General features: G+C 50.1%; 1 protein-coding gene across 1 annotated transcript; it reads left to right on the forward strand.

The window, feature by feature from the left end:
- The first annotated feature begins 45,638 nt into the window (after positions 1-45,638).
- ANGPTL4 (angiopoietin like 4) lies at positions 45,639-60,380 on the forward strand. Its single transcript, XM_048831150.2, has 7 exons — positions 45,639-46,462; positions 47,115-47,225; positions 47,827-47,959; positions 55,062-55,175; positions 55,272-55,367; positions 56,491-56,766; positions 58,371-60,380. Exons 1-7 carry the CDS (start codon positions 45,974-45,976, stop codon positions 58,547-58,549), a joined length of 1,398 nt encoding a protein of 465 aa, XP_048687107.2. The 5' UTR covers positions 45,639-45,973; the 3' UTR covers positions 58,550-60,380.
- The last annotated feature ends 568 nt before the right edge of the window (positions 60,381-60,948 follow it).

The following is a 60,948-nucleotide window of genomic DNA, read 5'->3' on the forward strand; positions in this document are numbered from 1 at the left end:
TGATGTGCTTAAACTGCAGCACACTGGAACTGCATCTGAAACTTTCCGGACTCCACATATCCACACTTGGGGAAGGCGGCATTTACTGTTTTGACTATGTTTGGCTTGACGTGTGTGTGTGTGAGTCAGCATTCTCAACAATGAGCAACATTAAATCACGTAATCGCTCCATTCTGACTGATAATCATCTGTGCAACCACCTCCGTCTTGCCTTGACTGAACTCACTCAAACATCAAGGCCCTTGTCCAGCAGAGGACCTGTCACTTTTCCCACTGATGGCGAGCACTAGAGTCGTTATACATTATCACACCTCTTTCATTTTACATTTGTGTTGCTGTATAGAATAACATTTTCAGTAGAGATACTACAGTTTTAACAGGTATTTCACAGTAGTTCATGATTCTTTTGCTTAATAAACATGTAGGTGGGTGTGTACTTGTTAATGGAAAGACTTGAACCATAAAAGATAAAGAGTTCATGTGTACTAAGTGTTATTTTCTTTCAAACTCTGACACTTATGTTAAATAAACCAGATAAAGGCTGAAAAGTTTTGAATATGTTTATCTATATGTAGATGTCTACATTACAATAATTGTATTTGACGAAACTCACTCAAACTTGAAACAGTTGTCTGAAAGTGTTTTTAATGCTAATATTTGCATCTGTTTGACATTTTATCTAAGTACTTTCTCAAAGTCTCAGAAAAATTACATATTTCTTGGAGGTTATTTTGAAGTAATCGAGTGATTTTATTTTATTTTGCATTTAATGCAGTAAAAATATAAGCAATACAGGCCCTGGGTATATATTTCACAGCGTTGTATGTGTTCATTGAACAGAAGCACTTGTGGTGTTTCTCTGGACCTTGACTATATCTTGACCAAAAAATTTGGATCTTGATAAAAAAGAATTGACTATCCATGTTCTAAGTGTCTTCACGGGGAGAAAACCCTGGGCACTAAAAGGCTCCGTAACAAAAACAAGAACGAATGCCTGGAATAGGCCAGACAAACTTCAACTCCAATAATAAAGTACATTATTAATAGTGCAGGTGATTAACCATTGGAACAAACTCCCAAGGGAAATGGTGGATTCTCCATCTCTTGATGTCTTCAGATCAAGGCCTTTCCAGAAGATGCTTTAGGCAAACACCAATTATTGGGCTCAAGCCAGCGGTAACTGGATGAAGCGTAATGGCCTGTGATATACAGGAGGTCAAATGGGATGACCTAATTCATAGAATCATAGAACTGGAGGGGACCTCGACAGGTCATCTAATCCAGTCCCCTGCACTCAAGACAGGACTAAGTATTATCTAGACCATCCCTGACAGGTGTTTGTCCAACCTGCTCTTAAAAATCCCCAATGGTGGAGATTCCACAACCTCTGGTCTTAAACTCTATGAATCTAGAAGAGTTTCAGGCATCAGCATTCCCACTGTCAAAAATGCTAAATGTTGACAACTCATGTGGAATATTTTACTTGTCATCTATTGATGAATGTTCTTTTTATGTTATAGCTATTGTGGTGTAAACTAAAATGGTTGCAATCAATAATGTAAATAAATTAATTATATACAGGTTATTAATTAACAAAGTAACCTATGTCTTTGATTTACTTAAAATCTACCAGTGAGCCAATTTTTAAATCTCAAATTCAGTCATTAGTTAGCTAGTGCAAACTGAAAATTATATGATTCATTCATCAGATTCCAAAAAGGGTCAAGGTGAGTGGGGTAATATCTTTTATTGGATCAATGTGTTGGTGGAAGGGACAACGTTGGTGGAAGGAACAAGCTTTTCAGCTTACTGAGGTCTTCTTCACATCTGGAGAAGGTAAGCAGAATGTCCAAGCTAAACACAAGGAGGTGGCGGGGGGACAGTTATAAATACTTCTAATTCATAAACTAATGACCAGATTTATTGCAGACTCACATAGAATTAAATCTGTGCTCTGAGAGTAACACTTAGTATAAAGCTGGGGATCTTATTCTGGATCTTACAAATAAAGAGATGTTTAATCCCTACTTAAAAGTGCAAATTTGCAGTGTGAGCTTAATCATGGATCCAGTGTGGTACTTCTATCCAAAAGACATATAGAAGGTGTGCCCAGGTGTACAGAACTACAGGTGCAGAGTTCAGGGTGTCTGGATGGAGGTCAGTGAGAATGTTTCCGTTTGCTGGAGGGGAGGAGGGACCATTTAAACATGAATTGGGTGTTATGGTTGGTGTCAGAATTTTATGTTTATTAATTTTTACTGCTCTGATGTGGGACAGACCATCTCATTTTGAATTGCACTTAGCAGTCTGATCTAGGAGTTAACAAAACATTTGGGTGGGAATTTCTGAGGTTTAAAAAATGGATAAGGATCCTGTGTTAAAATGGTTAAACATTTACACCTAGGCCAGGTGCAGAGAAAGGCAGGCATGGGGGAAGGGGCAAAAGAGAGGGGGTGCAGGGGAGGAAGTGGGCATAGCTGGGGAGGGAGGTGCAGGGACCAGCTTTGGGAAAGGTGATTCGGAGACACGTCTTGGGCCCAATCTATATGTACTGAAATGTTACATGCAGTCCATATTTCATCATCACTGCAAGGCAAATTGCAAAGGGGTGTAGCCTTCTTGCAGATCATAGAATGATAGAATCATAGAATATCAGGGTAGGAAGGGACCTCAGGAGGTCATCTAGTCCAACCCCCTGCTCAAAGCAGGACCAGTGCCCAACTAAATCATCCCAGCCAGGGCTTTGTCAAGCCTGACCTTAAAAATATCTAAAGAAGGAGATTCCACCACCTCCCTAGGTAACGCATTCAGTGTTTCACCACCCTCCTAGTGAAAAAGTTTTTCCTAATATCCAACCTAAACCTCCCCCACTGCAACTTGAGACCATTACTCCTTGTTCTGTCATCAGCTCCCACTGAGAACAGTCTAGATCCATCCTCTTTGGAACCCCCTTTCAGGTAGTTGAAAGCAGCTATCAAATCCCCCCTCATTCTTCTCTTCTGCAGACTAAACAATCCCAGTTCCCTCAGCCTCTCCTCAAAAGTCATGTGTTCCAGTCCCCTAATCATTTTTGTTGCCCTCCGCTGGACTCTTTCCAATTTTTCCATATCCCTCTTGTAGTGTGGGGCCCAAAACTGGACACAGTACTCCAGATGAGGCCTCACCAATGTCGAATAGAGGGGAACGATCACGTCCCTCGATCTGCTGGCAATGCCCCTACATATACATCCCAAAATGCCATTGGCCTTCTTGGCAACAAGGGCACACTGTTGACTCATATCCAGCTTCTTGTCCACTGTAACCCCTAGGTCCTTTTCCGCAGAACTGCTGCCTAGCCATTCGGTCCCTAGTCTGTAGCAGTGCATGGGATTCTTCCGTCCTAAGTGCAGGACTCTGCACTTGTCCTTGTTGAACCTCATCAGATTTCTTTTGGCCCAATCCTCTAATTTGTCTAGGGCCCTCTATATCCTATCCCTACCCTCCAGCGTATCTACCTCTCCTCCCAGTTTAGTGTCATCAGCAAACTTGCTGAGGGTGCAATCCACACCATCCTCCAGATCATTTATGAAGATATTGAACAAAACCGGCCCGAGAACCGACCCTTGGGGCACTTCACTTGATACCGGCTGCCAACTAGACATGGAGCCATTGATCACTACCTGTTGAGCCTGACAATCTAGCCAGCATTCTATCCACCTTATAGTCCATTCATCCAGCCCATACTTCTTTTAACTTGCTGGCAAGAATACTGTGGGACACTGTGTCAAAAGCTTTGCTAAAGTCAAGGAACAACACGTCCACCACTTTCCCCTCATCCACAGAGCCAGTTATCTTGTCATAGAAGGCAATTAGATTAGTCAGGCATGACTTGCCCTTGGTGAATCCATGCTGACTGTTCCTGATCACTTTCCTCTCCTCTAAGTGCTTCAGAATTGATTCCTTGAGGACCTGCTCCATGATTTTTCCAGGGACTGAGGTGAGACTGACTGGCCTGTAGTTCCCAGGATCCTCCTTCTTCCCTTTTTTAAAGATGGGCACTACATTAGCCTTTTTCCAGTCGTGCGGGACTTCCCCGGATCGCCATGAGTTTTCAAAGATAATGGCCAATGGCTCTGCAATCACATCCGCCAACTCCTTTTGCACTCTCGGATGCAGCGCATCCGGCCCCATGGACTTGTGCTCGTCCAGCTTTTCTAAATAGTCCCGAACCACTTCTTTCTCCACAGAGGGCTGTTCACCTCCTCCCCATGCTGTGCTGCCCAGTGCAGTAGTCTGGGAGCTGACCTTGTTCGTGAAGACAGAGGCAAAAAAAGCATTGAGTACATTAGCTTTTTCCACATCCTCTGTCACTAGGTTGCCTCCCTCATTCAGTAAGGGGCCCACACTTTCCTTGACTTTCTTCTTGTTGCTTACATACCTGTAGAAACCCTTCTTGTTACTCTTAACATCTCTTGCTAGCTGCAACTCCAGGTGTGATTTGGCCTTCCTGATTTCACTCCTGCATGCCAAAGCAATATTTTTATGTGCTGCTTGGATCAATCTCTAGCCAGGTCCTTAAGATGGTCTGGCTGGATGCTCAGTCTATGTCCATTATGGGCAATCTTGTTGTGCCACTTTTGCTTTTGGCACCCAGCTGATTGCCCCCCGTGAAGCAGCATTCCTTGGCCAACAAGCTTGGTAATTCATTGATCTTCCATCTTAATAACATGTCCATACCAAGAAAGCCATTGGCACCAAACCAGTGCTGATGGAGGCTTTGAATGTCCTCATTGCGGATCTTGTCCTGTTACTTACTAGAAAGCAGCAGATGAGTCTGATGAGCATAAGAAATGTCAGTCTGTTGTTCTTCAGCCTTCCTCGGTGCCCAGGTTTCACTGCCACGGAACAAAGCTGTTATCGCATGGTTCTCTAGATCTGCGCCTTCGTGCAAGCTTCATGTCCTGACATCTCCATTGAGGTGACTGAAGGGCCCGGAACATGGCACGGCTGCTGCTGTGTGAGTATCCACATCTTTTGAACATCCCCCAGCTCCGTCTATGATGCTGCCCAAGCGTTTGATGATTGCCACCTGCTGAATGTCCTGTCCAGACCGGTTAATACTCAGCTGGTTGTAATGTGGAACTGGAGGCTACTTGATGATGGTAGTGGCCAGGGACTTTGTTTTTATTATATATATAAACCTGGACAGAGCAGTCACTGCTGGCTTCATGCCTCCTGCCCCACATGTCTGGCTGTATGGCCTGGTCTCACATGCCACCTGGTCCCCTGCAGCCTCTGTTATTGGACACGCCGCTCTCTGTGCACCATTATTCTGCCCCCCAAACCACACCTCACCGCATCTCTGGTATCACAGAGCATTGCTCTACAGTCCATTTTCCATGTACACACCTGGCATTTTGAGCAGTGCACCCTGGCTTTGTGCCACCCCTCCATCTCCCTCCCAGCCTCCTGCTCCCCCACACCCTGCGCTTCCCAGTCCTTTGAACCCTGCATTTCCCATGTGTCAGGGGGTTCATACAACTCTTCTAGGCTAGCGCTTTCCCCTGGGCCATGCCAGCTCAGCCAGTCTTGGCCAGCCCAGTGGAAGAAGGGTTTCCCTACGCTTCACTCCTCCTCAACAGGCTCTCTGCACTCAGCCCCATGTTGGCCTGCAGTGGGGGCAGGGATACTTCGGGGCAGCCCCAGTCTGCACTCACCATGGATGTGTATGAACAGGTTGCGGGGGGCAGGGGGTCACCCCAGTCTCTGGACACATGAGCGGAGCTCAGCTGCTTGCCCTGGGGGTGCTTGCTCACTGACATTCCAGCATCTAGGGGATATACATTCAATGCCCATTAAAAGGAATGGGCGAAATCCTGGGGCCTTTAAAGACAATTACACGACTCCCATTGATTCCCTGGAGCCATGATTTTAGCCCATGTGCCCAGATCCCAAAGGGTACTGCAAAAATCCCACCTCTGAACTGTTTCATGAGGAGTAAGTTGTTCCCACAGGCTGAGGCTGGGGGCTGCTGGGAGGAGTTTTGTGCAGCCTGGGGAGTTCTAGGGTAACCTTGTAACCAGCACCTGAGCCCCTCTGATTTTCAGTGGTGGCTTCAGTCACTGAAGCTCAGCTCTTCCAAGGTAGTTAGGCCCCTACCTCCCCTGAGCTCAGCTGACACACCTTGGAGGGCCTCGGCTTGGGAGCTTTGCAAATGTTGCCCTTAGCACTTACGTTGCTGTTTAAACAGGTTAACTAACCCTCGGTTGCCATCCCCCAGGGGATGGGTCAACGTTTCCACCCCGGCTTCAGGCCGGGAAGATCTGAGAGAAAGAGTCAGGGTCTCCAAAGCCAGGGCCTACTTGGCTGCTGTGTGGCCTGACTTTGTGATTCATTCAGGGCTGAGCATGTTGCTGGCATTTAAAGAGTAAACACTAAGTAGGCAGTGATTCATCCTGTCAGCACAGGGACTGGCCTCCCCCTACCGCCATAGCACTGTCCATGTGACCAGAGACCACCTCTCAATGAATTATTATTTATTTGTACTGCAGCAGGGTCTAGCAGCCCAACCCAGCCTCCAGGACCCCATTCCACTAGGCACTGTGCAGCCACAGAACAGAAGGATGCTTCAGAGACTGCAAGGCCAGAAGTGAGCACTGTGAGCTCTAGGCTGACCTCCTGCAGAACACGGGCCAGAGAACTCCCATTAAGTAATTTTTGTTTGCACTGGAGCCGATCTCTTAGAAAAAACCTCCAGTCTTGCTTTTGAAATGGTCAGTGATGGAGAATCCCCCACGCCCCTTGGTCAATTGTCCCAATGGTTAATTTCTCTCAACATTAAAAATCTACACCTTATTTCCAGTCTGAATTTGTCTAGCTTCCACTTTCAGCCATTGGCTTGTGTTAGACCTTTCCCTGCTAGATTGAAGAGCCCATGAATAAATATTTGCTCTTCATGTCGCTACTTACAGACTTTGATCATCACACCTTAATCTTCCCTGCCCTGCTCAATCGCTGAAGCTGAGTTTCTGTCTCCAAGAAAGCGAGACTCGGTTTCCTTATCCTGATACAGGGAACACTTTCTGCCTAAACCCAGTGGAGGACACAGAATTGACTCAGTGGAACCAGAGCCTGTTGGGAACATAACTGAGTTAATGGGGATCGGGCAGGGCAGTTGTAACTAGTGTTACAAGAAAAGTCAGGAAATCTAGTTGAGCAAATGAGTTCAAGACCTCTTGGAAAGACATGTCACATCTTAAACTAGGGCCTGGGTGGGGGAGGATTTTGCTGCATTCCTTTCTGTGCTTCTGACTGATTGGCTTTAAGTTAATGGCTGCAAAGAATTTTCTCTTGGTCTCTTAGCTGGTTCAGCTGAAAAAATCATTGCTGAGAAGAGCAACTCGTGTGTGGACGGGTGGGTGGAGGGATGAGCTGTCAGTGCAGATTTATGCAGGGTGAGAGAAGGCCACTTGCACAACTGCCCCCGTCTCTGGAAAGGCAACATTCCAGCCCTGGGGTTATGATTCCGCTTCCAGCTGGCGTCCTGCGGCTTCACCAGGCACCTCGCAGGGAGTGACCCGCTGCTAGGGATCTGAACAACACGGAGCGGCAGGTGCTTCCAGCCCCTTTTGGGCACAACGTGGGGGTCCCTCCCTGCACCAGACACTTGGGACCACTCCCTGCTTGTTCTGAACTGAGGTTCTGCAGCTCACGCCATTGGCTGAACACCAATGCAGTTCCTGTAGTGTTAGCAAGGGCAGACCAGGAGCGATCTCACAGCAGGAGCAGGCATCTCCCTGGGTCCCCTAGACCAACCTTGGTGGGCTCAGGACCCACCTGTAACTGGTTATGGCCTGTCGCCACACAGTAAACAGTCTGGGGGTGGAGGCCCTGGGATGGTTTGGGTCAGGTCCTGCCCGACACTCACCCCACAGTGGTGGCTTCTGCAGCCCCTGTGCTGTGGGGGGCTGGCTGGGCTCGGCTCCGGGTGTTGCAACCCCAGGGTGCCTGTGCCCCACCCCCGTGACTGGACCAAACTGCTGTGAGAGGAACTGTGCCCTTGCTCACGGGGAGGCAGCGCCATTCACGGAGATTTGGCCTGCCTGGGCTCCCATCGTCATGACAACTTGGGACATCAGAGGTTGCAGAGCTTGCACCAGGGAGGCGAACCCAGCCAGCCCCATGAGACCGGAGCTGCCATGTGACCCACTGAAACATTCTGCTGACCCACCGGCTGAGAACCCTGATCAAGACCTGCCCTGAGCAGGGCAGAGTGACATGGTCATGGGGATGCAGTGGGAGCTGCACTAATGCTACGGCTGAGGCCAGAGCTTTCTGGGCACAGAGCTGCCTGGAAGGGGATTTCTGGGCAAGGGAACTTCCCGTTTCTGTTTGTTCCCACCGTGTTCAGGAAAGCAGGGCCTTGTGCACCACAGAAATACCTGACGCGGGTCACTATTGCGAAGGGTTCGGTCACGGGGACCCCCTTGGGACTGTCACCTGACATAGTGGAATTACCTCTGAGCCTGTTTTCCCTGCTAGCCTGGGACTCCAGAACCCTGCCTTGTTGAGCCAGACATGCCAGCCTGCTGCAACACAGACCCAGGTCTGGTCCATGCCTCCAAAGCTGCAGGCTTTAACCAAAAACTGCTCAGCAGGTTACCTGACTCCAACACCCAGACACCCAGTTCCCAATGGGATCCAAACCCCAAATAAATCCATTTTACTCTGTATAAAGCTTATACAGGGTAAACTCATAAATTGTTCACCTTCTATATCACTGATATAGAAGCACAGCTGTTTGCTCCCCCAGGTATTAATCACTTACTCTGGGTTAATAAACAAAAGTGATTTTATTAAGAATACAAAGTAAGATTTAAGAGGTTTCAAGTTATAACAGACAGAACAAAGTAAGTCACCAAGCAAAATAAAGCAAAACCATGCAAGTCTAAGCTTAATACATTAAGAAACTGTTTACAGGTAAAATCTCACCCTCAGAGATGTTCCAATAAGTTTCTTTCACAAACTAGATCCCTTCCTAGTCTGGGCACAAACCTTTCCCCTGGTACAGTTCTTGTTAGTTCCAGCAGACATCTCAGTGGAAACTAGGGGTGTTCTCATGACTGGCCACCCCCTTTGTTCTCTTCCACCCCCTTTTATATCTTTGGCACAAGGCGGGAATCTTTTGTCTCTCTGCGTCCCCACCCCTCCTTCTAAATGGAAAAGCACCAGGTTTAAGATGGATTCCAGTATCAGCTGACATGTTCACATGTCCTGTGAGACCCCAGCCTTCATTCTTCCAGTGTTGGCCACACGCAGCCAGGAAGTTTTGCAAGTAAACAGACCATTTACAACCAACTGTCCTAGTCAATGGGAGCCATCAAGCTTCCAAACCACCATTAATGCATAATTACAATAGCACCTCAGAGTTATTCTTCATATTTCTAGCTTCAAATACAAGAATGATACATACAAACAAATAGGAGGAATATATTTAGTAGATTATAAGCTTTGTAATGATATCTTACAAGAGACCTTTTGCATAAAGCATATTCCAGTGACATCATATTCACACTTATAAGCATATTTCCATAAAACATATAGAGTGCAACGTCACAACTAACTTCCCTTCCTAACGGCAACAACCCTGCAAGGATATTGCTAACCACTCAGGCCAACGGGACAGTGCTACCATACAGATCTCCTGGGTGCGTGTCCTGGGGCAGTCTCTACAGGAAGTGCTGGTCTAGGCCCTAATGGACATGCTGTGTATCAGGTCTGCAAAGAGCAGCTCTCGTCTAATATTTGTTATGGGTCGGAGCGTTTCCTGCACGCTCTTCCTGCAGCTTTCGCTTGAGAGCTCAAGGAAGATTTGAATTTGCTAAATAGCAAAAAAAAAAAAAAAAAAAAAAAGGCTTTTCAGCAACACATTTGATCGCAAAGCCACTTATCTCGTAAGGCATCCAAGGGGCAGCTCCAGGCGATGCAACCTCCAAACACCCTGTCTAGTCTCAGCAACACTTGGTGAACCATTTCTGGTGTAAATACTCATGTTTTGAATGTCAGACTTCACCTGCCTATCCTGGACACAAATCAGACGTCAAGAATTATAACATTCAAATACCAGTCGGAGAACACTTCCACCTCCCTGGACACTCAATTACAGACCTAAAAGTTGCAATTCTTCAACAAAAAACTTCAAAAACAGATTCCAATGAGAAACTACAGAACGGGAATTAATTTGCAAACTAGACACCATTAAATTAGGCTTGAATAAAGACTGGGAGTGGATGAGTCATTACACAAAGTAAAACTATTTCCCCATGCTAATTTTTCCCCTACTGTTACTCACAGCTTCTTATCAACTGTTTGAAATGGGCCATCCTGATTATCACTACAAAAGTTTTTTTTCTCCTGCTGATAATAGCCCACCTTAATTGATTAGTTTTGTTAGAGTTGGTATGACAACCCCCATTTTTCATATTCTCTGTATAAATATATCTTCCTACTATATTTTCCACTGCATGCATCTGATGAAGTGGGTTTTAGCCCACGAAAGGTTGTGTCCAGATAAATGTGTTAGTCTCTAAGGTGCCACAAGTACTCCTCATTCTTTTAGGAAAGTCACTGTTTCTCTGCAAAATTGCTGGCTAGAATATTCATGGAAAGGGAATGAGACAGGACTATGAACACAGGTAACGTAAATCCAGCCTTAATCACAGGGAATATCTGCCAGACATTGTTAGAGTGATTTACCCACCCTCTCCAGTGAATGCTCTGAAAAGAAAAGGATTCACCAACTGGCAGTTTTGTTGTACTTTTTCCTAATCTTTAAAAACAATGCCTACTTTGGTCAAATAGCTCAGTGTCTATTATTTGATTAAGGAAATGGGTACAATTAGTATGAAATGCAGCTACGAAGGTGCTGAGAGCCATACAAATGCCTGATGAGGAAGAGAGCGAGCAAGATTATTTTGTTACGGGTTTTTATTTTTATGTCTTCCTGATGCTAAAATCATCCAATCCCCTCCTTTCCTTAGGTGATGAGTTTTTATTGAGCTGTTTTCTGCACATGAGCAACTGCACAGTGGTGATTGGCACTTTGTCGGCTCTTCGTCAGCAAAAAGGGCACGTGCTTTACCTGGCAGATCGGACATGAACCACACTTGAGACAGGTTTGGGATTTTGCATTTCTTGGGCATGACACTTAACACTCCCTTCTGGGTAGAGCCCTTCCCTTCTGGAGCGCTTCCCTCAAGAGATGAGCAACAGCTCCCCTTCGGCACAAAATTGCGTTGGTGCTGAGCCTTGATTAATGGCGTTTAGTTGGGTTAGCCTAAAACAAATCCTACTGAAGTCATCTTTCAGAGCTAAGTGGCAGGGCTGTCCCTCGCCATTCTGGGGCCCTATGCAGCCGGGCAGACCTCCATTGGCGGGGCTTGCTTGGGGGGCAGGGAGGAACTGTCCCCCCAGCACTCATCAGCAGTGCAGCTGGGGCTGGGTCGCTGTACTTCCCGCTGCCAGTGAGTGCAGGCCCAGCCCTGCTGCAGTCTTCAGGGGAGTGGGGGCGGGGTGGGGGTGGAGCAGGGGCGGGGTCATGGGGAAGAGGCAGAGCAGGGGCTGGAGCAGCAAGCAGCTGTGTAGGGCACCAGGAAATGTGGTGCCCCAAATTTCCTGATGCCTTACGCAACTGTGTACTTTGTGTATGGGTAGGGACGGCCCTGCTAAGTGGTTGCAGTCAGGACTGTGATTTCAGTTCAGGCAGTTCCTTTCAACAGGGCTGGTTCCCGCTGCCCTTGCTTGATCCTTTTTGTGCATGTGGCCCAAATGGTCTAGACATGGGTATGGGCCCTGCCAAGTGGAAGATATATGTGACACTGAAGACACCTGCCTAGGTGAGATATTCAGGAGCAGACCCCTAGGGATGTGATTTCTATAGTCTAGTGTGTGCAACTGCCATTGATATTAATAAGCCTGTATGAATAGCTCCTGTTCTCGCTGCACTAGAATGTGCTCCTTCATGTGGGAGGGGTGGGCCGGGGCAAGTGGACTCTGGCCTTGCCCTGACCTGAGCTCTGTCCTCGCACATGTCTCCAAAGCCTTGCTCAGCCCTGCGACCCTCACGCCAGCCTGCATATGGAAGTGGAGAGCTAGGCTGTGAGTTAGCCTCAGAGGATGTGAGCAGGTTCACAGCCTCCCATCCAAGACGTGCACTCATTCACACCCATTCACACCATGATTTAACTGGGAATTGGTCCTGCTTCGAGCAGGGGGTTGGACTAGATGACCTTCTGGGGTCCCTTCCAACCCTTATATTCTATGATTCTATGATTCTATGTCGGGAACGAGCACCTGTGCACTCAGGCATTACCCGGCTGTCAACTCCTGTGTGCTGGGGCGTGTTAGCAAAAAGCTGCTGGAGAGGCTGCCTCACTGGCCTCCGGTGCACTGCACCAGAAGTGACCTCATAGGACTTGTCTATCTCCAGTTCCTGGAGCTCTACAAAAGCCATAATGCACTAGCCACTCTGCCTCCCAGCCACAAACACCTCGCACCCTCCGCTACCCAAGCAGCTCCATGCTCAGTAATTCACACTGAGTCCTGGCCATCGACCCGTCTGCACCCCTTGCCTGGCCACAGACAGAACGTGTGGGATGCGGCACAGTTAAGGCAGCAGAATGGTTTCTTGTTAGAGCTCAGTTTTGGCTCCTTGCTGAATTCCACGTACACAGTCAGCTGAGCTCGAAGGCCGTTTTGCCAGGTCAATGGCCAGCAAGGACATTGCACTACAGTCTGAACAAGGGACTCCCAATGTACAGTCCCCCCAGATTACCTGCGTTTAAACTTCCAGCACTTGGGTAACACTTTGTGTGTCTGTGAGCACAGACAGAGAGCAAACATGGGCCAAGCGCCCATGCCACTGACTGATATTGCTACAGTGGGAGGCGGTAGCCAACTTTATTAAAGACCAACTCACTCCCACATGCAGACAGACTGTAGGGCACCGTGCTGATTTCAGCCCCATTGACAGGAATAGGAGAGGCACCAATTTTGCATAGGGGATAATTTAGAAGTTGGTGCCTTTTGTCATGTTTTCATGAGACAGATCAAAAATTACCCCAAAATCAACAGAGTTGCAATGCAAGTGCAGGAGCTGGCAGTGCTGAAAAAGGGGCAGGCCCACTGTGCACCAACTTATTCAGCCCACACATTATTCTTCTGCCATTTGTGTAACCATGCCCAGGCCCCAGCCCTGCAATGGGATCTGCATGGATGGACCTTCATGACTGCCCAGAGCCCCACTGACATCTCCGGGTGGGTTCTTGGGCCGTCTTGGGTCTGACTGCAGCCCGGGAGCCTAAGTGTTAATGGTTTCTTCCTTAATATGTCAGTGAAAATGAATATATCACAAAAACGTGGAGCAGCTCTGTCATAAACATACAGCTAAGGGTAGCATAAAATCCCCCCTTTACCTGTAAAGTGTTAAGAAGCTCAGATAACCTGGTTGGCACCTGACCAAAAGGACCAATAAGGGGAGAAGATACTTTCAAATGTGTGAGGGAAGGTTTTCGTGTGTGTTTCTTGGTGTTCTCTCTGGGTCAGTGAGGAAGCAGGGCAGGGAAAATACATCTCCTAAAGCCATAACTGAACTAAGCATCTAAGATTACAAATTGTAAGTAATAGGAAGAAAATGCATTAGATTATCTTTTGTTTTAGCTTGTGAATTTTCCCTGTGCTAAGACGGAGGTTTATCCCTGTTTTTTGTAACTTTGAAGTTTTGCCTAGAGGAGAATCCTCTATGTTTTAGATCTTATTACCCTGTAAAATTACCTTCCATCCTGATTTTATAGAGGTGTTTCTTTTACTTTTTTTCCTTTAAAATAAAGTTCTGTTTTTTAAGAATCTGATTGGTTTTTAGTGTCCTAAAAACCCAAGGGTCTGGCCTGTGCTTACCTTGTTTACCTATCTGGTTAGTAGATTACTCTCAAGCCTCCCCAGGAAAGGGGGGTGGCAGCAGTACTCATTCAACGACAGGGAAGGATTTGTGCCTTGGGGAAGTTTTTAACCTAAACTGGTAGAAATAAGCTTAGGGGATCTTTATGCAGGTCCCCACATCTGTACCCCAGAGTTCAGAGTGGGGAGGGAACCCTGACAAGCTCCAAGACACAGATTCAGGGGCTGGCAGGGTCAGGGCTTGAAGGGGATTACCCCAGGCTTTAATCTACTTTCCCATCATTACAATCTGCCGCCAGGCAAAGTCCCACAGACTGAAAAATCTATTTACAATTAAAAACAGCAATGCAATTCTTTTTCCAAGAAATGTAAAATAAACAAAAAGCCTCTATTCTTTAGAGCATGTCCAACGAGTGCAGCTTTATTACCTTGCGCTACCTCTCTCAGCTGTGCCGTAGAGTAACAACCAACATCTCAGCTGGGCACACTCCTTTATTAACAAGTATTTGAAGGAAAGTAGCGCACAAGGGCTCCACTCAGGATTGAGGGCATATTGTGCTAGGTGCTCTACAAGCTAGAACAAGTCAGTCCATGCTCTGGGGGACTTGCAGGCTAAACTGTTGTCTGACGACATGGGTGGGGTACAATCAAAGAAGCTACAAAATGGGACCATGTTGACTGCTAGCGCCTGAGAAGTAGAACAGGGGAAATCAACATTTGCCAATGGAAAAAGTCGAGAGAGATGGGCAGAGGGTGCAACTTTAAGAGGAGGTTTATCCACTCAGGAGAGAAACTATAAGCGCTGTGACTCCCTCAGACTGGGTACTTCCATATTATGCCAGAGCCCTGGGCAACTGGGAATTTGTGAACTCACTCCAATGGAAAGGACGTTAATGAGATTCAGATATAACATTGGTTTCAGTGTTTATACCAAGCTATGCCACAAACCTGGTTCAGAGACCATTTGCCCAGCCTACAGGAGATGATGTCACAGGCGGAAACATCCACTGAATGCATCCGATGAAGTGAGCTGTAGCTCACGAAAGCTTATGCTCAAATAAATTGGTTAGTCTCTAAGGTGCCACAAGTACTCCTTTTCTTTTTGCGGATACAGACTAACACGGCTGTTACTCTGAAACCATTCTAAAATCAGTAACTGATAAAGGAAGGAAGGGAAAACAAAGGCAGGAATGTCTGTCCAGTCTGCTCGATAAGTAATCCAGAAACGGACACATTTCCAGGGCCAGCTCAGCACCATTGTCAGGGCCATTACTGCAGCTCCCACAAAATGATTTGATTCCATTCTGCTCAGGTTCTTATCTCACTCTCGTCCCAGCACCAGCTCAGCACCTTCCACGGAGGCCGTGACTAACAGCTGTTGTGTGGTTTATTTCCTCTCTCATTGTCTCTCCTCCAGGGTGAACAGTGTGAAGTGCAGTGTTTTGTTTTGGTAGGGTTGTGTTTAAATACCTCCAGGCTGCTCAGTGATGCAAGGCCAGTCAGAGGAGCACACTTGGAGCAGAAGGCAAAAGGTTTGGGACAATCCTTAGCTCCCAGGCAAGTTCATTCCACGGACAGACTCGGCCCAGCCCCACAAAAGCTCTGTCTCCTGCACAAGCTCTCCCTCCACTCAACCAAGCACAGCCCTGCTGCTCACAACGGCATTTCCTGGCCTCCTAAGCCAAAGTGTTTCAGATTCATCAACCTCTCCATGTAGTTTAGCCACTCAGTGGGGACAAAGAGCCAGGCTGAGCTGCGCTGGGTTGGCATGGTTCACTCAAGGTTAGCGAGGTGTCCAGCTGGACCCAGAGTCTGCGAGGGGTGGAGGCAGATGGTTTTGCTGGGACGGGAGGTCAGTGTCTCAGCTAGTTTTTCAAACAGCTCCCCCCTCCCACCAGCATCACCATGAATCTGCCCCATCACTGGACTCCCCCTGGCCTTGGGACAGCCTGGTGGTGGCATTGGCTGCATCTGTGGGAAGTGAGACACCCAGTAGGGCTCAGAGGAAGATTGCTGGCTGAGAAGCCTGTCACTTCCCATCTCCCCTAGCGATTTCGTGTGGATACTGAAGAGAACAAGTCTTGCAGAGCGCCCCAGGTGAGGGCCCTGTGAGGGGCGGGGTGGGGGCACAGTGCTCTGAGTCCTGCTGGAAAGGAATCATCGGAGCACAGCCCCAGCCATTCCAGCTATAGCATGTAGGCATGTTAGCAGCTCTTATGGCTGACAGTTTTGACAGCTGCAGAGAGGTCAGTTCACAGGAGCGTGGAGACATGGCCGTGAGGAGGTCAGCCTGGAGTGCTAGGGGGGCAGCCCCTGTGACTGCAAAGAACCCAGGATGTTGGCAGATGCCACAGCATGATGGAGCCTGGCCGTCTCTGCTTCTGCAATTCGAGCTATGGAGCAGGAGCGTAACACGCCCCACGCACAGGGCCCAAGAAAGGTCTGTCTGCACCAGCGCGAGGAGACCTGCCCACGCTAGCTCTGCTTGAGCGGGAGCACGGACAATAGCGTGGAGCCTTGGAGCCATGAGTCAATCCCGTCTGACAGACTAGCTGCATGCATGGGGCGGCCGGCCCCACGCCTTGCCTGCCTTGCCACGGCTGTACCCTGACCCCATCAGAGCTAGTGCGGGCAAGTCTCCCTGAGCGGGAAGCTCCCCCCAGTTCCAAGGGCAGGCACCTCTGCACTTCAAACGCTGCCTCGGTGCAGCTGGAGCACGTTAATGGAGGCAGGAGAGCTCTGCCTACTGGTGGAGCTGACCCACCTCCCCGGAAGCGATGGCTACGCCGGTGAGAGAAGCTCTCCCACAGGGGGTGTAACAACGTCCCCCCAGAGCGAGGCAGTGATGCTGAAATAGGTCTGTCGTGCAGACCAGAGCTCAGTGGTTTTCAGTGGGTCTACGTGCAGAGTAAGGTCCGACTCAGTGCAAGCAAGAGGGGGTCGGATCAGGCCCTCAGGGCACAGATGCATTCTGCACTAGTTGGAGCTACCAAACAGTCCCTAAGGGTGGCTTATGCAGATCATGTTTTAATATCCCTTCTTGAGGTGAGTGAGGCCTGGCCAGCTGTAACAAGATCCTGTATCCCACAAGAAAGGTCACGCCCCCCTAGCCAGCGCTGGCTGGAAAAAACTTCTGTTGCTCCCTGGACGCAGTTAGGAATCTCACAGGGGCCTCCTAACACCAGCCTGACGGGCCCAGAGCAGACTCAACACTCAGCAGGAGACACAAACAGGGCAACTCACTCTCCTGCGTGCCCCTAGGGTGGCCCGGCACTGGCAAAGCAAAGGGACTATAATGCTCATACGCAATGAAACAGGGACCTAGTGTGAGGTTCTGCGGGGTCAGTGACACCTCCATGCGGCTACCCAGCACAGGCTGTACATATGGTCACATAGGCCCTGTGGAGATAAGCTCCACAAAAACTCACAAGGCCGGCCTGACAGTTTCCCTCCTGGCCCATTTGGTCCAGGTGCCCTAGCCCAGGGAGTTCCAGGAAGTATCTGTGCAATAAGGGGGACTCCCCCGCCAGCTATCGTAACAGACCTGCCTCGTGAATCGCTCCTGGCCTCCTGACCCCACTCTGACCCTTGGCTCTGACTCCTGATTTTTGACTCCGGCTCTGCTCTGGCCTCTCCGACCACTAGGCCTAACCACCCAAGCCCCTGTCATGACACCTGGAAGTGAGGTTCCCCAACCACACTGACAGGCCTGCAACCTCACAGCCACCAGAGGAGTGATGCCCGGCATGGGACAGCCTGGACAGCAAATGAGCAGCTGTCCATGACAGGCCCTGGAATCTGTCAGAGAAGAAAAAGCAGAGTCCCTGAAGTGCAGCTCCAGCCCCCTTCCCTGAGTGCACAGGTGTGTGCAGAACCCACCTGACCTGCAGGGGTGAAGGCTGCTGGGAGATTATTTGTAAATATTAGCATGGTCAGGAGATCTTTATCCATTCTCAGAGGCACTCACTGACCAACAGACCCAGCTCCATAGCAGTAGCAAACACCAGAGTGAAAGGGACCAAGGACACCAGGGCTCTTTTGCTATGACTCTCTCAGGCATCGACCCTGAAAAAGGCAAGTCAGAGGCTAAGAGGTGACTGGGCAGGACTGTCAGCATTAAGCGTTGGATTCCTGAGCATGGGCCCAGAAGTGCTCCTTGGAGGGACACTTCCCTTCCATGCAGGCAGCAATCATTCCAGGGAGACTGACTACGAATTCAAGGGAGCAAAGGGACATTTAGGAGACACTGTATCACTTGTCAGGGACAAAAGATGGTCATATATGAGCAGAGCAGACAACTTGCTCTGCAATATTCTCCTCTAGAGAAATCTGAGACCCATCTGAGTCCATCTTTCTCTAGGGGCAAAGCACAACTGAGCCCTGACCTGAGCCTGGAAAAATGATAGCCCCAGCGTGACACTTGGATCACCAACCACGCACTCTCCAAGCCAGACCAAATGCAAAGTGCAGAGCATCCTGACCGAGCATCTGTCTGAACTCTAGGAATGGTTTGGGGGACACATCGTGTATGGAGGTGTGATACAGACTGAAGTGGTGTAAACCCAAACTACTCTAAAGTTCTACAGAATTTCCAACAGGGAAGCAGTTTGGAAAAAGAATTTCTTTAAAAGAAATATTCACTCAGAAAGGTAACAGGTCTGTCTGGCTCCTGGAATCATGTTTGACCCAGAAGTACAGAACTTTCTCTTTCCCCTCTGTTCTGTATGGAATTTATTCCAAGTCCTTCTCAGTTGCAACAACATACTTGGTGGAGAAGAAGTCAAGGTTATGGAAGGGCTGACCATGCACTTTTAGGGTGGCACTTGCCAATGCTTGCAGAATACAATTGTTTCCTTTCAAAAATCAGCCAACAAACAGAGCATAGAGTGGCATCTAATTCTGTCAAAGTATCCAAGGGCACCGGGATCCCGAAGAGCCCCACTAAAGGATGAGCTGGGAAGGTACATCTGTTACACTTGTGAAAAGCCAGGGCATACTAGCCGGGAACGTCCACTGAGAAGGAGAACAGAGTCCCAGGCACTGAAAACCAATGGGGCACTAGGAGCGAGTGGTCCATCTACAGTAGAAAGCCAAGCAGTGGAAGAAGGATTCCTAGGCCTCTCCTTGGTGGAAAATTACTCTGCATACAGTGTTGAAAGGAATCATAGAATCATAGAATATCAGGGTTGGAAGGGACCTCAGGAGGTCATCTAGTCCAACCCCCTGCTCAAAGCAGGACCAATCCGCAACAAAATCATCCCAGCCAGGGCTTTGTCAAGCCTGACCTTAAAAATATCTAAGGAAGGAGATTCCACCACCTCCCTAGGTAACGCATTCCAGTGTTTCACCACCCTCCTAGTGAAAAAGTTTTTCCTAATATCCAACTTAAACCTCCCCCACTGCAACTTGAGACCATTACTCCTCGTTCTGTCATCAGCTACCACTGAGAACAGTCTAGATCCATCCTCTTTGGAACCCCCTTTCAGGTAGTTGAAAGCAGCTATCAAATCCCCCCTCATTCTTCTCTTCTGCAGACTAAACAATCCCAGTTCCCTCAGCCTCTCCTCATAAGTCATGTGTTCCAGTCCCCTAATCATTTTTCAGAGTAACAGCCGTGTTAGTCTGTATTCGCAAAAAGAAAAGGAGTATTTGTGGCACCTTAAGTACTCCTTTTCTTTTTTCTAATCATTTTTGTTGTCCTTCGCTGGACTCTTTCCAATTTTTCCACATCCTTCTTGTAGTGTGAGACCCAAAACTGGACACAGTACTCCAGATGAGGCCTCACCAATGTCGAATAGAGAAGAACGATCACGTCCCTCGATCTCCTGGCAACGCCCCTACATATACATCCCAAAATGCCATTGGCCTTCTGGGCAACAAGGGCACACTGTTGACTCATATCCAGCTTCTCGTCCTCTGTAACCCCTAGGTCCTTTTTTACAGAACTGCTGCTGAGCCATTCGGTCCCTAGTCTGTAGCGGTGCGTGGGATTCTTCCGTCCTAAGTGCAGGACTTTGCACTTGTCCTTATTGAACCTCATTAGATTTCTTTTGGCCCAATCCTCTAATTTGTCTAGGGCCCTCTGAATCCTATCCCTACCCTCCAGCGTATCTACCTCTCCTTCCAGTTTAGTGTCATCTGCAAACTTGCTGAGGGTGCAATCCACACCATCCTCCAGATCATTTATGCAGATATTGAACAAAACCGGCCCGAGGACCGACCCTTGGAGCACTCCACTTGATACCGGCTGCCAACTAGACATGGAGCCATTGATCACTACCCGTTGAGCCCAACAATCTAGCCAACTTTCTATCCACCTTATAGTCCATTCATCCAGTCCATACTTCTTTTAACTTGCTGGCAAGAATACCGTGGGACACCGTGTCAAAAGCTTTGCCAAAGTCAAGGAACAACATGTCCACCACTTTCCCCTCATCCACAGAGCCAGTTATCTTGTCATAGAAGGCAGTTAGATTAGTCAGGCATGACTTGCCCTTGGTGAATCCATGCTGACTGTTCCTGATCACTTTCCTCTCCTCTAAGTGCTTCAGAATTGATTCCTTGAGGACCTGCTCCATGATTTTTCCAGGGACTGAGGTGAGGCTGACTGGCCTGGAGTTCCCAGGATCCTCCTTCTTCCCCTTTTTAAAGACGGGCACTACATTAGCCTTTTTCCAGTCATCCCGGGCTTCCCCGGATTGCCATGAGTTTTCAAAGATAATGGCCAATGGCTCTGCAATCACATCCGCCAACTCCTTTTGCACTCTCGGATGCAGCGCATCCGGCCCCATGGACTTTTGCTCATCCAGTTTTTCTAAATAGTCCCGAACCACTTCTTTCTCCACAGAGGGCTGGTCACCTCCTCCCCATGCTGTGCTGCCCAGTGCAGCCGTCTGGGAGCTGACCTTGTTCGTGAAGACAGAGGCAAAAAAAACATTGAGTACATTAGCTTTTTCCACATCCTCTGTCACTAGGTTGCCTCCCTCATTCAGTTCGGGGCCCACACTTTCCTTGACTTTCTTCTTGTTGCTAACATACCTTCTTGTTACTCTTAACATCTCTTGCTAGCTGCAACTCCAGGTGTGATTTGGCCTTCCTGATTTCACTCCTGCTTCCCCAAGCAATATTTTTATACTCTTTCCTAGTCATTTGTCCAATCTTCCACTTCTTGTAAACTTCCTTTTTGTGTTTAAGATCAGCAAAGAATTCACTGTTAAGCCAAGCTGGTCGCCTGCCATGTTTACTGTTCTTTCTACACATCGGGATGGTTTGTCCCTGTAACCTCAATAAGGATTCTTTAAAATACAGCCAGCTCTCCTGGACTCCTTTCCCCCTCATGTTATTCTCCCAGGGGATCCTGCCCATCAGTTCCCTGAGGGAGTCACAGTCTGCTTTTCTGAAGTCCAGGGTCCGTGTGGGTAATGCCAGCATATCTAGTGACTTCTGTAAGCGAGCATTTGGAAACTGTCTAACTGCTGAAGTATGTATAGCAGGGGTGAAGACCAGATGTTTGTTAGATACTGGCTCAGAAGTCACCCCCGTTACTGAGTTGCATTTTCAAAAATATTTGAAAGACAAGGAGCTGACCGTGCACAGCACATAGTTTGTACGTCTAACAGCAGTTAATGGGCTGGCAATCCCAGTGATGGGATGCCTCAAAGCAGACATAGACTACATGGGCCAGACACTGCCAGGGAAATCCATCTTCATCCTGAAAGACAAAGACTCTGAAGGGAGCCATATGGGAGGAGGAGTCCCAGGGATTCTAGGGATGAACATCATTCGTGAGCTGAAGGAGCTACCGTTGCCAGAAGAAAGAACCAGGAGGGTGAACGACCATGGGCACCCCGAGAAGAATGCTGTGCTGAGTAGAGTACTGGCTCGAGCACAGAGACAAAACCCTGCATTGGGCCCTGCGGGGCGGATTGGAAATGTTAAAGTGGGCAGAAAACACAAGACTGTTATTCATAGAATCATAGAATCATAGAATATAAGGGTTGGAAGGGACCCCAGAAGGTCATCTAGTCCAACCCCCTGCTCGAAGCAGGACCAATTCCCAGTTAAATCATCCCAGCCAGGGCTTTGTCAAGCCTGACCTTAAAAACCTCTAAGGAAGGAGATTCTACCACCTCCCTAGGTAATGCATTCCAGTGTTTCACCACCCTCTTAGTGAAAAAGTTTTTCCTAATATCCAATCTAAACCTCCCCCACTGCAGCTTGAGACCATTACTCCTCGTTCTGTCATCTGATACCATTGAGAACAGTCTAGAGACATCCTCTTTGGAACCCCCTTTCAGGTAGTTGAAAGCAGCTATCAAATCCCCCCTCATTCTTCTCTTCTGCAGGCTAAACAATCCCAGCTCCCTCAGCCTCTCCTCATAACTCATGTGTTCCAGACCCCTAATCATTTTTGTTGCCCTTCGCTGGACTCTCTCCAATTTATCCACATCCTTCTTGAAGTGTGGGGCCCAAAACTGGACACAGTACTCCAGATGAGGCCTCACCAATGTCGAATAGAGGGGAACGATCACGTCCCTCGATCTGCTCGCTATGCCCCTACTTATACATCCCAAAATGCCATTGGCCTTCTTGGCAACAAGGACACACTGCTGACTCATATCCAGCTTCTCGTCCACTGTCACCCCTAGGTCCTTTTCCGCAGAACTGCTGCCTAGCCATTCGGTCCCTAGTCTGTAGCTGTGCATTGGGTTCTTCCGTCCTAAGTGCAGGACCCTGCACTTATCCTTATTGAACCTCATCAGATTTCTTTTGGCCCAATCCTCCAATTTGTCTAGGTCCTTCTGTATCCTATCCCTCCCCTCCAGCGTATCTACCACTCCTCCCAGTTTAGTATCATCCGCAAATTTGCTGAGAGTGCAATCCACACCATCCTCCAGATCATTTATGAAGATATTGAACAAAACCGGCCCCAGGACTGACCCTTGGGGCACTCCACTTGATACCGGCTGCCAACTAGACATGGAGCCATTGATCACTACCCGTTGAGCCCGACAATCTAGCCAGCTTTCTACCCACCTTGTAGTGCATTCATCCAGCCCATACTTCCTTAACTTGCTGACAAGAATACTGTGGGAGACCGTGTCAAAAGCTTTGCTAAAATCAAGAAACAATACATCCACTGCTTTCCCTTCATCTACAGAACCAGTAATCTCATCATAGAAGGCGATTAGATTAGTCAGGCATGACCTTCCCTTGGTGAATCCATGCTGGCCGTTCCTGATCACTTTCCTCTCATGCAAGTGCTTCAGGATTGATTCTTTGAGGACCTGCTCCATGATTTTTCCAGGGACTGAAGTGAGGCTGACTGGCCTGTAGTTCCCAGGATCCTCCTTCTTCCCTTTTTTAAAGATTGGCACTACATTAGCCTTTTTCCAGTCATCCGGGACTTCCCCGGTTCGCCACGAGTTTTCAAAGATAATGGCCAATGGCTCTGCAATCACAGCCGCCAGTTCCTTCAGCACTCTCGGATGCAACTCGTCCGGCCCCATGGACTTGTGCACGTCCAGCTTTTCTAAATAGTCCCTAACCACCTCTATCTCCACAGAGGGCTGTCCATCTCTTCCCCATTTTGTGATGCCCAGCGTAGCAGTCTGGGAGCTGACCTTGTTAGTGAAAACAGAGGCAAAAAAAGCATTGAGTACATTAGCTTTTTCCACATCCTCTGTCACTAGTTTGCCTCCCTTATTCAGTAAGGGGCCCACACATTCCTTGGCTTTCTTCTTGTTGCCAACATACCTGAAGAAACCCTTCTTGTTACTCTTGACATCTCTGGCTAGCTGCAGCTCCAGGTGCGATTTGGCCCTCCTGATAACATTCCTACATGCCCGAGCAATATTTTTATACTCTTCCCTGGTCATATGTCCAACCTTCCACTTCTTGTAAGCTTCTTTTTTATGTTTAAGATCCGCTAAGATTTCACCATTAAGCCAAGCTGGTCGCCTGCCATATTTACTATTCTTTCGACTCATCGGGATGGTTTGTCCCTGTAACCTCAACAGGGATTCCTTGAAATACAGCCAGCTCTCCTGGACTCCTTTCCCCTTCAAGTTAGTCCCCCAGGGGATCCTGGCCATCCGTTCCCTGAGGGAGTCGAAGTCTGCTTTCCTGAAGTCCAGGGTCCGTATCGTGCTGCTTACCTTTCTTCCCTGTGTCAGGATCCTGAACTCAACCAACTCATGGTCACTGCCTCCCAGATTCCCATCCACTTTTGCTTCCCCCACTAATTCTACCCGGTTTGTGAGCAGCAGGTCAAGAAAAGCGCCCCCCCTAGTTGGCTCCTCTAGCACTTGCGCCAGGAAATTGTCCCCTACGCTTTCCAAAAACTTCCTGGATTGTCTATGCACCGCTGTATTGCTCTCCCAGCAGATATCAGGAAAATTAAAGTCACCCATGAGAATCAGGGCATGCGATCCAGTAGCTTCCGTGAGCTGCCGGAAGAAAGCCTCATCTACCTCATCCCCCTGGTCCGGTGGTCTATAGCAGACTCCCACCACTACATCACTCTTGTTGCACACACTTCTAAACTTAATCCAGAGACACTCAGGTTTTTCTGCAGTTTCGTACCGGAGAGGGAAGATCCTTGACAAACACTGCTGTGTATTGGAAAATACCAATCGATGTCGAACTCTTGTAGAGCCTACATCTGGGGTAAACCTACCTAATGGACTTCAGTCAGCCAATGTACTGACTAGTGCCAGCAAAGGAAGAGTACCAGTGAGTCTTCTACACTCCAGCGTGAAGGCTAGGGAGTTACAGCCCGAGGAGGTGATCCCTCAGGTGAAGGTAACATCCGGGGAGAACAAGTTACCTTTCCTCAGGAAAGATGTGGTGGGAGACTGCCAGTTCCAGTTCAAGCGGCATGCCAAGGGCTGATTCCTGCACAGGTGGCTAACTTAAGGGTGTTGCCAGAGAAGCATCAAGAAGCCTTTTCAAAGGATGAGGTGACCAATTTTGATGACTGGGTCAAAGGTGTCCATGGCAGGCCAAAGACAGCCAGCGAAGTTGCTCTCAGTACAACTAAAGACACAGCCCAAAGTAGGAAAAGGACTTATGATCGCAAGTCCAGTGAGGATCTCATCAGACCTGATGACAATGTACCAGTTCGTAGCCACAGACACCAGAGACGTAATAAAATACAGGACAGATGGGAGCCAAATCCGCACACTGTGGTCACCCACAACAATCCCGAACTGTCAGTGTACGCTATCCAGCCTGAACAAGGAGGTCCTGAGAGAGTAGTACATAGGGACCAGCTAAAGCATTGGACTTTTAGTCTTACCAGGGCTCGTAGGAGGCACAGAGCAGCATTTCCAGAGGAGACTAAAACCAATGGGGTAAACCCAAACCCTAACGGGAATGGCCAGATCCCTCAAACTCACCCAGTTTTACCTGAGAACAAGGGAAATAGAAAATACGCGTAACGAACCACCAGTTTTAAGAAGATCCCAGAGGGCTAATAAGGGTGTACTTCCTCTTAGACTTAGAGATGATTATGTTATTGGTTCTATGAAGTGTTTTAATGAATATTGTTATGTAGAGTATGAAGAAGTAGATGTGAAATGTTAAATATGTCAAATGTTCTTTTGATCATTGTTAATGGGTTTTTGATATGATATGATGTGGGTATATGGTGTTACTATGGGGTCCGGATGTACTGGTGTGAATATTGTGGCTGTGGCAGAATTTTAGCAAGGGGGAATGTAAGGGGACTGTTGCCCCCTTACTAACAGTCAGTGGGGGTGTTTTGGTTGGCTAGCTCCCAGTACTAAAAGGGGAGGGGTCTATAGGAAATCAGGACCCAGAGACTGACAGTCCCCAGGAACAATGGGGAGAGGTCAATGCTCCAGGTCATCCTGAATGACAGGGCAGGCAGGCTAATCAGGGAGTCAGGAGGCCAGGGAGGTCCCGTCCTCCCTGTGAGCCGGTTTTGCCTGGATCAGACAGCGTGGGGCCGACCTCAGGAGAAAGCAGGGGCCCGAGCTGAGCTGGGGAGCCAGAGCTGGGCCAGATGCAGAGAGAGCAGACCCTGTCCTGGGTGCAGAGCTGCAGCCCAAAAGCCAGAGGCACAGCCCAGAGAGAGCAGACCTGCCCTGGGAGCAGAGCTGCAGCAACCAGAGCCAGAGGGGCCAGAGAAGCAGCCCAGGAAGCAGGTCAGTGCTGGGAGCAGAGTCTCAGAAGCAGCCTGCAGAGCAGACCTGTCCTGGGAGCAGAGCTGCAGCAACCAGAGCCAGAGGGGCCAGAGCAGCAGCCCAGGGAGCTGGAGGCAGAGCAGCAGCAGCCGTGCAGAGACCGAGTGGTGGAGCTGGGGCTGGAGCCCTCCGGAGCTGGGTGCAGTGAGCAGCTGTGGAGAGCGAGGAGGACCCTGGGCAGCGGGCCCCGCACAGGGAGACGCCTCAGCCAGGAGGCTCTGCAGGCCAGGCTTGGATCGTAACCCTGACAGGGCGGGGGCGACACTGGGAAGAAGGGTCCTACCACTTAGAGCCTGAGAGCGTGAGGCCACCACCAGAGCAAGTGTCCAACCCCCAGCATCCCCGCAGCACAGCCAGGGTCGGAGAAGGAGGCCTGGGACTTACAAGGAGCAGACTGTGAACTGCCCTGACGTTCCAGAGCCACTGTTTGTGATGTTCCCTGCCACAGAGCGGGATGATGTGTTCCCTTTAACAGTTCCCACTATTCCTTATTCTTTTTAAAATTAATTGTTGATTAAATAACTTGCATTTGCTTTAACTTGTATGTAATGGTCAGTGGGTCAGAGAAGTGCCCAGTGCAGAGAGAGTACCCCGGAGTGGGGTCACCCTAGCCCCTGTCCTCGGTGACCACAGCAGTGTTGGGGGTTGAGCCCCCCAGGAATCCTGGGCCCAGCCTAGTTGGGGTTACAAGGACTCTGCCAGACAGGAGAGTGGAAGGGGAGTCCTCAAGGGCAGGGAGGCCACTGGGTAAAGGAAGTGGGAGTGAGGACTCAGATCCTTTCGCTAGCCCACTTCACCGGGGTAGTGCAGACTATTCCCCCACTTACACAGAGTCTCCAAAATAAACTGAGGGCTGGAGATTATGATGTGGAACTTCCTCCTTGGGAGGCCTTGAGATCTCTCCATCAATGAACTGTGGTCTCCAGCTCAGCAGGAGCCAGTAATTTGAAACGCATGTTGTTTAAATTGAAGGATGATTGTAAAAATAAGGGACTACATTCTCAAGCTGCCAAGCCTCCCACGTTCACTGAAGACCTCCGCTTTTCTGTCTTCCGGCTAAACATGACCTTTTACACAGTAACCTTAGAGTCCCAAAGTGAGTCCAAAGAAGAGAGGGCAGGAAGAATAAAGGGCAGCAAAGAACTGCATAACTTCCATTCAGTCCAACCAAGGAAATAAGGGTGAGTTGGGTAAATGGCACTTCTCTATAGCCTTTTATGTTGGCTCTCAGCTTTGCTACGTAAACTAGGATTCTTGTTTCAGGTTATTGTCAATAGAACTTATTATGTGTTGCTAGAAGAATGTCTTGTCAATATGTTGCTGCCTGGCAAAGTGTGTGTTCTCCACATCTATCCTCCCCGGCCCGAGGAGAAAAGCAGTGTCTGGATTATGCAAAGGTGCAGTTGCATGGCCCTGGGAACTGATATCTGATAGCCCAGCAGGTACAGTAGGCACAAAGCAGACACTGTAATGACAAAGAATTGTGCTTGATGGGTGGGGTACGTCTAAGTAGCACAATACTTGAGGGCCTGATTCTCACTTACCCTGAGGCTCTTTTATGCCTCTCTGGCATATGGCCACTTATAGACCCCGATACACTGCCAGAGCAGTGTAAAGGAGCCTCAATGTAAATGAGAATCAGGTCCTTGTGAATTTATCATCTGGCCTGCATGTGCCGGCTATTCAGCAGAGATGGGAAAGCTGTGAAGGAGCCAGCCCTTCCCAATCAGTCCAGCTTGGACAGGTTAGTGACAGCTTTTAACCCTGGCAGGAGAGAAATCAGCCCAGTAAGTGCCCAGTTTAACAGGCAAGAGGGAAGGATGGTCTAGTGGTTAGGATGCACAGAAACCTGGCTCCAATTCCTGCTCCACCATAGGCTTCCTGTGTGACTTGGGTCTAGTCAGTGAGGGTCAAATTTCAAAAGCACTTAAATCATTTAGGAGCTGAAAATCACTGAAAATCACTGGGATCTAGGCTCTGAAGTGCCTAAATCCCTTCTGACAATGGGACTTGGCTCCTAAGTTGGTTCTGTGCTTTTGAAAATTTTATCCTTAGTCTCTCTGGGCTTCAGTTCCCTCTTGTCCAGTGAGGGTCATAGCACTTCCCTGCTGTGGGTGGGTGGGGTGGAGGAGGGAGAGGAGGGGCTCAGACATTACAGTAATGGTACCAAACCCGATAGATAGAAATGGCCCTCTACCCCAGTGCCTGTGCAAATCAGGGCAGCAGACTAGGGATGGGAACTTGGAGTTAAGCAGCTGCAAAGCAAAACAGAGCTGACTCCGCCAAGAATCAGCAGCTAATTAAGTCGAGTAGCCAACTAATGAAATTTCCTTCCTCTGCTCTAGGTTTATGAATAGTTTGCAAAGGAAAATAGCAAAATATCAGCCCTTATTATTGAAATAACAGTCCAGGCACGGTGAGAAAACCTTGGCGTTATGCTCATTTTCACTTAGGCCCCCCGCCTGTGTAAAGAAGTTTTGAAGTGGGAGTACGCCAGAGTGGTGTGAAGTGGAAATGAGAATCTGTTCTTTACCGTGTTGGATGCAGTCAGACGTGGGCCATGGAGTCACCTACACTGTTTAGAATCTTGTTCGACCCCCTGTTTATACAGGTTCTGCCCCTACACACTTGCCCACAAACAACAGCTCAAGGCGGTTTGATCTCTTTCCATATTTCTGTTGCTCGGTGTCTGACTCCCAGCCCTGCAGACATCTGAAATCCTTTGCTGCTCTGCAGACTAGGGACACTTTCTAGTCTGTTTTATACAGCTTCTTCTCCTGCCCTCCACCACAGGGGCTGAGCACTTCCCAGAAGGGCATTAAGCAACATCTGTCTCATGTGGTTTGTTCTCTTGACGTTGAAACAAAACATTTTCTTTCACCCAAATCATTTGGGTTTTTTGTTTTGGGGGGATTTTTTTGGTTTGCAAAAATTTCTAAGGATTTTTTTGTTTTGTTTTTTGTTTGGAGCAGGAGAGGGGTCCCAAACCAGGAAAGGGAAAAAATGTGAAACCTTGAAAACTTTTACAGGGTGGGAACCCTGTTTCCTGCCTGCTCTAGTGTTGAGGTTTGGGATAGGTGCTCGTTCCTGGGGGCTCCTTTCCCCCTTGGGTCCCCACACTCATTGCTGACGTCTTTCTTCCAGAGCTGGAGGAGACAGCCAACTCTCGGATCTTGGTTCAGTCATGGGTCTCTTGGCTGGGTTGCTAAGGGGTATGTGCTATGGAGACTCCCTCCCAACCCAGTTTATGCAGGAGGCCCCAAAGAGGGATCAGATGGCAACAGCTTCCAATCACTGCTAACCTGGGTCAGATTTGAACCACGGCCTGAGCGGTTTGTCTACACACAAAAGTTGCACCATTTTAACACCGCTGGGCTAAAGTGGTATAATTCCCTAGTGTGGACGCAGTTATACTGGTATAAAGGTGCTTATATCAGCATAGGAGAATAAACAATCTCAGTATAAGGTACCTTTGTTCCAGTTTAACTGTGTCAACAGGGCTGGCCTTAGGCAGGGGTGAGCGGGGAGAAAGCCCATGGCCCTGCTACAAACGGGCGCCTCCAGAGCAGGGGAGGGGCTCTGATGTCAGGGGTGTCCCCCCCGCCCAGGTACCCCATCTCTGCAGAGCGGGTGGTGGGGGGCGGGGACAGGGCTCATCAAGAGAGGGACGGAGCTGCTGGCAGCTGCTGCTGTGTCTGAAGGAACCTTCAGACTGATGAGTGCCGCTCTCTTAAAGGTCTCCCACACACTCCCCCAGCTCACACACGCTGTCTCTCTCACACTCATCGCCCCCCAACACATACTTATCTTGTTGTTGTTACTTGTTGGTACTTCCTGCAATGCACATATATTCTCTGTCATTTTATTCTTTCAAAGTGCTGTTATTTTAGTGTTTTGACTGGTCTGTGCATTTCATCATTTTATTTCTTCTCTTTATGCTTTCATTGAATTCTTTGAGTAGTGAGGTCTAAAATGCCTAACCTGTCCTGGCTGGAGTAATTATCATTATTACTGTTATTATCATATTGTGCTTTGTCAGTCATTATTTAAAGTGGTACAGTCCAATAATAGTATCCTCCTAGAATGTAACTTTAGCTTGTACTAACCTTAGCAGTGCCCGTTTAAAAAAAATTAGCTAAACACAGAACTATAGACACTGGGCAGATGAAGGTCGCTTATTTTCAAATTGTATTTTTAGTTATATCTGTAAAATAACTTAAAATTTGCATGAAAATAAACGCAGTTCCAGCTCTGATACCAATAGCAATGATAGAGTCCAAGGTCAGTGAGTCACATACATGATTGTGATCGGTAAACGTAAATGCCAAAATAATTGGAAAAATTAATTCCCTTTCTTAATAAAATAGAAAGAAAAACCTTAATCGCATATGTTAAAATTATGTTTTAAGTGAAAAACAATTGACTAAAATAGAGGCGATAATGGCAGTAACACAATGCGTCTGTTAGAGAAGGTAAGCAGTATTTATTAATTTTTATTTATCTTTACTAAAGATAGTGTACAAGGTATCAAATATCAGGTTTCAGAGTAACAGCCATCTTAGTCTGTATTCGCAAAAAGAAAAGGAGGACTTGTGGCACCTTAGAGACTAACCAATTTATTTGAGCATAAGCTTAAGGTATCAAATGTGTGTGTGATCCATGGCTAGAAAGGGTTAAACAGCGTTCACGCTGAATGACCCAAAGCCCACCTTTAAAGACATGTAAGGAAGGTATGAGAATGATAATTAGGGCCATTCATGCTAAATAGGCTAGAACTTTGAAATGCAAAGCTATGTTGTTAGAAATAATACTAGCACCAGCAGGAGAGTGAATTTGTGTGGGGGGGTGGAGGGTGAGAAAACCTGGATTTGTGCTGGAAATGGCCCACCTGTTGATCACTTTAGATAAGCTATTACCAGCAGGACAGTGGGGTGGGAGGAGGTATTGTTTCATATTCTCTGTGTGTATATAAAGTCTGCTGCAGTTTCCACGGTAAACATCTGATGAAGTGAGCTGTAGCTCACGAAAGCTCATGCTCAAATAAATTGGTTAGTCTCTAAGGTGCCACAAGTACTCCTTTCCTTTTTACTAATTGTGTGTATCTTAGGTGCTACCTGTAAACAGACAGTTCCTGTCTGTCCCGATAACTATTGATTCACAGATCAAAAGGGAATATTAACATTTGGATGAATCTTGGGTAAGACTAACACGGCCGTTATTCTGAAAGGGGTAAAATAATGTAATTGTCTATACGTTTCTTTGAAGTTTGTAATACACTGCCTAATGGATAAATTGCCCTAAGTTAATTTGTGTAACTAATTACTGGTGGTGTTTACAAAGCAAAAGGTTACATCAAAAGCCTATTGTTTAACCAGGACTGTGTGGTCAAGTGGATGCCAGAACATTGTATAAAAAGACCCTTGGGTCCTGATTCTGTCATCTCAGATCTGCTTAGGCTTCATCAGGGGAAGTTTGAGACACAAGACTGAGGTCCCAGTTATGCTGTTACACCCTGAATACGAGATTTGGACATCGGACTATAAACTCTGAACTATTTCTGAAAGAGCTCTCTGCAACTACAAAGTTCACCATCTCTGCTATGAATCTGAACCTCAATGGACTGAACTCATGTCTGTATGTAAATTGATCTTTTAACCATACCCTCTCTTTTTTGTTTTTTAATAAATTTTAGTTGAGTCAATAAGAATTGGCTGTAACGTGTATTTGGGTAAGATCTGAAACATTCATTAACCTGGGAGGTGATGTGCCCGATTCTCTGGGGTTGGTAAAACCTTTTCTTTTATATGATGAAATAAGATTTTCAGAAATCATCATGTTTGATATGGGTACCTGGATGGAGGCCTGAGGTTGGATCACTTTAAGGGAACTGTGTTTGGTCTTCTGAGTAACCACTGAGGTAATAAAGAAGGTTTCAGAGTAGCAGCCATGTTAGTCTGTATTCGGAAAAAGAAAAGGAGGACTCGTGGCACCTTAGAGACTAACCAATTTATTTGAGCATAAGTTTTCGTGAGCTACAGCCCACTTCATCAGATGCATTCAGTGGAAAATAATAAAGAAGCTGTTTTGTGCTGGTTTGGTAAATCTAAGTATTGGAATATCCACCAGCTTTTTAGGGTTTGGCTGCCCCATTCTTTGCAGATCACCCTAACTGAGTGACCACAGCTGGCCCCCACTAGGACCCCGCTCACAGTGGCATAGTCGTGCTTGGATACACATTATCGCAGGTTAATTGGGTTTTTGGATCAGAACCACACGCTTGTCAAAATTTTATTTTGATATTGGAGAGTTTAAGGGTTAAAAATCAGTTACAGTGAGTGACCCATGATCAAGATCCTGATAGAAAAAGCCTGTAAGACTTTTGCTTACAGAGAGGGTGGTCTTTTAAGCAAAAGGCTCCAGAGCAGGAACTGAAAAATCTATTAATTGCCAGTGATAAGGAAGCAGACGCAGCTAAAATGTTTGCGGTTAGAAACCAGCAGCTGGAACTTGAACAAAAGCAAAAAGTAGCTGATATGGAAGGAGAAGCTGCTGAAAGAGAACGCCTGTGCTTTGAACATGAACAGAGAATGGCATATATTCGATTGCAGGAACTGGAAGTTAAGGCAGAAGTGGACAGACTTAAGCTCCAACTCAAAAGAATAAAGGAACAACAGGAACTGTATCATCCTGGAGAGCCACCCTTACTTCTGCGCTACTGCTGGCCGTGGCATTGCCTTCAGAGCTGGGTGCCTGGCCAGCACCCGCCAGCGTCAGGCCGCCCTGCCAATGCCTAATTTGAGCTACGGCTGAGCTCTGGCATCTCTTTCAGCACAAATTAAACATGCTGGGAGGCCATAGGACCTAGAGGTGATGGGGTGGGGGGGGTCCCAGGGATCTGTGCAGGCCAGGGATGATGGGGAGGGGGGTGCTCAGGCTGCAATTTTTCCTAAGGCCAGCCCTGCATGTCCATCCCAGTGTTTGTACCAGTGTAGTTAGAGTGGGGAAAAATTACACCCCTAAGCAAAAAAATCTGTGTGTAGAGCATGCCTCAAGCTCAGTCAGCCCCTGCTTGATTTTCTAGTGGGGCTGGCCTTGATGGTGGTTTGGAACCATCCCCAAGACCCAGTTTAGGGCAGTTATCAGGAGCCTGTGTTCCAGGCTGACATAACTTCACTACCTCAGGAATATTGGTTCTTGGGGAAGATCCGAATTTATTTTCCAAACCTAAAATACCCTGTTTCCCCCTTTACTTCAATCTTCTCTGTTATGTGGTGGCATGCCTGTTGCTAACAATAAAGCAGTCTTTTGATCAGCCTTCCTGTAAATCAGCAAGTTTCCCATCTTACTCAGTGACGTTAGTAACCATCACCAGGCTCAGCAGCTGCAGGCATTCATTCAAGTTCAGATCATGCTGAACTTTTACACAATAACCTCCAGGGTCAGCATGGGAAGGAACAGTATGGAGAAAAGATCAGAACAAAGACAATAACCACACACCACTCCTCCTGCCCTCCGCTCAGCATCGCCAGAACCCAGCTCTTCAGAGGGAAACCTACTACAAGATAGCCATGTGCACAAGAGAGTGCCAATGTTGTGTAAAATGGGCTGGCTATCCCTGGCTGTTAATTATATTCTAGCAGCACTCACACTGTGTTAGGTGCTGGCTGAGCCTGTAGGAGGGACAGCCCTGCCCTGCATAACTCATCTGACAAGACCATGTCAGAAGAAGTAAATGTGAATCCCTAGCCAGAAAACGAGGGACAAGAAATGTTCCATTCCTGCCAGGTCCTGCAACAGAGACAATGCAGACCCTGATGAGCCAGCAGGGGAAATTTAGGGAAACGCTGGCAAAGCAATACGGGGCAGAAAAAACCAGCCTCCCAGCCGGCTTGGGGAAGCTGAATGGGGATGTGTCAGCAGTTCCACACGCAGGGCGAAAGGCAGAACTTGGCCCATCCTTGGCCTGCCCTGCAGTCCTCGGGCTGGTTTCTCTTTTGACTTTTTGAAGTTTAATCATTATGAGCCAATCAGCCCCTTAGTGCCACATGTGGAGCAGACCCTTCATGCTCCGATCTGCCCCTCTCCTCTCAGAAGGAGGCAGTGAGCCACTGCCTCCTGTCATCACCGCATGCTGGACAGGGGGCTCTGCCTCGCCCAGGGCAGGTGCAGAAGCAGAGAGGAGACAGGGCAGGTACAGGGGAGGAGTGGGCAGGTCAGGGGCATGGCCAGGGTTGCACGTCATTATTCCCCTGAATCCCCTTCCCCTCCCTACCCCAATCAAGACCCGGGCTGCAGAACATTGTCAGCAGAAAGTATCACAGCCCGGAGTCTCTGGCCTGTGGTGAGGGGCTGGGATTCTTGGTCTTCTTGGAGTCAGGGAACTCCAAGAGATGGTGCCAGGGACCAGCACCAATGCAGAAGCACTTGGCCGCTGCCAGGGTAGTGCTGGCTGCCTGAGAACTCTCGGGGGGCCTGCTAGGGTTTGGGGCAGGGCTCTTGGCCTCCACCACAAGGCCAAGCCAGGACAGTGGGATCGGGGAGAACCTTGCTGGTGATCTCCTCCCCCAGGAGGCCCCAGGATCCTTCCCCCCATCTCGCACTGAGCAGAACCCGACTCCAGGGATAGCTCTGTGTGAGTGAGGGAGCACCCTCTGTCAGCAGCGGTGTCCTAGCCACAATTCCCTGTTCTTTTGGGGCAGCGCTGGGCACCCCCCCGCCATGTCAGTCAGCAAGGGGGGTGTATACCAGAGGCTTCCACGGCCCAGGCCAGGCAGAACAGCAGCAGGGTCTGTTCTGGCACAACTCCTCCAGGAGCACATGATGAGGAGCCAAAGTGGGGAAGTTGCTGGGGGAGGCAGAAGCAAGGCCACAGCTTTTGGGGCAGGACCAGCCAGTGTCCTCCAGAGAGGTGTGGGGGTTTGGGAATGGGGATGCGTCCCTGAGTCCTGGAAAGCTCTAGGACAGGGGTGGGCAAACTTTTTGGACCAAGAGCCATATCTGGGAATAGAAATTGTACGGCGGGCCATGAATGCTCAGAAATTTGGGGTTGGGTGTGGGAGAGATGAGGGCTCAGATTGGGGGTGCAGGCTCCAGGGTGGGGCCAGAAATGAGGAGTGCAAGGTGCAGGAGGGGGCTCCAGGCTGGGGAGTAGGGTGCAGGTGGTCATGTGCGGGCTCCGCCTGGGGATGCAGACTCTGGGGTGGGGCTGGGGATGAAGAGTTTGGGGTATAGGAGGGTGCTCCGGGCTGGGACTGAGGGGTTCGGAGGGCGGGAGGGGGATCAGGGCTGGGGCAGAGGGTTGGGACACAGGAGGGGCTCAAGGGTGCAGGCTCCAGGCAGCACTTACCTCAAGCAGCTCCCAGAAGCAAGCGGCATGTCCCCACTCCTTCTCCTATGCGGAACCATGGCCAGGTGGCTCTGCACGCTGCCCTGTCCACTCCCATTGGCTGCGGTTCCCAGCCAATGAGAGCTGCGGGGGCAGCGCTTGGAGCAGGGGCAGTGTGCAAAGCAGAGCCCCCTGGCTGCCCTACATGTAGGAGCCAGAGCGGGGCCATGGTGCTGCCTCTGGGAGCCGCGTGGAGCGGCTCCTGACCCTGCTCCCTGGCTGGAGTGGGGCAAGCCCCAGACCCCGCTCCCCAGCAGGACCTCAAGGGCTGGCTTAAAATGGCTGGTGGGCTGGATCCAGCCCGCAGGCCGTAATTTGCCCACCCCTGCTCTAGGAGATGTGGGACAGCAGGGCCCCACAGCTCCCACTGGTGCTGGACCCAGCGCAGTGCAGCTCTAAGTGATCCCCGTACAACATACTCAAGTTATTGATACACTTGGAATATCCTTCATCTGCTGGGTGAGAAGAGACCCACATGGGAACAGACCCATCCCGGACACATCACTCAGGTACCTTTTCTGCTGGGCTTTCCTGTCCCTATTTTGTGACAGTCGCTGTCAGGGTTGGGGGTGAGCACTGGGGGGCGTTGCTCAGTATATCGTAACCACACACCCTGCCTCTGAGCAATGACACGCTGTGTGCTTCTGGTGTGCCTTTGAGCTGGGGATCTCAGAGCATTCACAGACATCAGTTGCTTAAGCTCCAGCGGAAGTGAAGACAAATCCACCCATTTCTAACAGCAGAGTGAATTTAGAGGCAGACCCCAGCTGCCAGGGCTAGAGTTTGGCCAGGACTCTGGGGCTAACACTGAAAGCACCATGGGCACTTTAATGACCCCCCAGGGGTCAGGACCTCCATTTTACAGCTCCTCTGAAGGGCAGCTGCAGAGCCACACACTGGTGCAGTTATTCAGTACAGGCGTGGAAGAAGACTCCCAAGTACATTCTTTCTTTCAGTATCTGAGTGCTACCCGGGGAGCTCCTTGCCAAGTAGCGAGATCTTGGAGGATCACAGCTCAGGTGGCTGCAAGGCAGGTTGAGCCCTGCAATTTCAGTTGTGACTGTTTATTCGTCTGCCAAAGCTAATCACAGTGACTTAGCCAGTGATGGTGAAAGAATGGATAAGAAACCACCGCTGGACTGGACAGCCAGGTTAAAGCACATAGCAGAAAACCATATGTAAGCAGAGACCCACAGCTGATCAAAATAAGGAGCTATGTTACCCAAAGCTCAGAGTCAGAAATTTAATTCCCACTCAGATCGTGGGCAGAACCATAACCAAAGGGCAGAATCTGACAGGCATTTCACTGGAGCTCAGAGATTTGTAGAGTTATGCACATTTCTCTACAAAAGGGCAGAAGTGAAACCTAGAATCCTAGAGAAATACACTGAAAAACAGAACAGGTTCTGACGAGTCCCGCTAAGTGTATCTGACTTTACTGAGATTGGTTTATAGCACTAAGTAACTCAGAGCCTTGGGGGATTTTCCATTTTTGTTTGTTAAAAATTAATATTTTTCTTGGCATATCAGAGACTTTTCAATAGTAAAATACACACAAAGTAAAATGCAGAACTTTTGTGCTTTCTAAACAGTGTTTTGCATGTTCCATTATATCTCCCTTATTTCAGTTCAAGCACTAAAAATACAGAAAAAAACTGCAGGGGAAAAGTTAGTGTGAATAAATATATGAACCAAATTCATCCATTCATCTTCCGGTGAGGTCAATGGATTTACACCAGGGATTCATTTGTCTTGATGTCTTTGACCTAGACAAATAAGATACTTTAAAGAGAGTTTCTTTGTTTGTCCCAATGACCCACAAGTGTTCTCTGATTCCTATTTTCGTGAGCTCTTGAGAGATTGTTGAGACTCTTGCTTAAATGCATTTGAACCTCAAATTCCTCTGTTTGATTGCACACTCAAAAGGAGCACACTTTTTCATGCCTGGTGCCCTTTCTCAAGAACACTGGAAAACTGGGGAAAGGATAAAAAGGAAGAACAATTTCCACGGGGGGAGGGGGGGAATTGGAGGGAATTTCTCCATGGGTCTTGCTGTTAGTTGGGCCTTTTGCATCAGACTTGGTGTCTAGCTGCAGAACCAATAGAAATCTTCAGGACATGTGGACGGACACAAAAGGACAGTGAGTATTATTAGTGACTCTAGTGAGGTGAAAGGTTTTGAATGAAAAGGGGTTTCCCTTCTTTTCTTCACAATCAAACACCGTCAGGAAAAGCAGTGAGGTTCACCGTGTTTTACCATTTTCCACACCCTTTTTTCATCATATTCATCATTTCTTTTCATTCAGGGTTTTTCCTTCTTTTCCTTCAGCTTCTGGGCCATTTTCAAAAGTAGAAATCCCCCCCCCCCAAAAAAAATGACTGATGATAAAAAGAGAGAGGAGGGAGAGAGAGAGAAAAGAGGGAGCAAGGGTGCGGGGGTGTTTGGGGTACGGGTCTTCGGTGAGGAATGTTTTGGGAATGGGGGTTTTTTGATGGGAGGGGGACTGGTGGGGGGCAGGGCTGCTGGGGTGAGGGTTGTTGAGGGAGGGGAGGGGATGCAGAAGGCCCAGCCAGGGCTTTGCTCCCCCTCCCAGAGGCCAGGACATCTCCCTGATTTCTCCTTCTTTCCCCATTTCTGGGTCCCTGAGCCATCCCTCCCCCACTTTCTTATTTTCATGTGGTTGGGTGTTGGCAGTGGCGGGGGGCAGACAAGGTGGTTTTGAGTCATTTGTTTCTTGCTCTTTTCCTTCTGCTGTCTCCTCTCTTTTTCCACCTTCTCCCTTTGTCCCCTGCCCACCCCTCCTCTCTCCTCGGACTTTTCCAGAGATCTGGAGAGACAGGTTTCTGCCCCTGCTCCCAGCCGCCCTCGGGCTCTGAGGGCTGGCTACATTACAGACCTTATCCTGTTGGCACACACACTTGGGCAGGGTGCAGTCTGCTGACAAGACTGACCTGACAGCCTCGACCTTGGGAAATTGCGCTTCGGAGCATGTCAGTGAATGTGACTCCCCCAGACTACAACCCCCAGGATATAGAATGAGCCTGGCAGGGGACAGGAGTTCTCCTCGTCTTCATGGGGAAATCTGGGGAGGGAAAAATCTAGTGCAGACCAGGCCAGGTACTTGAGGTACCTCTCCCCTCACCTCACTGCATAATGGCCCTCCCAGAACTCAGTTGAGGACATGGGGGCTGAGGATTTCAAGGCAGCCACCCCACGGGACATACCCAAGAGCCGGGGACTGGAGAGAGAAGGGAGCAGCCACTCTTTTGGGAGATGCCTCTGGGAAATCAAACCGTCCCAGAGGTTAAACAATGTATATTTGAAAATGTTTTCACAAATCCCTGTTGATAAAATGACCCCTGGGCTCTGTGCCCAGCACCTGCTCCTCCTCCATGCAGAGATGGGGCAGGCACAGAGCAAGGATCCAGAAGGGAGCAGGCTCCAGGGGGCTGTTGGGGGGTGGTGGTGGACCAGACAGACCCAAGAGAGAGGGATGGAAAGACGGCACAGGAGGAGAGAAGGCCTGGGAGATGATGAACGCAGACCAAGGGAAGCAGCAGGGAAGGGAAGGCTAGAGCAGCAGCTTTCTGCCTATTCCAGCCCATAACCCCTTTTTACAACAGAAAGACAGTGGGTTAGGCCCCTCCATTTAGCCATGGGGAGTTGTGACCCCAGCTGGGGGTAGAAATGGGGCTCACATCCACTCACCTCCTCAGCTTGGACACCAGAGCCATCCTGTACGGCCACTCAGCCTGAGACCTCAGCTGCCAGGGATGCTTTTCCCAGCATTACCTCGAACCATTGACCTGTCACTGGCTGAGCGTTGTTTGAATGGATGGGCTTTGGCATTTATTGATCAAGAGCTGACCTGAGGCACTAACGACCTGATAGAAAATAGGAATTAGGCCAACACAAGGGATGTGGGAGATTATTGCTGAGCAAACATTAGAGATGGTGTAATGTGCAGCCTTCTATAAAACCCAGATAATTTACATCCCGCTCTCATTTGTATATTTGTGAATAACCACTTCCCCCATTGCAAAATCTGACGGGCACTAAACACCCTGCAAGCCCAGGATGGAGGGGAGAGATTGGTGAAGCCTTCCCTTTGTGGGACATTGTGCTGATGGGTCCTGCCTGTGCCCTGATTTCTGATGGCAGAAGATAACCTACAGCAGAGACACTATGGCCCAGGCCCACATGCTCATTGGGGGAAAACAATGGCCTTCAGTTAAACTCAGCACCAGCAGCTTTCCCAGCAACAATAATTTCTCATCGCCCCCAACTTCTGTTCTCACCAACAATCACCTGCACCTGGATGTACTATACTGATACAGAACCAACCAACCAACCCCTGACCGGAGAATAGGGCAGAACCACTCAACACCCTCTGGGAACAATGCAGAACCACCAAAACCCATCCAGAATGGAACAGACCCACCCAACCCCATACACACACACACAAACAGGCCAGAACCACCAAGACCCATAAAGAATGGGACAGAACCACCCAATCCCCCCCAAGAATGGGATAAAACCACCAAACCCACTGATAATGGGACATAACTACCACAATATATCAAGAATGAGGCAGACTCACCCAAGCCCTTAAGAATAGGGAAAAAGTGTTCAATAAATATTTCTGTTCTGTGTTTAGAAAGAAGCAGGATGATATGTGTATATCCTGATGATGATGAAGTACTTTCTAATCCATTAGTAACTAAGAAGTGTGTTAAACAACATCTACTTGAGAGAGAAACCTTTTTAAATCAGTAGGCCCGATAACAGTCCTTACAGAACCGGCTAAGGAGATCACAGACATCTCGGTCCCTAGTCTGCACAGATTCGGTCCCTAGTCTGCACAGCTACAGACTAGGGACCGAATGGCTAGGCAGCAGTTCTGCGGAAAAGGACCTAGGGGTGACAGTGGACGAGAAGCTGGATATGAGTCAGCAGTGTGCCCTTGTTGCCAAGAAGGCCAATGGCATTTTGGGATGTATAAGTAGGGGCATAGCGAGCAGATCGAGGGACGTGATCGTTCCCCTTTATTCGACATTGGTGAGGCCTCATCTGGAGTACTGTGTCCAGTTTTGGGCCCCACACTACAAGAAGGATGTGGATAAATTGGAGAGAGTCCAGCGAAGGGCAACAAAAATGATTAGAGGTCTGGAACACATGACTTATGAGGAGAGGCTGAGGGAGCTGGGATTGTTTAGCCTGCAGAAGAGAAGAATGAGGGGGGATTTGATAGCTGCTTTCAACTACCTGAAAGGGGGTTCCAAAGAGGATGGCTCTAGACTGTTCTCAATGGTAGCAGATGACAGAACAAGGAGTAATGGTCTCAAGTTGCAGTGGGGGAGGTTTAGGTTGGATATTAGGAAAAACTTTTTCACTAAGAGGGTGGTGAAACACTGGAATGCGTTACCTAGGGAGGTGGTAGAATCTCCTTCCTTAGAGGTTTTTAAGGTCAGGCTTGACAAAGCCCTGGCTGGGATGATTTAACTGGGAATTGGTCCTGCTTCGAGCAGGGGGTTGGACTAGATGACCTTCTGGGGTCCCTTCCAACCCTGATATTCTATGATTCTATGATTCTATGATCTCTGGCCTGCATAGGTTCATTTTTAATAAACCTTGGAATGCCAGGGAAAATTCAGAAGACTGAAGAGTGCTAATGTTGTTCCAATATTCAGAGAGAGTAAGTGGGGTGACCTGGGTAACTATAGGCCTATTAGCCCGACATCAATCCAAGGCAAAATAACAGAAAGGCTGATATGAGATTCAACTGATAAGGAATTAAAGGATGGGAATATAATTAAAACAACGAAACATGGAAAACAGGTTTTGTCAAACTGACCTGATTTCATTATTTCATAAAATTACAAGCATTAGGCTGGAAGGTGTTAATAGCCCCATCAATCCCAGACATGGTTGAAGCCAGGGGTCTCAAATGCCCGGCCCGCAGGCCATCTGCATCTCACGAGCCTCCCCAATTTGGCCCGCAGGGCTCCAGCAGTTTTGGGTCTCTCCCTTGGCCCCACTTGGGGCCCCCCGGGTGCTTTCCCCCCCACCAGGGGCCCCGGCAGCACAATGGAGCTGAGTGGCGTCTGCCTGCTCGCTCCAGTGGTTGCCAGCCCCTCCTTGTGACCTCGGGGTGGGGCAGGGCTGTGCCTTCACGCTCTGCCCCCGCCCCGAGTGCCCCTGCAGCCAATGGGACGCTGTGGGGGTGGTGCCTCCCCACAAACCCTCCAGCCCCCAATCTCCCTCCCAGAACCTGCACCCCAGACCCTCTCCCCCACCCAAACTCCCTCCCAGAGCCCAAGCTCTCACCCCTTTTGCACCCAAACTCCCTCCCAGAGCCTGCACCCCAATTCCCTACCCTAGACCTCCTCAGGAGGTCATCTAGTCCACCCCCCTGCTCAAAGCAGGACCAACACCAACTAAATCACCCTAGCCAGGGCTTTGTCACTGCAGAGGCCAACAGTAACCATGGAAACTGCTACTGCTTGTTAGTTCCTACTGTGGTCAGGGAAACAGGACTGTGTGGACACCCTTTGTAAACAAATAGGACCACACCAAAGCAAAGCCTGACTCATCAACTTCTCCTAACAGAAAGAACCAAGCAATGCCCTTAACACTGGCTAACATAGCGGTTTACAAACTTTTTGAACTTAGCCCCTCCACCCTGTCCTCTTTGAGTTAGAATTTTTGGTCGCTCCCCTGCAACCAGACAAAAATGGACACAATACCTGCTCCTCCCACCTCGGGTTTTCTGGGTGGGGGAAGGCAATGGTCTCTGGGGGTGGAGCCAGTGTTGGGCACAGGGGCTGCTGGGAGTGGATGTTGACACTGATCCACAGGCCAGCCTGCTGAGGGGAGTCAGGGTGGAGGTGGCAGAGATCCCTCCCTGAGCCCCATTGCGCGGAGCTGGTCCAAGCTGCCTGGCATCGCTGCTCACCCCCCCCCAAGGTTCCTCCATGTCCCTCTAGGGCAGAGCCTAGGAGCCATGGCCCACAGTTTGAAAACCACTGGGCTACCTGAACACAAGTTTGATTGATGACGCGAATTGCGTAGATGCAATATACTTAGACTCACATCTGGCATTTAGCTTAATACTGCACAACATTTCAATTAAAAACCTAGCTCTATAGCACATCACGAGCGCACACGTTACATGGCTTAAGAACCAGCTGACTGACAGATCTCAAAAACGTGGTTGTCATCTACAGTTGGGGAATCATCGAACAGAGGCGATTCTAGTGGGGTTCTGCCTGGACCAGGACTAGATGCTTTTCAATGTTTTTATCAGTGATCTGGAAGTAAATGTAAAATCGCTGTTTGTCAATGACACAAGGGTTGGCGGAGTGGTAACTACTGCTGAGGACAGGGCAGTCAGAGTGATCTGGGAAGCTGAGGGCTATTCAAACAAAATGTTTTTCAATACAGCCAAATGCACAGTTATACAACTAAGAACAAGGAGTGTCGGCCACAGCCACAGAATGGGTCTCTGTCTCCTGGAAAGCAGGGACTCCAAAGGATTTAGGGGTCATAGTAGACAAGCAACTCAAAAGTAGCTCGCACTGTGATGCTGTAGCAAAAAAGGGCTAATGCGATCCTGCAACGTATAAGTGGGAGAGTAGAGAGTAGGTGCAGGGAGACCATTTTACCTCTGTATACAGCATTGTGAGACAATACAGCAATACTGCATCCAGGTTTGGGGTCCATGTTTTTAAAAGGATGCTGAAAAATTGGAGAAGATGCAGAAAGGAGACACAAACATTATTTGAGGACTGGAGAAAATGCCAGACGGTGAGAGACTTAAAGAGCTCAGTCTATTTAGTTTATCCAAAAAATCATTGGGCAGTGGCTTGATTACAGTATATAACTATCTTCTCTGGTAGAAAACAGCAGGTACTAAGGATTCTTTAATCTGGCAGAGAAAGGCAGAATAAGATCAAGTGGCTGAAAGCTGAAGCCAGGCAAATTCACATTAGAAATTGGGCACAAATTATTAACAGGGAGGGTGATCAACCATTGGAACAAACTACCAAGGGAAGTGTGGATTCTCCATCTCCTGAGGTTTTCAAATGCAGACTGGTGCCTTTCTGGAAGATGCTTTAGCCAAACACAAATTATCAGCTCAATCCAGGGGTAACTGGGCAATGTGAAATGGCCTGTGATGTACAGGAAGTGAGACAAGATGATCTAATGGTCATAAACTTCTGGCCATAAACTCTATGAACCACCCAAACCACCAGAAAACAGGGCAAACACACTCACACCCCCAAGAATGAGACAGAACCATCTAAACCCACTGGTACCAAGGCAGAGGGTGGGCACCCAAACTCACCAAAACAGAGAGCTGGCTGGGCAGTGCTATGCCCATCAATGGAGTGCCCCCAGTCAGCACTGCCCCCAGCATGCCCACCCCAGCCAGTCCCTGGGCCAAAAGGGGAGAACATGCAGCTGAAATCTAGCAGGGAAAGGAGACTGAGAAGGGCACAAGGCATTATCCCTGCACAAAGCATCCAGATGGAGCCCTAGGGCAGCCCCCTCCTCAGGGTAGGTCCAGGCCTGCAGCTGATGGGGCTTTTCCTTCACAGGGGTGAGGTGACATGGTCAGTGGCACCCAGGCGTGCCCCATGGGCTGGCTTGGAGCAGCCGAGCCAGGCTCCCCACCAGGCCCAAGGGTCTTGCTGGTGGTTTGCTCTAAGAGGGCTGGGACTGGGCCAGGGCACAAGGTGTTTTTGTGGCGGTTAGTGCAGGCAAAGGCGCGGTTCCCTGGGTTGTGTCTGGGAGGCTCGCTCGGGGGTACTCCCTTCTCGGGAGGAAACCCACAGCGGTGCCCCTGGGTGACGCCTCGTCCGGTTCTTAGCGGGCTCCTGGAGAGCAGCGCCGGGGCTGGGAGGGCGGTGGCGGCTGGGGCGGCAGGTCCCCAGCAGGGAACTCCCAGAGCCGCCTTTGGAAGCAGCTCATCCCCTCCCGCCAGGTAGGGACTGGGGGCTCCCGGCCTTTTCCAACTTCACACGCCAAGCAGGGCCCGGCCCCAAGAGCTCCCGCGTGCCCGGGAGACCGCAGCTCCAGTCTGGAGGGAGACACGCTGGCAAGGGGACCTGCACGCCTGGAGCTGGGCTCAGCCCCCTCTCCCTGCACTTAGGACGGAAGAACCCAATGCACAGCTACAGACTAGGGACCGAATGGCTAGACAGCAGTTCTGCGGAAAAGGACCTAGGGGTGACAGTGGACGAGAAGCTGGATATGAGTCAGCAGTGTGCCCTTGTTGCCAAGAAGGCCAATGGCATTTTGGGATGTATAAGTAGGGGCATAGCGAGCAGATCGAGGGACGTGATCGTTCCCCTCTATTCGACATTGGTGAGGCCTCATCTGGAGTACTGTGTCCAGTTTTGGGCCCCACACTTCAAGAAGGATGTGGATAAATTGGAGAGAGTCCAGCGAAGGGCAACAAAAATGATTAGGGGTCTGGAACACATGAGTTATGAGGAGAGGCTGAGGGAGCTGGGATTGTTTAGCCTGCAGAAGAGAAGAATGAGGGGGGATTTGATAGCTGCTTTCAACTACCTGAAAGGGGGTTCCAAAGAGGATGGCTCTAGACTGTTCTCAATGGTATCAGATGACAGAACGAGGAGTAATGGTCTCAAGCTGCAGCGGGGGAGGTTTAGATTGGATATTAGGAAAAACTTTTTCACTAAGAGGGTGGTGAAACACTGGAATGCGTTACCTAGGGAGGTGGTAGAATCTCCTTCCTTAGAGGTTTTTAAGGTCAGGCTTGACAAAGCCCTGGCTGGGATGATTTAACTGGGAATTGGTCCTGCTTCGAGCAGGGGGTTGGACTAGATGACCTTCTGGGGTCCCTTCCAACCCTTATATTCTATGATTCTATGATTCCCCGTGCCAGGCTGCGCTGCGCGGGGAGGCAGGCGGCGAAACCGGAGACGCTCCCTGGCCGCTCCCCAGGGCACTCCCCCGTCATTATGCAAAGCAGAGCGGCGAGGTGCACTGGGAGGCTATAAAAGGGGAGCGGCCGGGTCTGGGTGTTTACTCTGCTTAGGCTGAGCCGCTTGCTGCACCGGGCGGGCTGCGCTGCGCTCCCACGCGCCGGGCCCCCGGGCTGCGCTCTGCACCGGGCGGGCTGCGCTGCGCTCCCACGCGCCGGGCCCCCGGGCTGCGCTCTGCACCGGGCGGGCTGCGCTGCGCTCCCACGCGCCGGGCCCCCGGGCTGCGCTCTGCACCGGGCGGGCTGCGCTGCGCTCCCACGCGCCGGGCCCCCGGGCTGCGCTCTGCACCGGGCGGGCTGCGCTGCGCTCCCACGCGCCGGGCCCCCGGGCTGCGCTCTGCACCGGGCGGGCTGCGCTGCGCTCCCACGCGCCGGGCCCCCGGGCTGCGCTCTGCACCGGGCGGGCTGCGCTGCGCTCCCACGCGCCGGGCACCATGCGGCTGGCGGGGGCAGCCCTGATGCTGTGCGCGGCGGCGTGGCTGGGCCCCCGGGCGGGCGGCTTCCCGGCCGGCAGCAAGGAGAAGAAGGTGCAGTTCGCCTCCTGGGACGAGGTGAACGTGATCGCGCACGGGCTGCTGCAGCTGGGCCACGGGCTCAAGGAGCACGTGGACAAGACCAAGGGGCAGCTGCGGGAGCTGGGCGGCCGGCTGAGTGCCCACAACGGCTCGCTGGGGCTGCTGCTGCGCCAGACCCGCGAGGCGCAGGAGCAGGGCGGGCAGCTGCGGGCCGCCGTGCGGGAGCTGCAGGGCAAGGACCAGGAGCTCTTCAGCCTCTCCGAGGCGCTGCGCGAGAAGCTGCAGCAAATGGCCGGGGACAAGGCGGAGATCCAGGGCCGGCTGGAGCAGCTCGAGGGCAAGATCCGGCAGGTGCTGCAGGGGCGGCCCTCGGAGAACCAGAGTGCCACGGAGCTGGGCACGCTGCAGGTGAGTGCGCCCCTGCCCGGGGGTCCCCCGCGCTCCCTGCCCCTGCCCGGGGGTCCCCCGCGCTCCCTGCCCCTGCCCGGGGGTCCCCCGCGCTCCCTGCCCCTGCCCGGGGGTCCCCCGCGCTCCCTGCCCCTGCCCGGGGGTCCCCCGCGCTCCCTGCCCCTGCCCGGGGGTCCCCCGCGCTCCCTGCCCCTGCCCGGGGGTCCCCCGCGCTCCCTGCCCCTGCCCGGGGGTCCCCCGCGCTCCCTGCCCCTGCCCGGGGGTCCCCCGCGCTCCCTGCCCCTGCCCGGGGGTGTGTACACGTGCCGGGCCGCTCGCCGCTCTCCCAGGGACAGCGGTCTGGGTGAGCCCCCGACCCGGCGAGGCTGGCTGCCGCTTCCTTCTCGCCGACGCCTTGACCTCTCCTGGGGGCTGCTGCCGGGAAGGGGAGGCTGCTGGGGCCGGCGGGCTGCGCTGTCAACTGAGCTTCATGCGCTACGTGCCGGACGAGCCGCCAGAGGCAGAAAAACCAAAAGTAGCCTGGGGGATTCCCAGCCTTGATCTCGGAGCTGGGCAAACGTGGGGCAGAGCCGGGCCCGCCCGCCCCCAGAGCGACCCTCGCCCGGCAGCGGGGACAGGGATTTGCCAGCTCATCGTTTTCTTTGTATTTTAGTCCCTAATGGATGCTCAGAACAGGAGAATCGAGGCGCTTTTGCAGAAGGTCAAACAGCAGCAGTACAAGCTGGACAAGCAGAACCTGCAGATTAAAAGCCTGCAGAGCAAAGTAAGTTCCGCAGGGACTTTTCCTGAATGTTAGTAGCGGTTCAACTAGGGAGCAGAGACGGACACCAGCAAACGCTGGCCGCAGGCTGGGAGCCTCTTGAGAGCCTAACCTAACTTAATAATTCAGGACCCAGCCCAGGGGCTTCATCGCCGTCATGGGACGGTAGAAGGAATCGTTTAGCTTCACAGGGCTTTAAAAGGGCCTGCTGTGTTTGCACAAAATTCTGTGTGTCTCTGACCCAGAGGATCAAAGGCTAGAAGTGGGAACCTTTTATCCAAGCCCCCTCACCCTCTGAAATGGGGGAGGGGGTTCAGATAGATTGGACCTGGGCCTAGACCTGAGGTGCTCTGCTCTGCTACCTCTTACTTTGTTTGCAAAATAAACTCTTGGCTGACACGGCTGTACAAAACCACAGGCGCTCCAAGCCCCAGACAGGTTGTAGAATCTGCCCAGGTGAGTTCAGCCATCACTCGGGGCTGATCCTGGAGCAGGCAGGCAGTGTCACCACTAACTGCTCTGGGTTGCAGACCAGCTCACTTATGGATCAGTGTTTCAAGTCTGCTCCATAAAAGTCGCTAACTTGTCCATGCTTTTGGCACAGGTCAATCTGTTGATCCCTCTGCATCTTAAGGACAACAAAACTCAGAGTCTAAAGTGGAGGATAGACCTGAAGAAAAACATCCGACCCACCAACCAGAGCCAAAACACCAGCGTGGAACCTGCACAGCCACAGAGTGAGTATCTGTCACCTCCCTCCCACCCTGTGAGCAGAGTCGGCCTGTCAGCAGTTCCAGCTACAGCCCAGAAACAAAAGGTTCAATTGTCCCGATTCAGGATGTGAAATTGGCTTTCACGGGAGTTGAGTGGAACTGGAAGGATCTGCTGTGTGGTCAGGGTCTGGCATCCAGGATCTAGCAGGGATCCAAGGATCCAGTTGGGCAGGGATTTAAGGATTTTACAGGAGTCTTTCAGCCTCAGATGGAGAATGCCCATGGGAGGCAGATTAATTCTGCCTGAAGGCATGTAGCTAAATGGATGAAGTGGCTGAATGAGGCTGGCAGGCCAGGGTGGTAGCACTTGGTCATTGGGTTTGTGCAGAGGTATCTTGTTCTATCTGGGGGTTGAAATGCAACTGGGGAGTCTTCCCATATCCTGTATCCCTCAGTGTGGGGGTGGGGTTCATCTGCCACTAGCGAAGGACAGGAAATAGATGGGAAGCTGTGGTTCTATCTACCTGTGTCACTCTGGTATGCATCCGATGAAGTGAGCTGTAGCTCATGAAAGCTCATGCTCAAATAAATTGGTTAGTCTCTAAGGTGCCACAAGTACTCCTTTTCTTTTTGCGAATACAGACTAACACGGCTGTTACTCTGAACTCTGGGGTCTGAACACCTCACCATCCAACACCCCCATGAACAGGGAAGTGCTGAGGCTGTCTCCACTGCACAGAGGGGGAGTGAGGTGCAGGGAGCTGGAGGCTTACCTGGGAAGCCTGTGGCTGAGCAGGGTTTTGAATCCCAGGCCCAGATTAGTGCTCTGGACTGCTGGACAATTCCCCGCGCGCGCACGTTCATTGGGCCTGTGACCTTTGGAGCAACCTCCTTCAGGCTGCACAAAGAGCCTGGCTCTGCTTCCATCACACTGCATACTCCTGCTGAATTCAGTGGAAGCAGGACCAAGGTGAGTGGCTTAGTGGCTTGTTGGGCCATGCACTGCAGGCTGTTCCCTGGACAGGAGCTCTGTGCAGACTAGGGAAATGACTAGGCTCTCCGGCTGGCTGCGTAAAGGGTCTGATCCAAATAAGAACGATCTAGAAGGCAAGTGGGTTTCCTCTGTCAAGCACAGGAGGGTCTCCAGGCAGAATGGCTTCAGAGGGGGGGCTAGTTAGTTAGCATGTGGGAAGACTGAAAGCAGAAAGTGCTATTACCTGGTTGCTGCTGCCCCTGAAAGAGCAAAACACAGAGCCAGGGGCTAGGCAGAGAACAAAGAGCATAAGAGACGAATGCAGACAGGGAGAGCCCAAAATCTAGCATGCTGCATGTGGGGAACTTCCAGCCAGCTTTCAGTTGAGTTGGGTTAGCCATTGGTCACACTGGGTTCTTGGAACCAAAGTCCTCTATATTAGGACAATGAGGAGCAAACTAGAGCACCACATTCCTAAAAACCTTTCCCAAGTTCCCCTCTGCCCTTGCCTTACATGGCTGGCATGAGACTGGGCAGGGATGGTGTCCCTATCCTCTGTTTGCCAGAAGCTTGGAATGGGAGACGGGATGGATCACTTGATTGACTGTTCTGTTCATACCTGGCATTGGCCACTGTCGGAAGACAGGGTACTGGGCTGGATGGACCTTTGGTCTGACTCAGTATAGCCGTTTGTATGCTCTTACGAGGGCAGCATCTCCCCTAACCCTGTCTCTAAGCTGGGGCATACTGACTATTACAGGCTGTGGCAAAGACTGGTCAGCAGGACCAACAGTTACAGAACCTTGGGTCTCTTTCACTGTGGAGCAGGCCATGCTTATTCTGTTGATGGCAATGGTGGTTCCACTCAGGACAAGGTTCCCCTTTTAGGCCAAACCTTGAGCTCCTATTCATTTGTCTGATCACTTTTGTTGACTGGAAACTGCAATTAAATTTTTGCCGTGATCAGCAAGGAGAAAGCCTTCCAGCAAGTGCTGGCCCCAGTGTCCTCCCTAGGCTGTTGGTTCCCTTCATTCCTAGCAGCCATCACTCCGAAGGTTGGTTCCCAGAACCCTGCGTATAGAGAGTCCGTCCCCCAGTGCTGCACTGGGGGTCGTGTGGGCAATGAGCCCCCTAAGCAACTTCAGAATGGCCCTTTTATTTACATCCAGTGAACACACGTTAACAGACTCCATGGCACTCTGTCAACTGTGCAAAAGTTGAAAGTTTGAAACAACCTCAAGAGCAAGAGGTTTAATCACTTGCAAAAGGCAGATCATGTCTTCAGACGCTGCATACGCTCTCCTCCCTGGCAGCTTGCCAAGTAGGCAAAAGTTAAACCCCAGTCTCCCAACAGTGCTGGGATTCCAAAATAATTTGGTTGGGGAAGGCGGGGTGGGGAAAGCAAAGCAAACAGTTCCTACTGGGAGTAAAAGAAACACTTGAACAACTGAGCCTGGAATGCAATCCTGTGTTCAAGGAACAGTGTTTACTCTCTGCTTGACGCGCGTTCCATAAATACATGGCCATCCAAGGAGTAATTCTGCTGGGCTTTGTTGTTTTAACGTTCCTTTATGGGTTTATTTTTTTTAAATAAACACTTCACTCTTCATTTTTACGAGCCTGTGGGCTCAGGCTCTTCCACTGGGGATTTAAAGCTTCACAACTAACAACACTAAAAACTAAAGTCAGAACTACGACTTCTAAAGCAAAATGAGCTGAGGTTATGGAGCCAGCTGCACCTCACGTAGTTAGGAATGTAGCTGCTGCAGTAGGGGAACAAAGCAGCAGCTGAGCAGAGTGGTATATCTGGCAAAGCCCAGCAAGAAGGTAACTGTTCAACAGGAGCTGCTCAAAGATTCTTGGCCCCAGCAAACAACAATCTCTCTGGGGCAGTGTGGTGTGATCTGCCTGACTTATGGATTGGCAAGAGATCCAGGCATCATTCCTGCAGATAGTTAGGTCAGATTAGAGAGGGAAGCAGTGAGTAGGCCTGAGAAAATGCGGCATGTGATTTCTTCTAGCCCCTGGGTCTACGTCCTAGACTGGGAGGCAAGCCCACCCTGCCGTAATTTCTGCTGACTCACCCGTGTTTGGCCCTGTGTGAGACACGCATCCGCCACTCTGCTGGTCAGAAGCTTTAGGATGACTGGTCAGTGCCTGCATCCAGCCCCATGACAAACTAAAGTAATGGATAAGACTAAGAACCCCAGCCCCTTCCTCAGCCCTCTCTCCAGATCCTGTTTGCTTGGCCCAGCAGAGTGAGCTGGGGCAGGATCTGGGATGAAGGTTGGGTGAGTGAGTTTTGTGGTTTGGTGCTATTTGTCACAACCCTGACATGACTAAACAGCCCCTCTGGTAGCAGGGTGACCAGACAGAAGTATGAAAACCAGGACGGGGGTGGGGGGAAATAGGAGCCTATATAGGAAAAACACCCAAAAATCGGGACTGTCCCTATAAAATCGGGACATCTGGTCACCTTATCTGGTAGCTCGCCTCTGGACTGGCCTGGTTCAGCCTGGTCTTGTCTATGAATGACTTGGTGGGACCTGGCACTGATGGCCCAGCCCAAGTGCTGATGCTAATCCGAGAGGCCAGTGCATGACGGCCAGCGTTCGGCCGCCTGTTTGAACGCTGGCGTCTGTGCAGGCTTGCGTGGGGAGAGGTTACCCTGCTGCGCCTCCTTGGTGAATGGTGATTTCAGCTGTCAACCCACCACCTCGCCTCTGCTCAGGGCATCTGGTTTCATGGTGTTATGGGGGAGGGAGGAGGAGTAACCTGCCCAAAGAGTCAACTAGGTGAAAGTTCAGACCTTAGCAAGAAAATAGCTATTATGACAGTCGGGTGCGACCCACGTGGGTTGGGGGAGGGGGGAGCATGGCTGATCAGAAAGGCAGCACGGTGATTGGCTGGAAGGAAATTGGGTGAAAGTTAACAGTCCTTTCTAACCGTCCCTCCCCCTTCCCCCGGAGCAGGCTTGCTTCATTGTTTTGGGAAGAAACCCCTCCCCCAGCACGTTCCCAGGCTGGGCTAACCTTTCCCCTACTTCAGACTCAGATGCTGATGTCAGAGCAGGGGGGCGGGTGCAAGGAGGCTGCGGGGAGCCCTTATCCCGGCATCTGCCTTTCGCAGAGAGTGGTATTTAAAGCCTGGACAGGGGTTTCCATCCCTGTAGCATCTTGGTGTCACTTGCTTTATATTAAAAACAACAACCCCACAGTGTGACCCCACTGGGTGGGGTGCTTGGTGGAGTTTGGGAGGGGCTCTTTTGTCTGCTGGCCTGGGCACATGGAGAGTGGCTGGCACCAAGTGCTGCTTCTTGCACTTCCCATTGGACCTGCTGCCCAGACACTAAGGTGGGAGAGGCCTTAGCAATACTCTTTGTAGCATTCAGCTTGAGCTCTGACAGCAAGAGCCCTGGGCTCGGGGCCAGCACAGGGAGCAAATGGACATTCGGGGGGGAAGATTCCTGAAAATCTCACTCCTGTGAGGGCAGCAACAGAACCTTCTCAGCAGCACCCCAAGAGATGGGAATGGAAAGAGGACCCCCACGTCCCACCCAACCCCCAGCGTTGGGGGAGTGGGGGGAGAGCACCATCCTTCCCTCCCAGCTGGGGGACAGCCCCGTCCTGCTTACCTCCCTTCCACAGCAGCTGGGAGGGGGTGAGTGGCTGGGGCTGTGCTAAATGACAGACCTAAAAGTGGCAATTCTTCAACAAAAAAACTTCAAAAACAGACTCCAAGGAGAGACTGCTGAATTGGAATTAATTTGCCAACTGGATACAATTAACTTAGGCTTGAATAAAGACTGGGAGTGGATGGGTCATTACACAAAGTAAAACTATTTCCCTTAAAAATAAAAGGAGGACTTGTGGCACCTTAGAGACTAACCAATAAGCTTTCGTGAGCTACAGCTCACTTCCCCTTGTTTATTTCCCTTGCTCCTGTTCTTGTAAACTGCTGGAAATGGCCCACCTTGATTATCACTACAAAAGGTCCCCCCCCTCCTGCTGGTAATAGTTCACCTTTCCTCATCACTCTCGTTACAGTGTGTATGGTCACACCCATTGTTTCATGTTCTCTGTGTATATAAAATCTCCCCACTGTATTTTCCACTGAATGCATCCGATGAAGTGAGCTGTAGCTCACGGAAGCTTATGCTCTAATAAGTTTGTTAGTCTCTAAGGTGCCACAAGTCCTCCTTTTCTTTTTATGGATACAGACTAACATGGCTGCTATTCTGAAACCTGTCTAAATGGGGGTGTGAGGCTGAAGTGAGGGTTTGCTGAGAGTATGCTCCCTTGCAGTCCCTCCGTTTCCAGAGCCCTCTGCACCAAACCCGACAGATAGCTCCAGCATGGGCTGGAGCACAGTGGAGCCAGTTCAGAGCCCAGTCCAGTGCCACCCCCGGGGCCTTCTGAGCGGGAGCCTAGAGAGTTCTCTGAGCCCTCAGTGCAAGGCTAGCTTCTCTCTGGAACCCCAATAGCTGTGTGAAGTGCTGCTCATCCCCCACCAGAGCTCAGCTACTTTGTATGATGCAAGACATACTGTACATTGCTTTACAGTAAAACCCCTCCAGGCCTGGGAGCTCAGTGCTGAGAACGAAGTTCCTGCGCTCCCCAGTGGAGGAACAAGGCAAAGGAAGTGGGGGAAAGTTCATGTTTACACACTCATCCCTGCAGTTCCTCTTGAACTTGTGCTTATGGCAGCTGCACAAGAATCCAAGCTCCAGTTCGCCAAACCCAAAGGAGGGGGCTGTCTTCATTTAGACATATTTTTTTTGTCCCTGCAGCTCAAGGGAACAAAGACAATATGTTTCAAAGCTGAATGCAAAGGGCACTGTCCCAGCTTCCCCCAGGCAGCTACATTAGGAACAGACCTCACTTTGTTTGGGGAGGTGCTAGGAAAGGGGCTCTTGCCACCTGTTGCAGGCAGACAAAGAGCTGTTTGATTTTGTGGCTGTTCCTTGATGCTCTGCAAAGCTGGGTAAAGTCCCTGCATGTCCTGACACCTTCCTGTCCTTTCGACTCAGGTTTTATAACTGGATTCTTCTTAGGCCTGTTGATTGCTCCCAATGGACTTTTACCAGTTCTGTTGAAATGGTGATTTGCTGGCAGTTACAGTAAAGCCGAGACCAAAGTCCAGGCATCTGGGGAGAGGAGGAGCAGAACTTCTCTTTGTTTACAATTAGTCTTGCTGATGCTTTGCAGGGAACAGTCAGAGCCTCTGGCCAGTGGCCTTAGTGGCAGCTGTGGGTTGGTGACTTCCCACGGGCCCTGGCAGGGCAGCCCTCTCCGTGTCTGAGCCAGTCCTGGCCTGCAACTGGGAGTCCCACCAGGGTTGTGCCTGGTCCCACGCTTCCCCCTATTCATTGCTTATGGGGGCATTGGTCTTATGAGGGGCTCTGGGCAAAAGGGTCACTGTATGCTCATGGTCTCTGCTCCGCACCTGCTGTTGTGTCAGTCAACAAGCCATGCACTAGGCCATCCGGCAGCACATCTTCCTAATGCTGTGCGTAGCTGGCATGACTACAGTCCCATCTGAGAGCTAGATGGAACTTGCAAGCAGTTTGTGCATTAGTGGTAGTCTGGGTGAGTTAGAACAATATTCTGCAGCTATTGCCCTCTGCAAGGGTGGGGTGGGGGGGAAAGGAGCATTACCCCTTCCTACGATCTACCCTCATTAGAGATAATGTCTGGAAGCCGCACCATGCTGCTACCTGTTTGCCCCTGGTCTGCAGACTCTGCATAGCTCATGTGACCTGTCTCACCAGCTCCTCCTCCTGGGTTACACACTTGGCCCTGTTCTCTGGTTGGCTGTAGGTGTCTATTTACTTGGGCTCTTTGAGTCCTGTAGTAACTTCTGTACAAAATGAAACAAGCCCAAGGGCCTGGAGATAAATGCCTTGGAAAATTTTAGGGCTTTATTTTTTATTACTTCTTTTATTGCCGTAGTACCGAAAAGCCCTAATCATGGACCAGACCCTGTTGTGCTAGGTGCTGTACAAACCATCTCTAGCTGTAGCATTCAAAGTGGTGATTAAGCTGGGCTCATTTGTAGAAGTGTGTAGCTGCTAGGATTGTGGTGTGAACAAAACTGTTTGAGAGCAGCATGCTGAGACAGCTTCTTCTAAATTCCCCCTCTGTCTTTTTGCAGAGCTCCCGCTGGATTGCCAGCAGCTCTTCCTGGCAGGGGAGAGAAGCAGTGGTGTGTTTCAGATCCAGCCCTTTGGATCTCAGCCTTTCAAAGTCTACTGTGACATGACTGCTGGTAAGTGAGGGGAGCACCCTGGGCCATTCTGAGTTCTGCAAACTGATCTTGGAAATAACAGAACTGAAATAAATGAACAATCTCTTCCACCCGCAGAAGGTGGCTGGACGGTGATTCAGAGGCGTCTGGATGGCTCCATGGACTTCGACCAGCTTTGGGAAGCCTACAGGAATGGCTTTGGAGACCTTAGCGGTAAGCAGATGATGGAAGACTTTTATTCTTTTTATTTTAGCTTTTCCAGATCAGCAAGCAAATTCCATGCCCACGCTACCCCGCCCTCCCAGAGATGGACCAAAGATCTTCACGCAGCAGAACACCCAGCTGGACGAGTGGGCACAGCTGGCTGAGAAGGGATTGAGGAAGTTGGGCCAAAATTGGAGGATTGGGTCAAAAGAAATCTGATGAGGTTCAACGAGGACAAGTGCAGAGTCCTGCACTTAGGACGGAAGAATCCAATGCACCGCTACAGACTAGGAACCGAATGGCTAGGCAACCTAGGGGTTACAGTGGACGAGAAGCTGGATATGAGTCAACAGTGTGCCCTTGTTGCCAAGAAGGCCAATGGCATTTTGGGATGTATGAGTAGGGGCATTGCCAGCAGATCGAGGGACGTGATCGTTTCCCTCTATTCGACATTGGTGAGGCCTCATCTGGAGTACTGTGTCCAGTTTTGGGCCCCACACTACAAGAAGGATATGGAAAAATTGGAAAGAGTCCAGCGAAGGGCAACAAAAATGATTAGGGGACTGGAACACATGAGTTATGAGGAGAGGCTGAAGGAGCTGGGATTGTTTAGTCTGCAGAAGAGAAGAATGAGGGGGGATTTGATAGCTGCTTTCAACTACCTGAAAGGTGGCTCCAAAGAGGATGGATCTAGACTATTCTCAGTGGTAGCGGATGACGGGACAAGAAGTAATGGTCTCAAGGTGCAATGGGGGAGGTTTAGGTTGGATATTAGGAAAAACTTTTTCACTAGGAGGGTGGTGAAACACTGGAATGCGTTACCTAGGGAGGTGGTGGAATCTCCTTCCTTAGAAGTTTTTAAGGTCAGGCTTGACAAAGCCCTGGCTGGGATGATTTAATTAGGGATTGGCCCTGCTTTGAGCAGGTTGGACTAGATGACCTCCTGAGGTGCCTTCCAACCCTGATATTCTATGAAGTTCACCACACAAGGGTGCATGCACCCACTGACCTCCCTAGGCACATTGTGCACACCAGAGAATCTGGAGTGATCCTAGCACTGCATGCTAACATCTTCCTTGATTTGCATAGCGCTTGTGTGTGATGCCAACTCATGCAAAGTTCCTTGTTTCAGGTGATTTCTGGTTGGGCCTGGAGAAAATATACCACATTGTCCAAGAGGGAAGGTACAATCTTTCAATTGAGCTGCAAGACTGGGAAGGAAACTCTCAGCTTATTCAGTTCCTATTCAGCCTGGGTGGAGAGAACACCGCCTACACACTCAGTCTCCTTGGACCTGTGTCAGGAGAGCTGGAAAATGCTCTTGGGGACTTCAGACAGCTGCCCTTCTCCACTCGAGATCAGGACAACGATTTCAAAGCTGACACTAATTGTGCCAAGCACCTGTCAGGTTAGTACTGGCAAAGGCAAGGTGCTATGTTCCTAAGCAAGAGTCTGTTGTGGGGGGGGGGATAGCTCAGTGGTTTGAGCAGTGGCCTGTTAAAGTCAGGGTTGTGAGTTCAATCCTTGAGGGGGCCATTTAGGGATCTGGGGCCAAAAAAGGAAGGGGGGGGCAGTACTTGGTCTGGCCCTGCTTTGAGCAGGGGTTGGACTAGATGACCTCCTGAGGTCCCTTCCAACCCTGATATTCTATGATTCTTTCTCTTGGTGGGTAGATCTTCCTCCATCTGCCCCAAGCTGCTTGAAGCCTAGCTCTCCTTTTCCAGTGTAAGACCCTCCTTGTTTCGGCGCAATGCGAACTGAACTCTGCTTTCGACAGCTTGGGGCAGATGGCACTGGTGAAAAACGGCCATTTGGGTATTTTGACTCTGACCTTGTCGCCTGCCTCGCCATCCTCCTCCTCCGTGGGGTGGGACCACGAGCTCCACAGAGGGAGCTGTGCGAGCAACCCTAATCAAACCTGAAACCAGGTGACGTTCTCATGGTTCCAGGTTCTGTTACAAAGTCATAACTTGGCCCAGCTTGTTCCCAGTGACTCAAACTATCCAAGCAAAGGAGGAGGCCAGTTCATGGACTTAACACGCGAATTCACCTATGTCTGAATGTCTGGCTTGTTTGAACTGTAACCTGAATACAGATGAAACAGACGACCCGTGTGAACCAAAACGGTGGCATTTCCCAGAAGGCTAGCTCTGCTAGCGGTGTAACGCACCTACCCTATCCATCCAGGAGTCTGCTCCTGTCTCCTGGGGCCACACCCCCCCCTCCCCCCGGTTACTTCCTGCACTCCCATCCCGACCCTTGCTCACCTCCGTTCCACCTATTCCCCTGAACACGCTGCCTCTCCCTCGCCTGAGGGAGGGGGGAGAAGCAGAGCTGCCACGTGTTCAGGGGAGTGGGCGGAGCAGAGGTGAGCTAGGGCAGGGGGGTGGGGAGGGGGGAATGTGGCATGCCCGGGGGAGGAGGCGGGGCCAGGGATTTGGGGAAGGGGCGGAGCCAGGGGCAGGTGGGCGCCAAAAAAAAGCTGGGGTGGCCAAAATTTTTTTTGCTTGGGGCCGCAGAAATCCTAGAATCGGCCCTGCCTGCACATATGCCCCCCTCCTCCCTCCATGCTGGGTGTCACTGGGCAAGTTGCTGCAATTCAGCCTGCATTCCCTAACTGTAAAATGGAACTAATAACGCGTCCTATTGCATCAATGGATCTGCCCTACCACCTAGGGCTCCATATGACTGGTATGGGGCTATAAAGTATTTGCATTAATCTGGCCTCTTTGATGGCCATGCAGGCCTAGCTGCCTGCATGGCTTGATCTCCTTCAGACCTGGAAGTAGTGTTGGAATTCCCTGGAGCATGGGACCCTCTGAAACACATGTCATGTACACACTTCAGGTCTCTTAACTTTCCAAAGCTCAGCAGGGGCAGACTGTGCTTCGAAGGGAGGGTGAAGCAATAGCTCTGAATCTGGGGTGATTTTCTTGTCCTGTTATGGGACTTTTTAGCTGTGAGAATTCCCATTGGCTGAAATCTGCCTCTTCCTTTCTTCCTTCCTTCTAGGAGGCTGGTGGTTCAGCACCTGTGGCCATGCTAACCTCAACGGAAAGTACTTCCGCTCCATCCCCCGCCAGAGGCATGAGCGGAAACAGGGCATCTTCTGGAAGACATGGAAAGGGAGGTATTACCCGCTGAAATCTACCACCCTGAAAATCCAACCCACAGAGCTGGAACAATCCTAACCTAACTGCCACTTGAAAGACTAAAAGAAGTGCAGATTTGCAGCTCTGTAACTTGGTGTTTACAGAAACCAGAAATGCAACCCTCAGTGACAGTTCAGAGAGGAACCTTTCCTCACATTAGCAGCTCTTTAGCTGGCAGAGTCTAGCATGGAGCAATGCAGCAACAGGCTCTTCCTGTAGGTATAACCACTTAGTGTTACCAGGGTCCAATGAACTCAAAGGATGGGAGCTCCCAGAATGGGCGAGTAGCCCTGAACAGGGAGAAGGGTTACTGTGGAATGCACAAGCTGGGGGAGCAGTCACAGACCAGTGCTGCTGCTGTCCGAGTCAATGATGTACAAAGCTTTGTCCTAAGTCTTAGTTGATCAGTTACCTTTGCTGTTAAAGCCACTGTGCTTTCAAGGGGCTCGCTTGGTCCCAGCACTGAAGCTGGGGAGAGGTGAGGTGAATAGGGTCCTCTTATAACCTAGATAGAACAGCTGTACTCTGGGCCCATATGCCACCTTACTCCTCTCCTCTCACAGGGATTTCCAACTGGAGGAGGTTCACAAAGCCCCCATGAGCCAAGAGGCTGCTGACACTGTCAGGCTTTTCTTCTAGGATAGCTCCCTGCTGGGCTCTGAGGTTTGGAGCCATGGTCAAGTGCTGCTGCCAAAACCCATCCCATTCCCCCCAGAACAGCTGACTAGAGACCCTCCTCTTCTGCCCCACCTCCAGCCATGGCAGGTCAGTTACACGCAGCAGCAAATATAACTCGTGTCTGACACCTTGCTTCTCATGACCTCTGCCCAGCTGCCCCCCTCTCTCCTCAGTTACTTAAACCCCATTTGACTGTTTTCCTCCAAGGGGAAGGTTCTGGGGGCCCCTCTTGAGGAGCAGGGACTGAGGCCCATCTAGCTTTCTTCATCCTCAAAGATTACATGCAACTCCTCCTTCCTGGCCTCCCCACCTGGGAAGAACAGTTTCAGAATTTCACCCAGTAATTCCCCCAATCGCCTGTTACCAGGAGACCAGACTAGATCATAGATGTCTGTTTTGGCTCTGTGAATCCTGAGCTTCAGAGAGAGCCTACCAGTGCTGCTCTGAGTCAGCTAGAACAGCTGCTAGAGTGGCATGAGGGACAGTCTGCCCTTGGGCATGGGCCCAACCCCGCCTCTCCACCCTGAATTCCCAGCGAGGGCTGTGCATCTCTTCCTTCACCTTATCCTGGAGGTTTAGTTTCTTGAAAGATTCCAAAATCCCAGTGTGGACTAGACCCTGTCCCCTGGCTGTGACCTGAAATTGAAACACTCTCTTTGAAAGGTGAGGTCCAGTAGAGTTCACTCAAGATGCTGGGAGCAGCATCAATCGCACATGGTGTCTGCCCCTAAACACTGCACAGATTATTCTGGTATCTTCAGCAACTGGATTTGAGGATTTCCCAGAGTATCTTAGAGGCGGGGAGCAGGTGTGGTGGGGTGCGTCTGATCTTTGGGGAGACCCTGGGTAAAGTGGTGATCACTGAAAAACTGTTACAGGCCAAGTTTCCCTCTTGGGTGTTCCCAAGTATCCTGCCCTATTTGAGTCATATTGACTGACTTGCTAGAGCTCTTAGCTGCTGAATACTGTAAATAGTCATTTGTAGAATGCTGGATCTTTTTAATGAATTTTCTGTTTAATTTGCTTCTGTATTTAAATGCAGCGTTAATAACAGTGTGGTCTAATTTATAAATGTTGGGTTTGAAAAAAATTGAGTAGTTTGTCTGTTTTCAGCTCTTAACCTTTTTATACTAAAATCTGACTTTCTGCAGATGTTGTCGTTCAATAAAACCCACCAACCTGATCAATCTCACACATGTGTTCAGAGTTCTGCTCTAGGACTACTAAGGAGGTGAGGGAGGCCACCTGGTGCACGGCTATGTAAGGGACTCACCTCTTGGTCCCAACTATGCTAGGTCAGTTCTGGTGTTCACATGTTAAAGGACGTCTGGCAAAACTGGGGAGGGCTCAGAAAAGCTATGAGAATGACAAGGTCTGGAAAACAAGCCTTAGTAAAACTAAGGAAGCTCAATCTGTTTAGCTTATTGGAGAGAACATGACGTGCCAATGCAATCCCCCATAATCACCTATGCAGGGAGGAGATCTCTCATATCAGAGGGCTGTTTCTTCTAGCAGCCAATGGAAAAATAAGATCAAATGGCCAGAAGCTGAAGCTAGACAAATTGAAATGGTCAAACTTGAACGTTGCTTCCAGTGGAGCAGCTTTTCAAGAGCTGTGTTGGATTCTCCATCACTTGGTGTCTCAGGCATCCAGTCTCTAGTTAAAAGAATAAACTCTTAAGTCAACAAATGCTTGGACTCTGCACCGGAATTGCTGCTTGAAGTTCTCTACTGGCCTGGAAGTGCTCATACAAACCATG

This window comes from Caretta caretta, chromosome 25 (assembly GCF_965140235.1).
Source record: "Caretta caretta isolate rCarCar2 chromosome 25, rCarCar1.hap1, whole genome shotgun sequence".
Taxonomy (NCBI): Eukaryota; Metazoa; Chordata; order Testudines; family Cheloniidae; genus Caretta; species Caretta caretta.

Coding starts and splice junctions, on each gene's coding strand:
- ANGPTL4 (XM_048831150.2), top strand. CDS start 45,974: ATGCGGCTGGCGGGGGCAGCCCTGATGCTGTGCGCGGCGGCGTGGCTG. Junction 47,226..47,826: donor TTAAAAGCCTGCAGAGCAAA/GTAAGTTCCGCA, acceptor CTTTTGGCACAG/GTCAATCTGTTGATCCCTCT. Junction 47,960..55,061: donor GGAACCTGCACAGCCACAGA/GTGAGTATCTGT, acceptor GTCTTTTTGCAG/AGCTCCCGCTGGATTGCCAG.